This window comes from Eucalyptus grandis, chromosome 8 (assembly GCF_016545825.1).
Source record: "Eucalyptus grandis isolate ANBG69807.140 chromosome 8, ASM1654582v1, whole genome shotgun sequence".
In the NCBI taxonomy this organism is placed as follows: Eukaryota; Viridiplantae; Streptophyta; class Magnoliopsida; order Myrtales; family Myrtaceae; genus Eucalyptus; species Eucalyptus grandis.
This window is the reverse complement of record NC_052619.1, coordinates 59,322,349-59,387,991: the sequence shown is the minus strand read 5'-3', so window position 1 is coordinate 59,387,991 and position 65,643 is coordinate 59,322,349. Positions and strand designations below refer to the sequence as shown.

Sequence of the window (65,643 nt, the reverse complement as noted above, 5' to 3'; positions counted from 1 at the left end):
CCTTTTTTCCCAATTATATATGTCTTGACGTTTTGTAAACAAGTGTGTGTATTATTGTGAGCAATTTGATTCCATTGAATATTTATTATTAAAAATTTTGACTATGTAGGTGCATTTTTTTATTCCATTGCATAATCGTACATACAATTGTCTATCATATTCTGCAGGAAAAGTTTGCCGCCTAGCCGATTGTGATTATTTCTCGAAGGACGCCCCCGGTAGTTGAGTCGAACGGGCAAGCCGACGCACCACTAGACGAGCACGAGAGTGCTATTGTGGCAATCACGGAGGACACCGACAGGCTGAGAATCGAAACTATCATTACCGTCAAACTGCACTATCTAGATAAAAGGTTTCTCACGTATCGCGAATATATGTAAACATCAGCTTGAGGATTTCCATGTGTTTCAATGGCAATCAAATGTTTTTTAAGCATTCTCGTGGGAGCGATCAAGCTCATATTCCCTGTATATCTCAGATCAACTGTCGACTTGTAAATTGTCTAAATTTGCAAATTTTGATTGCATGTGCGATTTCTTAGTTTACCTGCAAAATTTGATACTCTTCCAAGCACGTTAGAAAAATAGTTGACCTATCGATGGGTCTTCCAAAATTGCTACTCTCTATTTTCCAGCAGTCTTCTTTGCAAAAAAAAAAAAAAAAAAAAAAAAGGTATTTGATATCACAATAACCGCAGTTTTTTATTATTATTTATTATTACAAATCCATAGTTTTGATAGTTGAGTACTTGGCCATTTGTCAGATGGTTTGACTGGCAAGTGCTCGCCAGCTAAAAAACCCTGAATAAAGAAAGACTTACTAATTACTTAACTTGTTAGTCAGGCAAAACAAGTTGTAATTAAATTTTAGTTTCCATCTTTACTTCAAGGATGACACGTCCTTATATCTCAACGAGGGCCATCAACTTAACTGATTAATATGGTGTCTTATAGTACACAATTGACTATTACACTAAGGACTTTGATCCATCGAATACTCCATACACACGATTTTAACTGATTGGAGTTTTTTTTTTTTTCGGGGGGCTTATAACTGATTGGAGTTTGAATCACGTAAAATTGTGACGAAAATAGGTAAAAATGTAAAAGAGACAGTTAATTATTTCAAAAGTAATGAAGATTGGGTTGTGCACAGGTTGACGCTATGTGAATAAGGAATGACTTAGTAAAGTCATTGTTTAGGCTTAAATCTATCATCATAAATACAAAGTTTTGGCAGTTATGTACTAGGCCATTTCAAACGGTGTGATTGTCAAAAAGCAAAGAATAAAGAAAGACTTACATCTCAAAAAGGGCCGTAGACCTTTTTCCCCTTTTTCCCTATTATATATGTCATGAGGTTTGTACACAAGTGTGTGTATTGTTCTGAGCAATTTGATTCCATTGAATATTCATTATTAAAAAATTTGACTATGTAGGTGCATTTTTTTATTCCATTGCATACTCGATACATACAATTGTCTATCATATTCTGCAGGAAAAGATCGCCGCCCAGCCGATTGTGATTATTGCTCGAAGGACGCCCCGGGTTGTTGAGTCGAACGGGCAAGCCGGCGTAGCACTCGACGAGCACGAGAGTGCTATGATGGCAATCACGGAGGATGCCGATGGGCTGAGACTTGACATCATCATTACCGTCAAACTGCACCTTCTAGATAAATGGTCTCTCACGTGTCGCAAATATATGTAAATATCAGCTTGAGGATTTCCACGTGTTTGAATGGCAATCAAATGTTTTTTAAGCATTCTCGTGGGGGATCAAGCTCATATTCCCCGCATATCACAGATCAACTGTCGACTTGCAAATTGTATAAATTTGCAAATTGTATAAATTTGCAAATTTTGATTGCATGTGCGATTTCTAAGTTTACCTGCAAAATTTGATACTCTTCCAGGCACGTTAGAAAACTAGTTGACCTATCGTTGGGTCTTCCAAAAATTGATACTCTCTATTTTTCCATCAGTCTTCTTTGCAAAATTTTTTTTAAAAAAAGGTATTTGATATCACAATAACCGCAGTTATTTATTTATTTATTTATTACAAATCCATAATTTTGATAGTTGAGTACTTGGCCATTTGTCAAATGGTTGACTGACAACTGCTCGCCAGCTAAAAAACACTAAATAAAGAAAGACTTACTGGTTACTTAACTTTTAATCAGGCAAAACAAGTTGTAATTAAATTTTAGTTTCCATCTTTACTTCAAGGACGACACGTCCTTATATCTCAATGAAGGCAATTAACTTAACTGATTAATATGTCGTCTTATCGCACACAATTGACTATTATGCGGAGGACTTTGATCCATCGAATAATCCATGCACACAATTTTAACTGATTGGAGTTTTTTTTTTTTTTTTTTTGGGGGCGGGGTCATATAACTGATTGGAGTTTGAATCACTTAAAATTGTGACAAAAAAAAGTAAAAATATAAAAGAGACAGCTAATTATTTCATAAGTAATGAAGATTGGGCTGTGCACAAGTTGATGCGATATGAGTTGGTTATTCATACATAGATTCATAAATACAATCAGTATGTTTTTCTTGAAATTGACTTTTGTCGTAGCGCGATGCATAAGTAATGACTACTCATGAAAAAGATTACTAAGAGGAGAAAATATAGGGTTTCACACGGAAGATGAAACGTAATACAATTGGCTATAAGTTTGTAATATAACAAATGGAGATCGGTGGTGATAAGTTTCCTCTAGTCACTAATGGACGAAAAATATTTAGGTTGATGCATGGTTATATTAAAAAAAAAGGAAAAAGTATTAAAATAGTCTTAAACCTATTACATTTGTATCAATTCAATTCTAAACCTTTCAATTTAAAGAATTTAGTCATAAACATTTTTACATTCATATTAATTTTGCCCATTTAACCAACTTAGGTTATAAAAAGTTGATGTGGATGCTAACTATTCTACGTGACACACTTGTCACGGACGTGAACATTTATATATATATATATATATATATATAATTTCTTTCCTTTTTTCCTTTCCTTTTTCTTTTCGCTAGTGGACGGGCCACTAGCCATAGTTCATAGGCCATGGCTGGTGACAGACTATGTAGAAGACCGACACGGACACGACACAAGTGTCGACACACACGACACGTCGACACGTCATTTCTAAAAGATAGAGAATTCCGACACGTTACGACGTTGTTTTTATTTTTAATTAATTTGATTCAAATTTATAAATATTAATTAATTAAAAAAGAGATTATAATAAATTTATACTGATAATATTAACAAATCAATTCATTTGAAATTCGAAATATATATTCATAATTAATGCGAAACATTTTTTTAATTTTAACAAAAGTTATCGATGAAACTAAAAATTAATAAGAAATTAAAATTAATTTATTTAAATAAATCCATGATTTTCTACAATAACCAAAATTTATCATTATTCAAAATTTAATATTTTTATTTTTCGAATTCATTTTTTAATTTCATTTATTTAATTTTCCGGTTACAAAAACAATCCCCAAAATTCAGCCCTTCTTTCGTTCGTCCTTTTCCCTCCACCCCACATTATTTTACTTTTTTCCCTCCCCCACTTGACAGTGACAGGTGAGCTGTCACTTCCCCACCCCCTCTCTCACGCCATCAGACCTCCTTTTCTTATTTTTTTTGGATTTCTTTATGAAAACCCTAGCGAACCGCCGAGCCCTCCTTTTCCTATCCTCCTGCCGCGCCGCACGACCCCTTCCCTCCTCTCCTCTTCCTCTCATCGCCGATCCATCGCAACAGTGGCGGCCCTCACGTCTCTTTGGCCATCTCTCGCCGTCGCGGTGGTCCGTTCGTGGCTTCGTCTCGCTGGCGGGAGTTTGCCTTCTCTCTTCTTTCTCTCTGTTCGGCTCTTTCTCTAGCCGTCTCGCCGTCGCGGTGGTCCGTTCGTGGCTTTGTCTCGCCGGCGCTCGCGGCCTCTGCTCCGTCTCGCCGGCGCTCACGACCTCTGCTCCCTCGCCCTCCCTCGCCTCCACCCTCCATCAGTCTTCCGGACACGCGTCGACACGCGTGTCGATAAAAGTTGACCGCGTGTCCGACCGTATTCGAGCGTGTCGACGTGTCCGACACGCTCCGACACGCGTCGGACACGACACGGAAGCACGGGCAACGTGTCCGTGCTTCATGGGTGACAGATGGCCTCACCTGGGCAAGGATAGCCGTCATCGACCATAGGCCTGGGAAAGGATAAAAAAGAATGATGAGTTGTTACTTTTACTATTATATAAGCTAAAATTTATTTAAATAGAACTATTGCAATATTTATGAAGACCAAAAGGTAAAAAGATAATAAAAAATAATCATATTTCTTTGTTGATTTAGGAAAAATAATTGAAATGAAAAGTAATTCTAAAATTTGGGTAATAGTGTAATTATGAAAGTTTATGAATAGTACGAAGGACTAATATGACTTTGTCATTGAAAGTTTAGGGGCTACATCATTAAAAAAATTCAAAGATTATATTAAACGAATTAAAATTTCAATGATAGCATTATATAATGGGTCAAAATTTATTGAGTAGTGTCAATTTCTCAATTTTTTTCCAACAAAGATCCACAAAGCAAAGGTCTCTTTGAAGGAAAGCTTAGCCCATGAGAAAATATTCCTCTTGGCCCTCATGGATCCGGTCATCTTGTCAGATCGCACATAAAGATCCGTCAGTAACGTTCGACATCTTTAGGGACACTGTGTTTTCAATTCATCAAGGTAGTATGAGCAGTATTTTGTAGGTAAAAATGTGCGTTCAAATGGTTCTCTTTTTTAGTACCATGAAAAATGATGCTATTCGAATGTGGAGCCTCCTTTTTCTGTTTCTTTCGGCAAATCATCCAAATAGATTGATAATGTTATGACAACAAAAAGTTGCAATACAAGTACGACAAATGCAAAATCCATCATCTGTCAACTTCTTGATGCTCAGCTCCTCATAAAATTACATGTCGGACCTGATCTTTTAGTCCTCAACCGGTTTCCTAATTGATCCATGGTGGGCAAAACCATACATTAGTAATTAGGAGCATACATGATTTTCATATCCTACAATTTTCAAACTACAAAGACAAATGGACTTGTAGTCACAAGATCACGAGTCCAATTTATGTTGTGAATGAGCCTCTAAATGTTTTGCGTTATGTTATTTAGTTATGGTATATCTCATACAATTAAAATTAACTTTTATGCAAGAAAATACAAATCCCAAACTGCAAGAGCTAAAAAAAGGGGGGACAAGAGAGGCTGCACCTTCTCCAGTGACTTCACAGAAATTGTATTTAGAAAGTAGAAAATGAGATTTTAGTTTGACTAACGTCAATTGGTGCACCGTTTTCAGCGAACATCACATGCTCTTGCTTCAATTAAATTATTCTAGAGGCCTTGTTTTCTCTGCCATGTGTCCCTCAACAAGTATCACGCGGGATTATCGTTTGATTGAGATGCTAAACGTCAATTAGTTTACGGTTTTCAGCAAACATCACTTGCTCTTGCTTTAATTAATTTTTTTTTGGAGGCCTTGTTGTCTCTGCCAACCATTCCTGGTTGAAGCATCACGCAACGCTCAAATTTTTGTCTTTTAATTTGCCTATATGTTCTAAAAATAGTGACACAAGTTATACAATGTGGCCACCAATCCTGAACTGTCAAGACATCGCATAATTTATCCTGCCCGATTTAGATTTAATATTATTATGATATTTTATGTGCACGAAATCGAATGTGATTTCGGTCTAATAGATGAAGTCAGTCTACTACGCCAACTTAAAAAAATTACAAAACAACTCATCTTGGTTTACTTCACCAATTATTCCCCACCTCAGGTAGCCTTGCATCTTACAGCTTCATTATAAAGAACAACTCATCTTTGGTTACTTCACTCGTTCCCAAACAAGTGAACTCACTTCAAGTACTTCGCTATCAGGCTTTCCACTCCGGCGAATCAGCATCAGCATCAGCATCATCCTCCAGTGCTACCACCATATTTTTCTTCTCAAGTCCTGCCCTTCTTTTTTCTTCAGGTTTTGTTCTCTGATCTCTTCACTCATTGCGTCTGTTATTTAATGTTCTTCGTGTGTACCATATTCATCTGAAATCTGCGGTTTAAACTGCTGCTTCCACAGCATTTTTGAGTTCTATCGTTTTGACATTGTAAGTTACCTTCGAATAAGCTGATCTACATCTGTTTTTGTGCATTAAGGGGGGGAGTGGTTTGTTATTTGAAAGTGTTAACTCGGATCTGCTAGTTCTGTAGAGTCTGCTTCTCCACAGCCTGCATTTTCCAAAAAACCAGTTTCTCTAGATTTTGATTCTCCTTAACCTGCTGCTACAACAACATAATCTTCGGCAGGGGTTAGATTTGTCAATTAATCATCAAAGACAGCAAGAGTAGACTCTTCAAGCGTCTTGGTTCTTTCACCGAATAATTTATATGCTTCCCAAGTAGAAGAGTAGCCAAGAAAAATACATATGTCTGACTTAAGAGTCAAACTTCCCCACATGATTACTAGCCATCTTAAGGAGCATAACCAAATCTATGAAGGTAAGAACCATTGGACTTCCTACCTCTGTAAAGCTCAAGGATTGTCGTGCCTAATATAAAACTCAGGTAAACCAGGTTCTTAATGAGGTGTTTACGGCCTGGCCTAAAATACTGGCCATCTCTTGCAAGGTCTTAATTTTCCTTATCAAAAACACCATTTTGTTGGGATCTGTAAAATTCAAAGTCAAAATTAAAATGGGCGCCTGCTTATAAAATAAATATATTTGCTAAAGACAAACAAATTTTACATATCATTCTCTAAGACTTACTTGCGTAATAAATTTCCTCTAGTGGCTTTTAATACACTACTTGGTCCATCCGGACAAATGTGCTCCTCTGTTTTACTACATTATGGCGACAGATGTGTGACAATATCTTGTTCATGGACTGAACAACGTAATTGGCTCAGTTTCTATTTATACGTAATTGCTCACTGAAAGATCGAGTGATCCATTACGAATCTCATTTTTTTTTTCGAACAATTATTATGGATCCCATTGATTTATATTGTGCTGTGGCTGCTCTTCTCTTTAAATTATTATAAAGAAAAGAAATGATCATTTGAGAATATCTCTACTCTTGAAGTTTGACCTAGTTCACCCCGTGATATGGAGGCTACCCCTATTTATTAGTAAAACTCATTGTCTAGGCTTAGATCTTTTCTTAGAAATCCAATTTTTTTCTGAGTAATTTGATTCCATTGAGTAATCAACACACTTGGACCCCCAAAAAAAAAAAAAAAAAAATACTCAATACACACAAATTTGATTGATTGGAGTTTGAATTATTGAAGTTATGACAAAATTTAGACTCCATTCGTTTCACAGAAAATATATAAAAAAATCATTTCATAAATTTATCGGTAAGTTCTCGACAAGTTATTTGAAAATTAGATATCTCATATTTAGGGTCCGTTCGTTTCGCGGAAAATTTGCCATTTTCGGAAAATATTTTCCCAGAAATCATTTTCCAGGAAAATGACAATATTTTTTGGTGTTCAGCTAAAACCTGAAAATATTTTGGAAAATATTTTCTGATGTTCGGTAAGGAAAATATTTTCTAAGATTTCACCACTTAGGCATGCATCACTTACCGACCTATAAATCCATCAAATATGAACTTGCATTCAGGCAAACTTACTTCATATCTTTGTTCCCTCATTATCGCCAAACGCTCATCTACTCTAAAAAATGTTCTTATGGATTTTAAAAAGAAGCAAAAGAGAAAATAAGCAAAGCATGTACAGTCCTCATGAGAATCTTCCAGTTGCGTGGCATGTTCTCCCCTATGTCTTTTGTGTTCTAATAAACAAAAGAAGAAAGAAGCAAAGCATGTAAAGCCATTTGCTTGTAGAGCCATTTGCTTGAGCAATGTACAACAACGCAGGGTAGAATATATAAAGAAAATGATAAGTAAGAGTGTAGAGCGTGAGCTTGAGATCGACAAGCTCGAGGTTTGCCCGGCAATGGCCGACGACTAGCCAAGAAAAAGAAGATGGGAAACAAAGAAAAAAAAAGAAATTAAAAAGAAAAAGGAAATTAAAAATAATTCGAATTAAAAAGAAAAGGAAAATTAAAAATAATTTGAACAAAAAAGAAAAGAAGAAAAGAAAGGGGAGGAGGAAGTGAGGATTTGTAGATGTGTGAGATAAGAGAGATCAAGTGAGGAAAATGTTTTCCACTTTTCAAAAATGGAAAATATTTTCCTTTAATTTAGAAGACTTTTTTCTTTTTATGGAAAACATTTTTCTCAATGAATTCATTTTCCGTGAAACGAACGCCGGAAAATCCGGAAAACATTTTCTCATAAATTATTTTCCACGAAACGAACGGAGCCTTAATATACAAACAATTTTTTAATGCTTACCACATTCGAAAAATATCTACCGGCACAGAATAAAATCCGTTTCCTTTACAATGAAATGGTAGAATCGTCCGTTATTTACGTCTGGATGGCCTCCTTAATAATCAAACGGCCTCTCGTAAATAGGGTAATCATGAATGTCCGGGTGTCTGCTCATAATTATTATTTTTTTCTTTTACCAAGATTACATTTTCTCAATTAGTCCAATTCTAAAGACATTTAAAGCCATTTGATAAGCCCAATACGCAATTAAGAAAAAGGTGAATTGATTTTTCAAAAAAATAAAAATTATTTTTTGAGAACCAATCTCAATACATGTCACGACCCCAACTCCATCCCCAGGGCCACGAGCAGCAAGAGTTATTTTCGCGACGTCCCAAGCTCGTCACCGTCCCGATTCTTTTTATCTTGTTATCATGCACATGCGAAAACGTGAACAAACAACTCCCCGACCAAACAACAGCTGGAAGACTGGGACATACATCATACTAAACACACCGACTTATATTATAATAGTACTTTTACAAGCCCTTTCTCTACAGGCTCTCTTTTCTTTTTACATCACAGTACAAGTTTTCCACATAGGCCAGGTATCTCCTGTAGCGTGACTGCAGCTCCCAAAATTGACGAGAGACTTCCATGCCTACAAGACTAAAAGATGAGGGATGAGTTTTGGGAAACTCAGTAAGTAAAATTCCTAGTTCTCTACTAGGAAAGCATCTCATCATCAAAGCTTAGTAAGTACAACACTCGCAAACAGTGTCGATGGCAGATCAATAGCAAACTTGTTGCTACCCTTGACTACATGCGAATATCCATCGCAACATGCTTCAATGCATACTTACCTTTGGCTTATTAATAAATATATCAACACATCATACTTATGCAAATACCGGCACTCATGCAAATTCATTTACCGTCATCTTAGCTCAACTAGACCCTCCCAGCTCAACCAAGGCATCCAGTTTCAAGCTAGGCATCCTGACTCAACCAGGGCATCCCGGGGCTAGCTTACCCGAGGCATCTAGGCTCAAACCCAAGCATCCTAACTCAACCAGGGCATCCCGTTCAATGAACGAGGTATCACCGCTAACATTATGTGACAACGGACGCTTTTTCCTCTTTAAGTGCATGCATACATGCATCATACAAACCGGTTCTTATCGTTTTTCTTAGCCGACACATGCATGGCCCGAAGGCGTGCTCATTCATTCGTGTGTGTGTGTCATGAGTTTCTTATACTTCACTGGCAAATATGTCGGGAACGATCTTTAGGCGGTAATTTGAATCAATCACTTAGGGCCGATCCCTGCACCGGACAAGGCTCGAAAACGGTACGCCTCAATACCAATCCAAGACCTCGACGCTTGGGTACACCTCATTTAAGTGACAATCCCAAGCTTGACGAACCTTGGCTCCGACCCGATGTGGATGCACATGTATCGAGAATGACCCTCAGCTCACGGTTTCATTCAATGCCAAGCACAAAGTCACCGCGTCCATTTGGACTATGGAAATCGGCATGCTTGGTGCCTTATCAAAACATCATGAATTTGGGCGATCCCCGTACCAATCAAGGCATAAGATTGACATGCCTCAATGTCAACTTAGGACTTTGCGGCCTTGGGCGATTCCCACACCAAGCGAGACTTGGACTTGGCATCCTATTTATGTCGAAACCAAGGCTTTATGGCTTGGGGCGACATTGCCTTGCGATGAACTCAACTCGAACAAACCTCGGCCTCATTCCAGGCATGAACAACTTAAGCACACAATCAAGCACAAACATGAGTAAAACCATATAAAAGATCCAACATCCTACCCACGGCTTGACGGGTGAGCACCTAACTAGACTCGACAATGGAGACTACCACCCTAGAGGAGACATAAGGATCTTACTTACCTTAGCAACCTTGAAGACCAACTTAGATTAGCTTGAGGGATTGAGGATGCAAAGCTAAGAGAAAGGAAATAGAGGAGGAAAGGAGAAATTGAATGGCATGGTGGAAAATGAGGATGGATCCTCCTATTTATACTACTCGGCACCATCATTACTTATCCAAACAGCCCAATCACATTTCTTGAAGTGGCACGGCTCTGACATCATCAAGGTGGCAAGCCTATTTTGCAAGGTGGCACGCCTAGAATCCTAAGAGAACACTTGCCATCTTCTTGTTGGACCACTTATTGACTTGCTCTTCAAGGCTCAATTTAGGCTCATGATGTGCCTATGGTCCTAAGAGACACATAAGCACCTTTGATGCCTAATGTCCTCTCTTGATTGGTTGGCCTTTGGCTTTTCACCAAGGTTATCCTTTAGGCTTATCATAACCTAATATTCTAGAGGAAACCTAAGCATGAATTAGTAAACTTCTTCTCCAAGGCAAATCTCAAGCCATCATTACCAAGCCAAATGGTTCATTCTAATGTTTCCAAGTGTCCCGCCTAAATTTCTTGGGTGGCAAGCCTATTAGTCCAATAATTGAGGCCTAAAGAATGAGTTGGCTAGCTAGAACATCTTGCTTGGCAATCTAGGCTCGTAGGCATCATTGATGATGACTCACTTTTCGCTCTCCCATTGGTCCACCAATACCCCGCATTTAATGGGCATTTAATGAAGTCTAATGATGATGCTACTCTAGGTTGCCAACTCGGCAATTCTAGAATATTCGGTCATAATGAGGGTTCATGTAGCACGTTCCAATTGGTCCACATATATGTCACTTTTTCTAAAACTTCCAAAGATATTTTGGCTACCATCATGACTTTTGAATATTCAACGACACATCACCCCTTCATTTAATGATGGGGTTCTAGAATTTTCTTCTATTTTTGTCCTTTTCTTCATTAAGAATGCAATTTAGAGAATTCTATCATCCAAATTGGTTCGAGGGCCAAAGAAAGGATAATTAGGTACACCTCAATAAATCAAATCACATACAGCCAAGGTTCAGTCATCACATCCCATATTCGCCCAAACCATTCATTTGGACGGTCGATCGGCCAACCGGGTCGGTTGTCTTTTGATCGATTCGAGACCAATCCTAAAGCTACCCATGGCCTAGCACTAAACCAAAGCACTCTGGACCTTATAATTAGTGACGGAATAACTGGGTCTATCCCTAGACTCATTCCAGTCGACACCCGATCCACCGGTAGGATTCATGGTCAGTGCATTACCAATCCATGATCAGACATCACCAATTCGAGATTCCGTTCCAATCACTAAGAATTAAATAGTGAATGATGTATTTTTGGTCAGAAGACGGTCGCATTTGATAAATTTGGATCGTCCGTGCCAGGCGGAATCACCCGCGGCTAGAAATTGCGACCAGTCATATCGACCCATGATCATCCACCTATCCAAAATCATCTTGTGATCAATTCTCATGATCAAAAGGTCATCTTATGAGCTGGTGATCCTATCCCATCGGTATGGTCGGTAAAAATTTACGGCCGACACCTCGACTAATTCGTGACCGGTCGGTTGGTCGGTCGGTTGGTCGGACCATGATCGATCCATGATTCCTTGCCGATTGAATTGATCGATCCATGGCCAATGGCCCATGATCGATCCTTTTAGGACCTTATGGCCGATCCTTACGGGGTCAGAATCGAGGATGTTACAATACATATTGTGCTTCTACTACAAAGTAAACAAGGAATAAAAACATCGGAAATTATAAAGATTAGAGTGAGAGAAATTTGCGAACGAGATTTGCAAAGGTTTGGTTCAGGTGTGCCTACTCTTTGTGACTCTAGCAACCCAAATAGATGAATTCCACTAGTTATACCAGAAGTGCAAATATTGCTTTGTTGCAAGTGTAGAACCTAATTTCATTCGACAACAATTAAGTTATATACTAGTTATTATTGGCTCCTCCAATAGTCATTCTAACACCTTGTACATACAATATAATAAGGCCATAGTTGATAATATTTCTATTTCTCTATTTTTCTATTCTTTTGTTTCCCAAAATAGGAAAAGAACATAAATTTATTTGATAATGTCAGCTAATTTTTCTATTACCTGGAACATATCAATAGCCAAGGAATATATTTTTGGAATATAAATAAGTAGAAGAAAAACTTCTTTATTCTCAGGAATAAAAAGAGAAATAAGGTCATTTTAGGATAAACAAGGTCAACATAAACTTCTGCTCATCTTTACACAATTGACATAAGGTTCAGTCTCCTAACCTGATCCAAGTCTCCATTTTTCAGAATAAAAGAATAAAAATAAAAATTTAGAGAAAAATTAGAAATTAAAATTTGAGTAGTTTTACTAGATTTTAATGTTAATTCTCATTAAGAATTACTTCATATTAAAAAATTGTGAAAATATTTTGATGAAAATTTGATTCAAAATTGAATAAGCTTTTAAATTAGGGTTTTACTATATGGATTTTTGAATGCCGTTTTCTTTTAGAGACAATGCTAGGTTGTAGAAGCTTGGTAACTCCAAGCAACGTTTGCTCTTCTTCTCAAAAAATCTATAATCCTGTTTATTGTAACATTCGAAGATCTACCATCAATCATATTATGCGTTATAAACTAATGGGACTTTCTATTACCATTTCCAATCATCCATCTTTGACTAATTATTATGTTTTCTTAGGTAATTTTAGAATATCTTGATTAATTAAATCATAATAAAAGTCCATTTTCATCCAAACATGAAATGTTAAGTCTCTTTTTAATTAAATTAAAAAATGGGAATAGAAATTTTTAGGGTCATACCAAATGCATTTTTGTTCTTTTCGTATTTTAAGAATATAAATTTTTTGCAATTACCAAACACATTCTTCTGCTCAAAAACTTGTTCGGGGAATAGAAATAGGAAAAATTATTTCCGAACAAAATTATTTCTGGGAATAGAAATGTTACCAAATACATCATAAATCCTCTCCCCAAGCTAGGAACCATGCCCGTGCATGTTTGCAAAGAGTCCATTGTACACTTTGTCTTCTGCTAGACAAATGTGTCACTCTTAGTACATATAACAACTTCTCTCTTATGTTTACTAATGGGTTTGTCACTCTTACAAACTCTTAATAACAACACTAAAGAGGGCATTACAAGCTTACAAAAAAGACAAACTCAAAAATATCCCAACAACGCTTAAATTCTTTTGTAGCTGTATATCCATTAATCTCACAAAGGAATTCACAAATCTTACCATAAGATTTGTTGGCTTGAACATCAAAAGCTCCTCTTTAATACAATTGACTAGGAAGATCAACTTATATAGAAAGATATGGATCCAAAATAGGAAATCTTTTTTTTTTTAGTAAACCTATTCAAACTAGAAAATCACTTAATTAGGAAACCTACCCAAACTATTAAACCTTCCTTGCTTTAGTTTTCCTTTATGGACTCAAGCTTGAGATATTTTTTCAATGACCTCCACCTAAGCTCAACATTTGAGTCGAATCACCACCGTTTTGCTAGAATCTAAACTTTGTTGCTACTCTCCCACAACCATTCATGGGATTAACTATCAAAAAAGTCTTCTAAGTTCAAGGTGTGCTTGAATTTCGCCAAAACCATGGACCTCGACAGAAAGCCAACTACACTTGCACCATTAACTACTCCACAGTGATTTTTAGACCAAACCTCCTGTACCATAAATAAAGTGAAACACCATTGCATTCATATCTACCACGAGAGCGATCATGTGCCTGGTCAAACTCAATGACTACAACGACTGTTGGTTTCATAGACTCCATTGCTACCAATACCATTTGTGTCAATTACCGTAGAAGTACCTGCCAACATAGGAATTTTTAGTTGTAACTCCACCTTAAGTTGATCACTATCCAAACCTATGTAAACACTATAACAATCACTTCTACCCAAAGTATTAGAGGCTCATTGATGTGACTTCTTTTGTTCTAGCAGGTTAATCAAATTTCAAGCATCACGCCCAATAGCCTTTCTCACTTTATGCATAGCCAAAGAACATGCACCTCGTTGTCTCCCATCAAACTTATCGTTACTCACTCAAATATAACAACTCTTAAGATAATTAGCAATATAACCTAACCACACTTTATCGAGTGTCCAACATTCAATCACATTTGATGAGAATTTATTCACCAAGTATCTTGTAGTACTAGGCGCATCCATAAGAATTTTCTAGCCATTCCAGCACTAGAGAGCATTTTATTGGCTATCTCTAGAAACGTTGTGCTAATCAACTTTGGAACTTGTTCTTCTTTACTAGCACTAGTGCGGTATCTCACTATACCATCATGTAGAAGCATAACTCTATGCTACTATTAATTTGTGCATGCTTGGTTGTCTTGCCAGTCTTTTTTTTTTTTTTTTTTTATCAAAGCTCTCAACTGGTTGATCTTAACAACGACATTAAACTTGTTTATCAGCACAAAGGCCTAGGTTTTACTCAAGTAATCATTTATTATTACTAATGACACTATTCCTCAAATAAAAATCAAGACAATTTATGACACACAAGTGAATAAACTCTACAATCTTTGTGGTTTCTCTAGTAGTTGTATTAAACTACATTTTCCACCATTTTCCTTTGTCACAAAACTTATATACATTCAGTTCATTAACCAAATAACCACATAGTAAATTTCTTTCACTTATAACTTTCAAGCTTCTCTTGTCAATATGCCCTCAAAGCATGTACCACAATTCGGACTATCTCCCCTTTAATATCATACAAGCCATGGTGCTTGGTTCCTTTCATTATCACCTTGAACAACCTTCTAAACTCCAACTTCTAAAGTATAACGACACCTAACTAATCCAAGTTACTCAAGGAAATCATGTTCTTCAACTTTGGAACATGCGTTACTTTAATCAATATCCTCATGGTACTCGGTGTTATTCCCTAGCTTACTACTATCCTTGCACTGATAAGTAACAAACTGGTTTTTGAGCAATAAATGCAGGTTTACTAAATTCCCTCCTAGGGATGTCTTCAATCAAACCACAAACCTTATCAAATGTTAAGCTCATTGACCTAGAAGAATCACTGACAGTAGTATTCTAATTATCATGCGATGAGTATAATAGAATCAAAACACATACTTTTTCATCAAAGTCAACCTCAACCGAGAGGGCTTTTTGAACATGCTTGACAAGGCATTTATCAATCCCACAGTCTTATTCTCTTTCATGGTGTTAAATGCAACATTATGAGCTAATGTCAACCAAATAACACTAAACATCTATATATCTAGCCAATATCAATCAGCTTGCTTAATCGAATCTAGCTTCATCCCAGACAAGGGTAAGTGCACATTCCTTTGGTACATATAATCCTCAATCTGTATCTTTTAGAAATCAAAATCCTTTCAATCAAATCATTCAATTTTTACTTTTCCTTCTTCTGTCGTTATCGATTCTCTTGAACTCAACCAAGCTTGGCTCTATACAAATTATTGTGATAATGGAAAAAGGAAATAAATCAGATACCAAATTTACATGATTCAGGCAATGTGACCTTTTTTATTGAAAAGAGTAACACTGGAACTCCACTACATATCAAATGATATGATGGAGATTACAATTACACTCAGGTCACTATACTTCTAGTCTTTCTCAATCTCCAGCTACACCCAATAATTTTGCACAATGTTTATTGCTATCCATTTCTCACAAAATAATCTATCAATTTCACAAAGAAATTCATAGATCTTACTACAAATTTATTGATTTAAACACCAAAAGTTCCTCTTGGATATATTTCACTAAGAAGACCCACTTCTTATATAGAAAAACTCAGATCCATAATTGGCAATTTATTCAAAATAGGAAACCACTCAATTGAGTGATTGAGCGGGTCAAGCACTTACTCTTTTTGCTTGCTTAAAATGAAACATCTCATTGATCTCTCTTCATCAAGCAGGAACACCCGGCCAAACCACCAGGCAAATTTGCAGCATCTTATTAATTTACTGCGCTCAAATTCTCGCAATGAACCATTTGTTTTTATTCATGCTTGGGATCTTGCACAACAATTTTTTACTCGAAACTTTCTTGTTAGATGTCATATAAAAATTGGTAGGACCACTATTAACTATTATAAAAGGTTAAATAATTAGATGAAATGATATAACGTCTGCTTACACAAATCTTGTTCCCTTGTAATAACTACATTACTTGCTTAGCTTAGGTTCGATGGACATAGAGCTATCTATAGGAGAGGAGGATGTTGACTGGAGGAGTCGACGGGAGAGAATAAATAATGCATTGGCGGCTACACAAACCGTGGTGCAACAATATCCAGCGAAAGTGCACGCACTTGCTCGCAAACTGGGGGAGGTCATCAATGGCGCCGACGTTGAAGAGTTCATTTCCACGATCGAAAGGCTTGCCAATCAAGCCCATCCGTCTGTCATTCTCAATTTCCAGGGGCTATCGAGGGGTTCCTTGCTCCACATTGCAGCAGGAGTTGGCAAGGTCGACATCCTAAGGCTCCTAGTTGATTTTGTCCCTGACCACCTCATAGCCAGCCAAGATGATTGGGGAAATACCCCCTTCCACATTTCTGCTAGGGCCGGGGAATCTAGAGCCGCCGCAATGTTGATTCGCCGGGCAAGAGACCTCCCTGACCCAATCCTGAGGATGAAGAACAAACATGGAAACACCGCTTTGCATGAGGCCGTGCTTAATCGTCATGTCAACATGGTGCAACTTTTGGTGAGAGAAGATTTGGAACCCGTGTATTGGAAGAACTTGGATAAAAAATCTCCCCTGTACCTGGCCCTTGACACCGGCGACTCCACAATACTTGAGTTTTTACTTTCTCTCTCGCTCGAAACATCAAGGATACAAGGCTTGCCGCCCGTTCATGGTGCTATTCTGCGTTCTGACTATGGTACGCACCTAAATCTATTTATGGCAAATATCTATCTATTTGTAAACCATACCTCGTCTCTAATTTGTTCATCAACCTTTTGTGAGAATCATAGGAAAATTATCAAAAAGTCCTAAACTTATTGCAATTGTGCTAATTCAATCCTATACTTTTTTTTTTTTTTTTTTGGCAAACCTTTTGCAAGCCAATAATTTTTTAATAATATTTTATTTTTCGAATTCTTTTATTAATTTTTTATCTTTTCCTTTTTCTTTTTCTCCTTTCTTTTTTTTTTTTCTCCTTCTTTGTCTTCCGATGACCGGCTAGAGGGGAGGGCCGATTGTCGATTGTAGCACCGGCCAATGGCGAGCTTGCCTCGCCATCACTAAGCAAGGGCCAACTCACCCAGCTAGTGGCGAGCTCGACCTTGCCATCGCTAGGTGAGGGTAAGCCTTGTCGAATCTGACGAGGATTGCCTTGCCAATGGTTGGGCAAGGGTGAGCTCGCCAATTTACTGGTGAGGCTTGCCTTTGCCATATTCGGGAGGGCTTGCCTCGCCAATGGCTCGGTGAGCTCACCCTTCCTAGCTTACCACTAGCTAGTCGCCTCGGTCCGGCAATCGGCCCTTGTCTTTGGCTAGTTGCCGAGCTAGAGGGTGAAGGAGGGAGAAGGAAAAAAAAAAGAAAAAATTAATAAAAATTCGAAAAAATAAATTATTATAAAAAATGGCAGAGCCAGCCAAATTTGGCTAGATAGACTAAATTGGCACAATTATAAAAATATTTAAGATTCAATTGGCCGAAGAAATAAGTTTAGGACTGAATCGATACAATTGCAATAGATTTAATATTTATTGTTAATTTTCCCGAGAATCATAAAATTCCAAACCTCTTATTGGAATAGCTGGATACCGAGAGCGACAATAAAAATCTAGAATCTAACAATTAATCTTGTTGAAGGATTCACATAAATATATCTTCAGTTTTGTAGCAAAGTAAAGGTTTTTTTTTTTTTTTTGGGGGGGAGGGGGTTTGAATAGCAAAGTTAGTTTGGTAAATAATGTAACATACTCTTGTTTCGAATTTGCCCGTCAGATTAATCTCAAAACCATTTCAAGCCCTAATGGGCCAATGTCGAAAGCTCCATTCTCTTCCCATCTCCTTTTACATTCATTAAAATAAATACTTAATTTTTCTACTAAATCCATAAATAATGTACTTCAGGAATTTTCCTCCATTAATTTATGCAATTTGTTAATTAAGGTATAGCATGATATAAGAGACACTAAACAAGTTAAATTGCCTATTGAAAGAATTTTAGTTGATTCTTTCATTCATTAATTAGTCATCTAAATGACAAAAAATGTAAAATCTACCTATTAATTATTATGGTAATGAATGAATGGTCTCTAAACTTTTTTTTTCAATATTTAATGTGGTCCCTAAATTCAATTTGTTCAATCTAGTTCTCCAACTTTTAAAGTCCATTAATATAGTCCTTCCGTTAAAGATTCTAACACCATCAGCTGAGGTGACCATAATTTCTATTAACTTGACGCTATTAGATATGGCGTTTTGGCTCCATGTGGTTTTTCTATGCCTTCCACATCACACACACACACACACACACACACACACACACATATGTATGTATGTATGTATATAGCCCATGAAGAAAGGAAAAAAACGATTTGCTAGGAGAACGACTTGATAGTCCACATAATCATTTTGGCTCAAGCATTTCACATGAAAAAATGTGCGTGACACGGTAATACACTTAAAGGAAGGATTAAATTTAGCAATTTTTTTTAAGTTTAGAGTTTAGACTGAATAAAAAACTTCGGAACCACATCAAATATTGAAGAAAAATTGAGGGACCACTCATGTCAATTGCTCTTAATTATTGTATAAGAGTCACACAACTTATGTAGGTTCATTATATTTTTCGGGTTAACAGTCAGCCCATAAATGAACATATGCACCCATACATGATTTCACCACAAAAAATAATTATTCAGTTTTAGATTATTCGAATTGTTATATTATGTACAATTCCTTTAGCTATGTTGATAAAATTCACCAAGTAATTCAAGTAGAACCTAATCTTAACAGTCTCTTTTATTCTGCGCATGTAATTATGTGTTTACATTATCAAATCGCATTTTCATTTGGTCATTTAGAGGTCCCAACAAAAATATAGAAGGTCCTCATACATACTAAATCCCCACATAAATTCTTGTTAGGTGCAGATTATTTCCATAGAATTTGTGCGTATAGCAGGTATGCTTATGCAAATTAGGACATGAATATGTATATTTGAATTTTGAGAATGCAATTGTCACATATCATATAAAACTTAAACGATCAAGAGTGAGAAAGTACGAAGGAAATAAGGTATAGGATTCAAGAATTAAGTAGATGCTGAACTTTAACAATAAATTATTCTTGTTCAATAAAAATTTATTGATCTACGCATTTATCCGCATCAATTGACTTTAAACATAAATTTTTATGATAGCATTTTGGGAAGAAAGAAGGAAGAGATTCCTTAAAAATAATAGAGCATCTCTTCAAATCTTATAGTAGGAATATTGTTTATATATTGAATATTTATATAATATGAACATTCAAATAAGCGAGATATAATTTGAGAGAAATAACAAAGTGATGCCCATGCTACTCATAAGTACTTGCTGTCTGGTTAATTAATCTGAAGTCGTTAGACATACTACACTTTTATCCATTTTAAAGTTTTTACCATATATATTACCCCGTTAAAATGTGAATGTGCAAAATTTTAAATCAATAAAACGCACGGGTCTCCAATTTAATGTTATATATGTGACGATTATATATGTAACGGCGGTGCCACATATTTTAAGTTGGGGTAATCGCGTTCCTCTTAACTACAATAATCTTTTATTAATATTTAGAAATATTTTGAATGATGTAATAGTTGACACCGTGTTTTTTGAGTTTTTATGCCACTAAATTATATGTAAACAACCCAAAGAACTCAGATGTCCAAGAATAAATTCACTCACGTATTTAAACTTTCATTTTCATGTGATTGTAGTCTCCGACTTTCATATTATAGTATTATTCTACGTATTATCCCAACTAAAAATATAGTAATTTTAAGATTATTTATGTCGGATATATAATTGCATTTATCTTCTTTAATAGCACGTCTAAATTTCTAAATTTTGGGGCCAAAACTTCTTCTTTTGGTTAAGTTTTTTCCTTCTGTAATTTGTGATTTATAAACTGTACATTATTCAATATCAGAAAGAGATTCTGGTCACATAGTTTACTTAGTTTTTACTAAAAAAATTTCTTAAGTAAGTAATTTCTTAGTTGAGTTTAATAGGTGTCGACCTTTACGAAGAAGATGAAGTTCATTCTAAAGAGGGTGGAAGAAATTTAATGGTATTTCGATACGTTGCCATGGAGGCTATTGAATGTTCTTGACAGAAGAATATATTTGCTTGATATTTGCTAGAACTCGACGAACGTAATGGTAAAAGATCATTTTCATTTTTCTTGATCTTGCCCTAGCAATTTAAATGTTGTCTTCTCCTTTTTTTTTTCCAATACATTATATTTGCCGAGTCTATAGATACTTCATGACATGGAAATGCCATATTAATCACCATGTCATTCAGTAAGATTTTTATGGTACAATCCTAGTACATGTCGCATTGCTTTGAAAGGAAATGGTCTGAAATTTAGCTAAAGTCTCTCCATAATACATAAATGGGATGCTTTCAAAAGTGGAAAAATTATCCAATAAAACCTAAACATATGATACTGTTGTCAATTCAATTGTAAATTTTTTCAATTTGACTAATTTAGTTCTTAACATTTTGATGATTTTCCAATATAATCCATTTAGTCAATTTTGGTAGAAAATCGATAGCATGGCAACCCAATCAACGCAGACTGTCCATTGTGGCGAGGTCGGCACTGACATGGACAATTTTTATAAATTTAAATTTCTATGTTTCTTTCTTGCATTTCCTTCCTTTTCTTTCATCCTTCTTTTTTTTTCCCGTTCTATTGTGAATCTTTTTCCTCAATAGGTCACCTAGCCTTGGTGATGGCCAACAAGGGTCATAACTCCCTTGCCTAGATCTAGGCAAGCATGGCCTATGCCAGCAGCCAACAAAGTAAAAAAAAATGAATAATAAAATAGAGAAAAAAAAAAGAAGAAGAAAAAGAAAAGAAAGAAGAGAAAAGGAAAGAAATTCAGAAAAGTTTATAGAAAAGTTGTAAAAGTCGTCCACATCAAGGCCAGATATACCATACCATGTAGGACGGCCAGCGTTGCTGCCACATTACTATTTTTGGGCAAAATAGTCAAATAGATTACATTGAAAAATTATCAAAAGTTTGAGGTTAAATTTGGCCAAACTAAAAATTTTAGGATTAATTGGCAGCCGCAAAATATTTTTAGGGTTTTTTGGACAATTCTATTTCAAAATTTATCTAAAGTCTCACAAATCATGTTCCATCATGCTACAGAAGGAAAGTGGCAATGGGTTAAGAAACCTTTCAAAGCATGCGGTTTATTCTATCAAAATTGCCACAACTAGTTTCATCATTGCAATCGAATCCGACATTGGCAACTATGAAGATGTCCATATCCGAAAATGTATTAAAATATATAAAAACCAAGCCAATCCCATCCACCAAAGAATGTTTTGCGGATTTGATCCCTAATTTGGAGTTCCTGATCTCAGAATTAGTTGCCAAGCTATTCAAAAGGAACATGAAGCTATTTGCAATGACCGACTCCGGAGGCGGTAATGTATTCCACATAGCAGCTCTCTTGAACGAGGCTAGAGTATTCGAACACTTACAACCAGAAACAGAATATTTGGTTCAAGAACGGGACGTGAATGGGGATCTTCCCATTCATATTGCGAGCAAGATGGGAAATGTTGAACTGATCAAGAAGCTACAACCGGTATCACAGTTGCTAAACGGGCAAGGACAAGCTATTCTTCATATTGCAGCAAAATATGGGAGAACTTCAGTTGTGAGATATATACTCAGCGATCCAGAATTGGGGATGCTGATAAATGAAAGAGATAATGCCGGAAATACACCATTGCACTTGGCCGCAATGTATTCACAACCCGGTGCCTTGGTTTATCTTGTGCAGGATGAAAGAATTCAGCTCTTCCTTCTCAACCACAAACGCTTGACTGCTTTTGGCATTGCTCTAGATGGCATCAAAGATAAGTATGTGTTTCGAAAGGTAAGTAAAATGGATAGTCATTATTTTATTTATCAACTTACAGGAATTTCACATACTAGTACATTAGTTAAGCACATACCTCGTATTCAAGTCATGTCTCACGGTCGATAGGATTGTTGAAGTATTGATCAATTTATTACAAGAATGGAGACTTCTATAGGATTAATGTTGTAAATGTTAGGGCTAGATCTATCACCTAGAGGGGGTGAATAGGTGATATTGCGAAAATTAGAAAAATTTAAAAATGACATTGCAAAAGTATAACGCTTGGTGACAAAGCGTGCAGTGGTTGGATCTTAATAGTGTGCAATTAATTCTATCACAAGTAAAATAAATAGAGTAAGGGATAGAAGATTGCACACAAAAGATTGTAGTGGTTCGATTTTGACAGCATATTAGCTAGATTCCACTATACGAACCAATCAAAGGTTACAAGATCTGAGTAATGATTACTCAACCTCGTGTGAATGACTCCTCACACACTTTCAACCTCTAAGTGATTTCACAGTGTTGCTTATAGAGAAGAGTGTATCTGATTGGAAATACCCTTCAGACTTTGGAATTATAAGCTTCGATATTCTCGTGCTCTCTTATTCCTTTCAACTTCGAAACCTCCTTTTATACTCCTCCCTGTCCAAGCTAACCGTTGGACATATCTTTAGGAGGATTGTCCAACAAATCCACCCGCTGGCCTGGATCTTGCTTAGAAAATCTAATCGCTTCAAGATTGTTGAGGATGAAGCTTCCCATAAATTCTACCACCCATACAGTATTTTGGGTTTCCATAAGTCGAGTACTTCAATTTGGAAAGAATGCTTTGCCTCAAGTCTAACATTCCAAGAAATTCAAATCTTCGAGAGATATTTTTGAAAACTTTTCTTTTGAACTCCGTATATATAAGGTAAAGAATCCAATCAATTACCACTAGCCATTACATGAGTATATTGACTCATTCCTAGCCATTTGATAGAACATATATGGAAGAAAAAAATTTGGCCACAACTTTGGTTCTGATTGATAACATCTTATCACACTCCATCAAAATTTCCACCTAAAAATATTTATCATCGAACAAAGTCTTTATTCCGGATAAGTTTTGTCAATCTTAAAAATTACTTAGGGAATGTTTTCTTAATAATCTCCCCATTTTTTATGATAACAAAACTTTCCAAGTAGAACTTTCAAAGCCTAAAAGTATTTTAAATTGAATAGCTCTATCTATAGCCAGATTTTAAATAAAGTGCAGTCAAGCTATAAAAATATTTAAATAAAAAGAATTTGAGCGAGATTCTTATAGATAATGCTATGATATTAAAAAGATAGGAAATAAGGAATCTTATAACCAATCCTATCAATTTTCTACTCAAAGTCTTTCAAAGAATCCTGTAGAAAAACTTGTTAGTGCAATAATGTATAAAAAAACCATGTCTAAAACCTGCAAGTTCTGCTCGGTCATCTTTTCCCTCTTTTTGTCAGTAACCAAAAAGAATATTACAATGCATAGTAGGCAAACCAAAATATTATAATGCATCCATAGTATGCAAGTCAAACCCAAAACTTCCTATTTCCATATAGCACAAACAAAAACTTCCTGTTTCCTTATAGCTCGCCCTGAGCAACTGCAGCTTTCTGTGAAAGATCGATTTCTTGATCTTCGGTGCTTTCCACAGTAAGATGAACATCAACATCAATGTCTTTTTCTTTTTGAGGAAAAGGAGCTTCGACGGGTTTTTTTTATCTCATTTTTAGCATCTTGTTCCTTGTCCTGTTCGGTATGATCAACATTAGCAGCCTTTTGCTGCTTGGACTGGTCAACAGATGTTCCTATTCCTTCTTCTTCCTCAAGTTCTTCCCTACTTTCATCATCATCCTTCTCATCAGATTGATATACATCAATCAAATTGTCTAGATCATCAGATTCCTCACCCTCCTTTAAGTTCAACTCCTCGATGAATTCTTCAGTTAGCCTTTTAAGAAAGCCTAAGGACCTTCTCTCTGAGTAACAGTCTTCCTTCTCTTTGTGGGTGGCGAAGCAAGTTCTGGAATGTTGTCATTGACATCTATTTTTAGCGGTCTTCCTTTTTTATCCTTCCAACCCTCATTGGTAAATCTAAAGCTCATCTTTCTCATCATTTCTCTCCCACATTCATCAGAGGTAGCTGCAATTTACTCAGTCTTTCTAGAATCTCAATGTCTATATGATTGAAAATCTTTATAATTAAAGAACCATATGGTAACCAACCTTTATTCTTCAGCATTGTTCTGTACATGTGATGTATAACTAGATGTGCGAGAGAAAAGGGATGATCATTTAGAATAACCCATGTCAACTTGGCTTCATACCGATAAATATCAATCTTTGAAGAACCTTTAGGTCTGAGATAATTGATAATAATTTTGTGAAGAGCTATTTGCTTAAGAGGAAACAAATAGTGAGAAATATGAGAAATTGTATCCTTGGAGAAATTAGAAATTCCAAAGATAGATCCATAGGCAACATCTGGATCAATATCAATTGGCTCAAAATCTAAATACCTTACTCCCATAATTTTTGCCAAATCTCAAGCTTGAAGAGTATAATAGAATGCAAGATTGGAGTAAAAATATATAGTTAAGGCCGGGTAAGTTGGAAACTCCTTGACACAAAGATCAATCATCAGACGTTCATCAAAATAATGTTTGATTTTGATATTAGATGATTCAAAGAAGTCGAAACCCACAGTCCTATCATTGATAATTCCTCTATGCATCAGAGAATTGAAATACTCCAGATTTTCTTTGGACCTAATTAATTTACCTGTACGATCTCCTTTGGCCACATAACTAGTCAATTTTCTTTTGAAGTTTGCATACAACTTCTCATCATTATCACCCCTCCATCCATCATTAGAATCATAATTTTCCTTAGAGAGGGGAGTTTCTGCTACTTTCTCCTTTCCTTTCTTAGTGCTTACACCACTCGAGTCACCAATGTTTACTAGAGGAAAGCTTCTAAGAGGGTTTGCAAACATGAGTTCAAGAGCTTCCTCATTTTCGAAACTGTGCTTGGCCAACATACTAGTGATCACATCCTCATTGTTTCCCAAAGTCTTGAGAGACACGATGACAGATTTCAACTGTAAGAACTCAGAAAAAGTTTCTTTGCCAATGGTACCTTCAACGCTGTTGGATGAGTCGGAAATATCGAAGTGAGCAGTACTTCGTCTTGCCCTGGATTGCATTCTTGTAATGCAATTTGATCTTCTTGATGCTAAAGGTCTAGGCTTTGATTTTTGAACGGAATTTGGGGCCATTGGTAGGAATGAAGAAGAAATTTTTGATCTTTTTGACAGAAAAAGAGAGTTTTTGCGGAGAAGTATTTTGGCTAAAGAGGAATGGAGAATGAAGAAGAAACAAGATTCTTTTTTAAGGAAGATGAACAAACGCGACTTTAAAAAACATTTTTTCAAGAATTTGAAAATTAATCCGAATTTTAAGGAAAAACTATAAAATGGTTTCCAAAAAAAAAATCCACACATTTTCAAACAAATAAATTTTGCAATTACTACTAAAATTGATTATTTAAATAAGAAAAAAAAAAGCATACCTAATATGCTTCCAAAAATAATCTTACCAGCCAAAATTTTGAATTTGCGGTTATTGGTCTTTTAAGATAATCTGATGCTCTTCATTCAGAATAAACCCATCTCCCACACTTTAAGCAAGTGGATTAATAATCCCTAATTCATTACAAATAAAGTCCAATGCTTCCTTTTGAAGGGGTTGCTTTGTAAAAATATCAGCCAACTGATTTTTAGAATCAATAAACTGTGTGTTTACTTCACCATTGCTGACATGATCACATATGAAATGGTGTTTGATCACAATATGCTTGGCTCTGGAATGTAAGATTGGATTCTTCATCAAATTGATGGCACTTGTATTGTCACACTTGATTGTTGTGTTCAAATTTGTGACTCCATACTCCTTTAGCTATTGTTTCGTTCGAAGGATTTGGGTGCAACAACTTCCCTAGGCAACGTACTTCGCTTTAGCTATTGATAACACAATCGTTATTTACTTTTTAGAGAACCACAGTACAAGTATGCTGCCTAACATCTGACAAGTTCCAAAAGTGCTTTTCCTATCTGTCTTACATCCTACAAAATTTGCATTGAATACCTAGATAATACAAACTCTAACCTCTTAGAATATCAAAGTCCAAGAGATGGATAACTATTAGTATACTTAATAATCTTTTTTTACTATAGATAGATGAGACTCCATAAGGTTTGACTGAAATCTAGCACACATACAGACACTAAAAAGAATATCAGGTCTTGATGTTGTGAGATAAAGCAAGGAGCCAATCATGCCTTTGTACAACTTCTGACCAATCTTTTGCCCATTCTCATCTTTGTCGAGTTTTAAGGAATATGACATAGGTGTCTCCGTTTTCTTTGAATTTTCCATGTGGAATTTCTTCACAGGCTCCTTTGCATATTTTTCTTGGAAGATAAAAGTTCCTTCTTCCATTTGTTTGATTTGCAACCCAAGGAAAAAATTTAATTTTCCCATCATGCTCATCTCAAACTCATCCTACATTAACTTAGCAAAACTCTTGCAAAGATTTCGTTAGGAAACCCAAATATAATATCGTCAACATAAATTTTGTAACGACCCGGGCCCCACTGTTTAATATTGTCCGCTTTGGACACTGAGTCCTCACGGCTTTAAAACGCGTCACACAGATTAGAGGGATCCAAGCCTTATAAACTAGCCCAGGACTCCCCCTAAGCGATGTGAGACTAGAGAGGACCCATTGCCCTTCCCTGGGTTGTCACAATCTCCACCTCTTAAGAGCACAGTGTCCTCGCTATGGCCCCCACATGCGGTCGGGAGTCGGCTCTGATACCATTTGTAACGACCCAGGCCCCACTGTGTAATATTGTCTGCTTTGGACACTAAGTCTTCACGGCTTTAAAACGCGTCACACAGATTAGAGGAATCCAAGCCTTATAAACTAGCCTAGGATTCCCCCCTGAGCGATGTGGGACCAAAGAGGACCTTTACCCTTCCCTGGGTTGTCACAAATTTGTACTAACAAAATTATCTTACCTTGTCTCCTTATAAAAGGACAGTATCAACATAACCTTTCTCAAAACCATTCAAAATAATGAAGTTGGCAGCCTTTCATACCAAGCTCAAGGAGCTTATTTCAGACCATATAGGGCTTTCTTTAGTCTATAGACGTGATCAGATTTTCTAGATTCTTTAAAGCCTAGAGATTGTTTTGCAAACACCTTTTCTTTAACGTAGCCGTTTAAGAAGGCACTCTTCACATCCATCTAAAAAGTATGAAATCATGGAAACAAGCATAAACAAGTAAAAGTTTGATAGCTTCTAACCTTGCTACTAATGTAGTCGATTCTTTCTTCTTGTGAGTAGCCTTTGGCAACTAGTCTTGCTTTGTTTCTTGTGAATTTTCCTTGATCGTTTGATTTGTTCTGTACACCTATTTAGTTCCAATTACAGGATTTTTTTTGGTCTGAGAACTAATTCCCATACTTCATTTATTCTGAATTGATGAATTTCCTCTTGCCTTGGATCTAGTTTTCATTTGACAATGCCTCCTTAGTATTCCTTGGTTCAACTTCTAAGATAAGTGCAAAAGTACTGACGCCATCCTTTAACGTTGATCTCGTTTTGATCTTGTCATCAATGTCTCCAATAATGAGATCCTTTGGGTGACTTGACTTATGCTTCTAATTTCTATTGAATCTATCATCAAATGTTAGGGGTTTCTCTCTGTCAAGCTTCTCGGATTTTTCAGATTGCTGAATTTGTTCATCTAAGTCTGATGACTTTCTTTCTATTGGTTCCTGAGCTACTTCAAACTGTTACTCTCCTTCTTGTTGAACATGATCAGAATCTTCAGATGTTTGAAGACTTTCATCAAAATTCACATTGATAGACTCTTCCACTATGTGAGATCTTTTATTATAAACTCTAAACGCCTTGTTTGTGGTTGAGTATCCTAGAAAGATATCTTCATCTAATCTTTCATCAAACTTACCAAGTTGATCATTAGCATTTTTCAAGATAAAGCACTTACAACCAAGTACTTGAAAATATGAAATATTTGGTTTCCTACCTTCAAAAAGTTCATAAGGGGTTTTCTTTAGTGAAGGTCTCGAGGAAAATTCGATTGATTATGTTACATGCTCTTGAAACGGCTTCTACCTAAAAATATGATGCAATTTTGCTTTCAATGAGAAGGGTTCTTGCCATTTCTTGCAATGACCCATTTTTCCTCTCTACCACACCATTTTGTTCAGGTGTATATAGAGTCAAAAATTGATGCTCAAAGCCATTTTCTTCATAGAAGTTTATGAAATCTTTATTTTTCGAACTCTCTCCCATGATCCGTTTTGATGCAATAAATTGAATATCCTTTTTCATTTTGAATTCTTTTTGCAAATTTTAAAAAATGAGAAAATGTTTCATGCTTGTTCGCAAGAAAGAATACCCACATGTACCTTGTGTAGTCATCAACTATTACTAAGCAGTATCTTTACCTTCTGAACTTTGTGTTTGAGTTGGTACGAAGATATCCATATGGAAAAGCTACAAGGCACGGTTAGTACTTACATAGTTAAGGGGTTTGAAAGAGCTTCTTACCTTTTTACTAAGGGCACAGACTAAGCATACTTCAAATCTTTCAAACTTTAGATCTGGTAATCCATGTACAAGTCTCTTCGAAGAAAGCTTTGAAATTTGCTTTGTATAGATATGTCCAAGCTTCATGTGCTAAAGATCCAATTAGTTTTTGATTGATATGAGACACTAAACATCATCAGTTTATCACTAGGTATATATTTTTTATTGATATGAGACACTAAACATCATCAGTTTTTATATCACTAGGTATATATTTTTGTGTCTTCTTCTGATGAAGGATTGTTTTTGGTCTTTGCTTATTCTTGAACACTTGTCCTCTTGAAAGCAAATCTTGTACCCAGTGTCACATAATTGACTAATACTAATCAGGTTATAATTGAGTCCTTTGACGAGGGATACATCTCTTATGGTCAAGTTCCCAATCTCAATTGTTCCTTTGCCAATAATCTTTCCTTGGTTGTTCCCTCGAAAAGATATGCTTCCACCATTAAATCTTGTAAGTTCAATAAACTTACTTGGATCACTGGTCACGTGTCTCAAGCATCCGCTATCTAGGTACCACTTGTTTTTCTTCTTCTCTAGTACCTACAATTATTAAGACAAACTCAAGCTTTTTTTGGTACTCATTCTATTAGAAGGATCAGCCATACTTAGAAAGTTGATCCGAATTGGCTTCCAATCTTTTGAACAGTCATTTTCAAAATGATCATGATTGCCACAAATTGAACATCTAAGAAGGTTTCAACCAACAAGTTTTACAAAATGCTTTTGAAATGATTTTCGTAAAAGTTCTTGGAGAATTTTGCTTCTTCATGTCTTTGTAGTTTGGAAAATCATTTTCTAAATTATCTTTGTTTCGGCACCCAAGTCCTCCTTTGTCGTAATAAGGAATTTGGATGGACAAAATATCTTCCAAAGTTTTTTATCCAACTGAAAATCTTTTTGTAACATCTAAAATCTCCTTTTTCAAAACATCGTTTTCTTTAAAATAAAATCATGACTTTCTTTTGTTTGAAGAAGATCTTTTTCAAGATTTTCAATCTTTTCTTTTGGAAAGACTCTGTCGTCTCAATTTTGAATTTTCCTTCCTCAATTTTAAGAATTTTCTAAGTGTAATCAGCAAATAATTCATCTATATAACTAGATACTAGTATATTAAAATTACTTACCTCAATTTCTTCCTCAAAGTCAGAATTTGCTATCAAACAAATGTTGGAATATTCTTTGTCGCTTTCCTTGCACTCAATATCACTCCACGTTTTGGCCTTCTGTACTTTCTTTGTTTTCTCATACTTGTTCTTTCATTTCTTTAGAAGAGGACAATTAGGTTTAATGTGTCCTCACTTCTTGCATTCAAAACACACCATGAGCGTGGTTTCCTCTTCATCTTCTTCGTCTTCAGAATCTAAAACATCAAAATCAATATTAGACTTTAAAGCAACCAATTTCTTACCTTCGGGATCTTCCTCATTATGACTGAAGCATTCCCACAAGTTCGTCTATGGAGAGAGAGGATATCCTTTGAGTTTCACGAATGGGCATCTTAATGTTGTTTCATTCTTTTGATAGTCCATGAAGTATCTTGTTCACTTTCATAAGGTCTGATATAGGTTGCCCTTGATACACCTACCCATTGACAATGTCAGTAAAGTTACTAAACATTTCAATTACGGTTTCTTCTGGTTTCATCTTGAAGGTTTCATATTGCTAGAGAAAAATGTTTATCTTTGTCTCCTTAACTTGATCAGTTCCTTCATACATCACATGCAACCTATCCCAAATTTCTTTCACTATTTTAAATGAAGAAATTTAGTTATACTTAGTGGGAGATAATGCACAGTATAAAGAAAAAACTACTTTAGCATCTAATGCTTCTCTCTTAGTAATGTTCACATCAAATAAAGCTATGACTTCTGGTTTTTTGCTTTCTTCTTTGGACAAAGAAGCTTTAGGTCTAATGCTTCACAGAACTACGTCCCACTCCAATGGATCCTTAGATCTAATGAATGCTTTCATCTTGTTTTTCCAAATGTCATAGTCCTTTCCATCGAAATATGGAGGCCTTGTACCACTTTGTCCTTTCATAAGTCTTGGTGCAATATTTTGCTAACCATAAGAGATTGTTAGTTCATAAGTAATATAGCACTTCCCAAAAAAAAGCACCAACTTCTGATACCAATTGTTAGAGCTAGATCTATCAACTAAAGGGGGTAAATAGATAATATTATAGAAATTATAAAAATTTAAAACCCATATTGCAAAAGTACAACATTTAGTGACAAAGTTTGTAGTGGTCAGATCTTGCCAGTGTGCAATTAATTCTATCAAAAGTAAAATAAAGAGAGTAAGGAATAGAAGATTGCACACAAAAAATTGTAGTCATTCGGGTTTGACAAGTCTACGTTCACCTTTTCAAGCTAATAGCCTCTTAGTTGGATTTCATTAGATGAACCAATTAAAGATTACAAGATCTAAGTATTGATCACTCAAGCTTGTGTGAACGACTCTTCACGCATTATCAACTTCTAAGTGATTACACAATATTGCTCACAAAGATAAATGCATTTAATAGGAAATACTTTTCAAACCTTGGAGTTATAAGCTTCGATTTTCTCGTGCTCTCTTACTCCTTTCAACTTCGAGACCTCTTTTTATACTCTTCCATGTCCAAGTTGACCGTTGAATATATCTCTAGGAGGATTATTCAGCCAATCTATCTGTTGGCCTGGATCTTGCTTAGAAGATCTGATCGCTTTAGGGTTGCCAAGAATGAAGTTTCCTATAAATTTTGTCGCCATACAATAGTTTGGGTTTCCATAAATTGAGTACTTCAATTTGGAAAGAATGCTTCACCTCAAGTCTAATGTTCCAAGAAATCCAAATTTTCGAAAGATATTTTGGAAAAAACTTTCCTTTGCAACTCATTATAAATAAGGCAAGAAATCCGATCAATTGTGACTAGCTATTGCACGAGTATATTGACTCATTCCTAGCCATTTAATAGAACATATATGGAAGGAAATAATTAAGCCACAACTTTGGTTTTAATTGATAATGTCTGATATAACTCAATCAGACTTTCCACCTGAAAAATACTTATTATCAAAATCAAACTCTTTACTTCAAATAAGTTTTGTCAATCTTCAAAATTACTTAGGGAATGTCTTCTCAATAGTAAAAGCTCTAATTTAGTCTCAATAGGAGGTACTTAAAGTTTGTGGCCGTGAATATGTCCACGGTTAGAAACAAGTGACATGTCATCTGACAAATGCAGAGACATATCGTTGGATATTTCCTTTGATAGTCTATATAGATACAGCCATGGACAAAAAGCGCGGGTTGTCAATGTTCCATTCTTTTTTTTCTTAAATAGCCAGGGGTCAATAGGGCAAATATGACCACTCTAAGTATGGCATTATCTTATAACATTACCATAAAGTCAACCTATGACTACGGTAAACCATATACATTTCATTCATGCCTCCTCATTTAAAATGAACCTATACTCTAGGGTTACTTCTTTAAAAAGAGCTTTGCAATTGAAAGTTCCCCTTTGAATGAGTATCCAAGGAGTTCATTCTCGTTATCGATATGGTAACAATTTGTTCTTTTCTGACTTTTTATATGCTTCCGATCTCAGAAAATGGCTTTCATGGTGTTAAGGGCTGCATCGGCCGTGAACAGAGACATAATCGTACAAAGGCCAGAAGTTCGAAATAAAGAGTATCCGATATATGGCAGTAATGCGTGGAAGCCAGACATGGACGACATGAAGGATCTGATCAACACCCGTCTGCTGGTGGCAGCGCTTGTGGTCACTGTGACTTTCGCAGCTGGTTTCACAGTTCCTGGAGGATTTAACAGCATTGACACGGCCTCCAAAGATGACCAAGGCATGGCTACAATGCTGGACAAGAGAATGTTCCAGGCTTTCGTGATTTGCAACACCATTGCGATGATCTTCTCAATGACCGCGGTCGTCAACCTCATGTTGGCGCAGCAAAAAGACGCCCACAAGGCGTTAACTGCATACGTGCACTCAAAACTGCAGCTTATAGTTGCACTCTTGGCGATGTCCATCGCTTTCTTAACTGGCGTCACCTTGACTGTTGGCAAACTCCCATGGCTTGCTAACACCATATTTTATTTGGGACTCGTTATCCTCCTGATTAACTCAGGTACTAAATTGTTAGGGTTCCCTTACTTCTACCTGACCAGCCGTCTTCGAATCCGTTCGATGACATACTGGCTTTTTCTCGCTTCCATTTATTGGTGGGGAATTGAGACTTTCCATTATGATGACTGGGAAGAGGATGGGACGGCGAGCCAGACCTCTGTAGGTCAGCCTCAAGATGGTGCTGCGAATCGATTCACTAACAACTCGGCGACAATGAAATGTTTGGACGGCGCAAATCCTCCCAATCACTAGTTTCAATTGATCATTCGACATTATCCATCATTTGCAGAGATAAATATATATTTTTTCCTTGATGTTTTCGGCTTGTTCTACTTGTTAAAGGATATCTCAAGTTTGAGCTCATTGAACAAACTCGATCCAAATTGATTTGTGTCTAAGCCCAAAACATGAAAGTCCAAAACCGAATATTGCAGATCAGAAATTGTTTCTGTATTGGAGTTGCGGTCAGGAATGGAAAGTTTAACTTACTCTGTATAAGGCACAAGTTTGTTTGAAAACACAGCAATTTCCTTTTACCAATTGGAGTCGATTTCAAATTTTTTTTCATGTTGAACATTGGAGATACCGTTGCCCTTTAATTGATATGGTGAAGATATCATCAAAATCATATATTTGATATGATTGTCCTTAATTAATTTATTGGGATATTGTACATCGGGAATTGATTTCTCTTTTCTGTATATTTCTTACCAAGCTTAATTAGGCTCTATGTACTTCTGTAGTTTCATTGTGAAAAAGCAATATACATATTTTTTATCCCAGTTTCCTCCATCTAGCTTTTTATATGCCCGTATTTTTACATGGTATCAGATCAGTCAAAATAAGCTTATGCAAACCGTTGTTTAGCCCGCAAAGACAAATGCCAAGAAATCATAATTCAAAGTCCGATAAATCAAACAACCCCAAAAGCCCCTCCAATCATCCTCCCTTGGATCCACACCTTGACACATCCAATATCACTGAAGAAGGCTAGATGGAGGAAGGGAAAACTAAGAGCACGTTTGGTAATGATTTTATTCCGAAGAACAATTTTTTATTAGAAATGTTTTTTTTTTTTTATCATGTTCTTGGAAACAATTTCTTAACAAAAGAACTCGTTTGGTAACTTCACAAAATTTCTATTCCCAGGATATAAATGCGTTTGATAGGATTCTTAAATTTTTTGTTTCTTTTAATTTTTAATTTTTTATATTATATTTTCTTATTTTTCGCTTTTTTTCTTTTTCTTTTCTCCTTCTTTCTTCTTCTTTGTCGATTGTCGGCCATCGCCGTGGCCGACGATCGGCCGGACGAGGTCCGACAAGCTCACTTGAGCCTCGCCAAGCTAGGACAAGGTCCATGGCCTTGCCCAAGCACAGTGAGGCCAAGCCTCGCCTAGCCATCGGTGAGGCTCGGCCTCACCGGGCTACCGCTAGACGACAGCCACGGCGAGGCTCGAGCCAACAAGCCTCACCGTTACTCGGCATTGCCAAGGGCCTACAATGCTCTGGCAATGTTGCTGGGGACTAGCGACAGTTCAATGAGGTCCCCCATCCTCGTCTAGCCGGTAGCCTGCCAACCAGCCATGGTCGAGGCCGACGATTGACCAAAAGGAAGAAGAAGAAAAGGAAAGAGAAGAAGAGAGAAGACGAGAAAAATTAAATTCTAAGAATTGTTCGGGAATAAAAACTACTTTTTTCTACTTCTTGATTATGTTCCAAATCTATTATAAAAAAAAAAGGGGGTTTTGTTCTTGAAAATAAAAAATTCACCAAACATTTTATGTTCTTTTTTTGTTCCCATGAACGAAAGAATAGAATCAGTTGTTCCTGGGAGCGAAAACAAACAGGCCCTAAACTACCAAACTCGGCTTAGCCTTGTACAGGGCAAATCTTCCCAAGACCAAATCTTACACAGGCCCATTCAGGGCAATTATTTCTGGGCTCATACGTCCAATGGGTCCCTGACCAGGTTTAGCCCATTCAGCACCAAACAATTTCACCAAGCCTTGTTCAAACGGCCTTTGTGGAGAATAATAGGTCAGAAGGAGGCCCCATCCCATTATCGAGCCCAACCTAGTCCTTGAACCGAGTTGGCATTTCTCGAACCAAATTGGATCGAGTCCGTGGGGTTTTGGTGCAAACTTAGTTTCAGTCTACAGCCCTGGTTTCTTCCCTTTTCCAGCTGCCGCCGATAGCCGGCTAGAACTAAGCGATCCCTTCTATACCCCCACCACTGACAGCCCAGAATTGAGCCTCATTGCACGACAGCTCTCGAGACCTGCAGCTCTCGAGACCAGAAAATTTTCCGTTTGGTTCCAAGAGCTCCGACGTGCTCTAATCACAAAAGATAAAGACTGAATTATCGACGAAACAATGCCGATTTTGTCTGACGAGCGGCTTGCGTGGCAATGGAGAAAATACAACTAACTCATCCGGACATGGATTGGCAACTGCCTCAACCCAGAGGTCACCACCGGACTACCCCGACTAAGGACACGAAGAAAATTTGGGGGAATATCAAAGAAACGTAAGGCAAACTTGATAGGGAAAAAATCTTTGGAATAACCCAAGCACTACGGAGCTAAAATAGGGCAACCTCTCAATCACTACCATTTTCAGCTGATTATTGGTCCTTTGGAATGAACTCGAGATGGAGGTAGAAAAACTTGAAGGACCGGAGGCTACATTAGCACAATATCAAGCAATCAAAGAGCAGGAGAAGGTAGTAGATTCCTACTCATAATAAACAAAAGCTATTTACCTTTTTCGAGTCAAATCCTAGCCATGGATCTTGTACCTTTGCTCAGACGAATTTACCAATTGGTCGTGCAAGAAAAATCCCAACGTCTTGCATCCACGGAGTACTTGACGGCAACAGTGTTTCCCTTGCGGCAAAGGCAACACAGAAGCAGTGACACAGCATGGCAAGGTTCGGCTATGGAGGTCTTCCTCGCTCGGGCACGGTGCTAGGGTTCTGGAGCGAGGAAGATAACCTCAACTCTTCGTTCAGAACAAATGAACACAATTTAATCGTGTCCCTAAGATTAAACTGCCCAAGACACGCGAGACCCAATACAGATGAACGGCCTAGATTTGATCACGAGATTGGACGGTCCAAGGCGAGCAGCGCAATTTGATGGCCCATCTTTTATCTTGGCTGTGCCCAAATCGGACAGCACGTGTCATGCCATGTCAGCACCTGCATGGAAAGCATCCAACAGCCAAAATTCCAACAAAGGAAAAGGCAAATTTTGCAATTATTGCAAACATACTTATCATACAAGAGAAAATTACATGGGTGGCCAGGAGACAGAGAAAGGAAAGATCGAGATTTTCTGGTCGCAGCAAATACAAGAGTTAGCTAGCCCATCAATCACAATCAATTCTAGTAGATTATGAAAGCTCTAAGCCAACTAGGAACCCAAGACAAAATGGCCAGCTATGCAGGTATATCCTATTGCTTGATGAGAGTTCCTATGTCTACACACCTCAGCAAAACGAGATTGTCAAGAGAAAATATCTCCATCTTTTAGAGGTGGCTTGTGCCCTCATATACCAAGGTTCCATTCCTGAAATATTTTTGGGAGACTATGTGGTCACAACATCTTGGATCCCAAATGGATGAACCCCTTTTGAACTACCCTTTGGCAAAAAACCAAATATTTGTCACTTGCATGTCTTTGGATGTTTATGTTATGTATCTACTATGAGCCCTCAGGACAAATTGGGTCCTCGAGCCCTCAGGATAAATTGGGTCCCCATGCCCTTAAGTGCATATTTATGGGATATCATATTCTTCAAAAGGGATATTTGGTTCTTGATCCATAGATTGGACAATTTTTCGTGGGTAGGGATGTTATTTTTCATAAAGATATTTTCCTTTTCAAAAATGAAATATCTTCATAGAAGTGAGTGGAAGAAATAGGCAACCAACGTCCATTCTTAAGTGAGGAAGACTTATCACCTTCACGGCTCATTATGGTTCCTCCATATGGCACCTCCTGCATCTAGAATTGATTCCAATACATCATTGGAAAATGAACAGTACCATATCAACTCTATTATTAGAGGATTCTATGGCTTTCCCATCAAGCCCTATTAATCATGCCTCTCATGGGCCACTCATCCAGACTGATGTTGCACCCCCTAGACATTCAGACCATACAATGCGACCACCCAAATGGATGAAGGACTATATTTGTTTTGCCTCAAAATCATCTAATACACACTATCCCATCTCCTTTTATAAGTATAATATATGAAGAACAGGAATCATCCTCATATAACAAAGTTGTTCAAGATCTCGCTGGCAACAAACTATGGAACATGAAATACGAGCCCTCATGGAGAATAAGACTTATGATTTTGTTCATTTACTACTCCATCAGTAGCCCATTAGGTATAAATGGGTGTACAAAATCAAATACAAAGCAAATGGTTCCATTGAACAATATAAGACTAAGCTAGTGGCAAAGGATTCACACTACGAGAAGGTTTCGATTATTAGGAGACATTTTGCCCAATAGCCAAGAGAGTCACCATTCATTCCTTTATTTTCATTGCTACTTTTCATGATTGGCCTTTACGCCAGATGAGTTCATAAATCTTTCCTTCATGGGGATCTAGAAGAGGAAATCTATAAGGATCGTCCATCGGGATTATAGAGATAGGGGGAGGATTGAATACGTCGTCTTCGTAGATCCCTATATTGACTCAAACAAAAATCTCATTAATGTTATGCAAAATTTACCAATGCACTCACAGCTGCAGAGTTTAAGCAATCAAGATACAATTATGCTTTATTCACATGGAGTCGAGGTACATCATCCATCTACTTGTTGATATATGTTGACGATATATAAAAAATGGGGAATGACGAATCTTTCATCAAGGAATTTAAGAAGTACATGCATTCCACTTTTCATGTTAAAGATTTGAGATCTCCCAAATAATTTCTTGGGATTGAAATTGCATGATCAGATAAAGGACTTTGTCTCAGTCAACACAAATTTGTCCTGAAAATTATATCATAAGTATGACTATTTGTTCCAAACTAGCTATCATTTCAATTGAGTAGGATGTTAAGTTAACAATAGCTGAATATGACAAGGAAGTGTCACCATTGAATGAGGATCCATTACTCAAGGATCTCTCAGCATACTAGAGACTTGTTATAAAGCTCATCTACCTCACTATGACCACACTTGATTATGCTATGTGGTACAAATTCTCAGTCAATTCATGCACGATTCAAAACACTCCCACATGAATTCTACATAAAAAGTAGTGAAATACTTGTACATTGGGAATTGATCTTTTCTCTTTTATGTATATTTCTTACCAAGATTAATTAGGTTCTACGTACTTTAAAATAGGTATGTACTTCTACAGTTTTAATAAGAGAAAGCAATATACGTACTTTTTATCTCAATATTCCTCCATCTAGCTTTCCATCTGCCCAAATTTTTAATTGAAGCCTATTTCTTACTTCAAAAGAAATATCATAATAGAAGTCAAGGGATATTCTTCATGCCTTTTTGGATTGGTGCAGGGTAAATAGCCTTGTGGGAGAAGTTACGCCATGTACATGCAATATTGTTTGCCGTGCAATCCAAGCCATGATGCGCTCATGTATTGCATCCAAGAGACAAGTATTCAAGTTAATCAATTATGTGGTAAGATTTGTAAATCCTTATGAATCTATTTATGGGTTTGAGAGATTGTTTTCAAGAAATTGTGAGGGTTAAAAACTGTGTGAGTTAATGGGTATACTTGGGAGTTGAATAATATTAAGACTACGTTTGGTCATCTGGATTTCTAATCAGTTTAAAACTTGATAAGATAAGATATGAAACTTAGAAATTTTGCTATATCCCAATTCATTGTTTAGTGAATTGCAATAATAAAATCGGATATATTTATATCATATCATGCATATTATTTGGTATAAATAGCATAAAAATGTAAATGAATGTAAAAGTTCACAAACAAAAAATTCTCTCGCAACACTCTCGTCTACTTTACTTTTATTTTCTTTTTTTATTTTATTTTCTCTCTTTTTCAATTAATTTCTTTATATTTCCTTTTTCCTTTTTCCTTTTCCGTCATTCTCTAATAAAATGTTATTAAATAGTTTGTACTAATACACCTAAAATACTAAAATACTTAAATTATGTAATAAATATAAAAATATTTATATTTATATATTGAATTTATATAATGAGATAGTATTAAATTTGAATATATAAATGAAAATAAGATTAAATTTTTAAAAAATTAAATTGTTTTTATTTTGAATTTCTTATATTAGAAATCAAATATTATTTGTATTGAAATATAATTTTAATTTTATTTATTTAAGAAGTTTGTTATTCGAAAAGATAAATTTTCAATTATGGATATTAAAAATCATATCCACATTTATCTCACTTCTCATAGGATAATTTAATCCGAGTTATATATTTCTTATATCTGACTTTATCCTATCTTGAATAGGCATCAAACATAGAATATAATAATTTTTATTATATTCCAAATTTTATCCTAACTACTAAACGTAGCAATTGATTTTTGGGATCAATGTGCTCCTCTCCCCATAGAGTAGGTCTCTCCAATTGAATGACGCAAATTTGATATCTGATTTATTTTCTTGTTCTATTTTTTTCATACAATAATTGATATTAAAGTTAGGTTTAGCTAAGTTCAAGCGAATCAACGGCGATAGAATAAGGAAAAGTGAAAATATACAGATTTGCTGGAAGGATTTTGATTTATAAAAGATGGAGATTAAAGATTATATGTACAAGAGGAGTCTGTACTTACCCCTATCTGGGAAGGAGCTAGAGACGATAAAGCAAGTTGATTAAGATTTGTTGGATTGATGGGTGTTAGATGTTATTTACCTGACGTTAGCTTGTAATTTTGGGGAAAAGTGTCAAACAAATCCTAGACCTTTTGTAGTTATGCTAATTTAGTTCTAAATGTTTCATTGATGCCAATTTAGTCATAAACTTTTTGATTTTGTATCAATTTAGTTCTTTCAACTAATTTTGGCCGGATGTTGTTGACTGGCCACCGGTCGGCTAACGTGGTATGGCTGGTACTTGACATAAACAACTTTTAATAATATTTTAATAATTTTTGAATTTTTTTTATTTGCTTTTTCTTTTCCTTTTTTCTTTTTCTTTTTCCTTCTCCTCCTCCTTCCTCCAGCCGATCGCTGGACCTCAATGACCTGCCCGAGAGGTGATGGTTGACAAGGTCAAGGTCGACCTCATTGGCTTCTAGCGAGTCCCATGGCCATTGGTGAGGCTCGAGCCCTCGCCAAAGGCCGTGAGGGCTACTCACGCTAGGCAGCTAGGCTTGCCCTAGCCGGATCTAGCCGGGGTCAAGCCTCGCTAGAGGCTAGGCAAGGCTCGGCCTCAATAGATCCAACAAGGTCGAGCCTTGCCCAAGGCCCCTTGCGGTCTAGGCAACCTTAGGCGAGGCTTGACCTTGTCAAATTTGGCGAGGCTTGACCCTTGCTAGATTTGGCGAGGGCGAGCCTCGCAACCCAGCGTGAGCAGCCCTCACGGCCTCTAGCGAGGCTTGAGCTTCGCTAGTGGCCGTGTGGCTTGCCAAAGGCCGACGAGGTTGAGGTCAACCTCGTAAGCCGTCGCCTCGGCTAGTTGCCAAGGTCTAACGATCAATTGGAGGAATGAGGACGAGAAAGGAAAAAAGAAAAGAAAGGGAAAATGAAAAAATCAAATCAAATCAAAAATCAAAAAATATTAAAATATTATTAAAAGTTGTCCATGTCAGTGCCGATTATGCCACATCAGCCGACCGACACCCATTCAGCAAAATCCAGTTAAAATTAGCCGAGAATGACTGAATTGACACAAACTAAAAAGGTTTAGAACTAAATTAGCACCAAGTGAAAAGATTTATGACTAAATTGGCACCAATAAAAGGTTTATAACTAAATTGGCATAAATACAAAGGGTTTAGAACACTTTTAACACTTTTTCCTATAATGTTGCGTTTAACATCCTGAAAAAAAGAAGACAATTGTGAGTTTGATGAATTCCTTGTGGAACATGTACGAAAAATAATTATGCTCAAGAAGGTCTACTTGATGTGACATTTGTTTTCACTTAAAGAAAGATGAAGTTGAGTCAATTGTTGCGCATATCCGTGACATCTGGAGTTTTATACATAGTTAATAATATTTAAGGTATTAAGTTAGGGAGAGTTATTGAAGGAAATAAAATTAGTGTAGTAATTGTGAACGGAGATCATAACACTTGGGGATACGTATCGAGTAATTGTCAAAATTAAAATTTTACTGATTCAAGGTGTTGTAGTGTTCTATATATCGAGTTATATGCAACTGAAAGTGAATTTGACTGTCCATAAAATTGTGGTTTGTCACTAAATGAAATTTCCATTTTCATGTCTTTTTAATTTGTTATATTTTGCCATTTTTCCATTGATACTCGGGATAACGTAATTAAGCGACGCTAAACATGTCAATGCACAACAAATTAACTATAGTAATACAAATCAGATGACCATAAAGCATAAACATGCGATTTTAACACCAAAATCACATATTAATGCACAAGCGCCATTTCAGGACTCCACGCGACCCGCGTTGGAGCCAAACAAGACCTTGGGACTTAGCTGTTCAGCACACTAAAGGGGGAGAATTACCCAAAAAGTTTTAAACATTTTGCAGTTGTGCTAATTTAGTCCTAAACTTATTTTTTTAGCCAATTAAGTCCTAAACCTTTTTACAATTATATCAATTCAGTCATTCCGGCCAAAATTGGCCAGCTAGCGCTGACGTGGCCGCTAGCCGATGCTAGCAACAAAATTTTAATAATATTTTATCTTTTTGAAATTATTTTATTAATTTTTTTAATCTTTTTGCCTTTTTTTCTCTCTCTCTTTTTTTTTTTTTTTTTCCTTCCATCTCCTCCCTCCTGCCCCCTCCTCCCTCCTTCTTCCTTTAGCTCCGGCGACCAGCCAGCCCTCACCGGTCACTTGACTAAGGCGACCGGGCGAGCCTGCCTTATCATCACTGGGTGAGGGTGAGCTCGCCCAACCACTGGCGAGGCGAGCCACAACTGGATCTAGCAAGGGCTCACCTCACCATCCCTAGGCGAGGGGCGAGGACTCCCTCATCTAGGGCAAGGACTCCCTCACTCATCGCTAGGCGAGGGGGAGCTCCCCCAGCCACTGGCAGGGCGAGCCCCCGCCAAATCTAGTGAGGGCTTGCCTCGCCAAATCCGGTGAGAACTCGCCTCACCATCACTCAAGCTGGCAAGGCGAGCCCTTGCCAAATCCAGCAGGGGCTCGCCTAGCGATAGCGAGGCGAGTTCTCGCAAGATCCGGCCAAGGGACCTCACCGTCGCTAGGTCTGGCGAAGCGAGCTCGCCCTCACCCAGCAATGGCGAGGCAAGCTCGCCCAGCCCGATCACTGAAGCCAAAGAAAGAAGACGAGAGGAAGGGGAGGAGGGGGAAGGGGGAAGAAAAAAAGAGAAAAAAAAGGTCAAAAGATTTAAAAAATAATAAAATAATTCAAAAAAATAAAATACTATTAAGAAATTTGTTGCCGGCGTCGATCGGTAGCCATCTCGGCCGGCCAGCCAATTTTGGCGGAATGACTAAACTAGCACAATTATAAAAGGTTTAAGACTTAATTGGCCAAAAAAAAAAAGTTTAGGACTAAATTGGCATAACGGCAAAAGGTTTATAACTTTTTTGGTAATTTCCCCCACTAAAGGCGCTAGAGAATGGGCTTGGAGCACTTATTTGAGCTCCAACTAGACCCGGATTAACCCGTCAATACTCCAAAGGACAGCCTAAAGTAAAAGGAAAGCACTTTGGGACCGCCCGGGGTGTTCAAATGTACCGTTGTGGGTCTGGAAATCCGTTGTCCAATATGCTGCCGAGCACTTTAGGGCACGTTTGTAACATTTCTGTTCCGGGAATAATTTTTAAACAGAAATAGTTTTTTTTGTTTTGTTCCTAGGAACAATTTTCGAGTATAAGAACGCGCTTGGTAACTACAAAAAATTTATACTCTAGGAATAGAAATGCGTTTGGTAAACTTGTATAATTTTGTTGTTTATTTTAATTTTTTAACATTTTTATTATATTTTTTTTTTTTTCTTTTTTTCTCTTTGTGGCTAGTCGCTGGCCACGGCGAGGGCGGCGAGCTCACCGAAGCCTCGCCAAGCCACCGTGAGGCTTGGCCTTGCCAGATTTGGGCAAAGTTGAGCCTCGTTGGTGGCCTTGATGGCCGAGCTAGCCTCGGGCCGGCGAGGCCGAGCCTCACCGTGGCTTGGCATCTCCAGGGGTCGGCGACACTCCAGCGAGGTCGCTGGCCCTCGTCTGGCCGATGGCCGACGCTGGCCATGGTCAAGGCCGACGGCTAGCCAAAAGAAAGAGAAGAAAAAAATAGGAGAGAGAAAAATTGTTTCTCGGAATTGTTCCCGGGAACAAGAAACAACTTTTTCTACTTCTTGTTTCTGTTCCAAATCTGTTCGGGAATAAAAGTCTTACCAAACGCGTTTCTATTAATTTTTTTGTTCCCTGGAACAAAAGAACAGAAAATTTTGTTCCAAGGAACAGAAACAAAATTCACCAAACAGGCCCTTAAAGATGCTGGACAACGGATGCTCAATGCTCATTTTTTTGTCCAAACGAGCCCGGATGACAACGGAAGTGTCCTAACGTGGCAATTCCATACACATATAATGTAACATAACCAAAAACGTCACATGTGACAATATGAAATAATCTAAAGTCGCTAACAGAACTTGATCTCTAGAATTTGCCCATGAAAGCGAATATTACTCACGTGCGAGGATTCAACACAAGACAATAATATCATCAAGATACGACTTTAATCTAAACAAACGGAAACGAAAACAAAATGGACTCATAATAAGATCCAAGACTCTCGGCTAAGGCTTGGTTTCTCCTTTAGCCCGAGACACCATGAAGACAGGAAATGTGATTGCAGGGCAAATATAAGCAAATAGTAAATAACAAAGTAAAAACAAAAATTATAGGGGAGCGCTTGGCTAAGTCCTAGTCTAAAAAAACTTAGTATAGTTCTTTTAACACTTAAATTTCTTATATATTCTCAAAAAAATTGGAACTTTCTTCCTACCCAAAAAAATCTCATTTATTAATGTCACATTCTTGCATTTTAGATTACTTAGACATTTCATACATTTTTTAAAATGAGATTAGATTCCTTCAAACCTATTTTTCCCGACACAAAGACACAAAAAAAATAAAAAAAGAAGAAGGAAGAAGTCATTTAATTTGCATGGTTTGAATTATGTGTCACATGAATATGAAGGAAAACTCTCTAAGGGGCTGTTTGTTTGTGTTCTTTGTTTCCGTTTATGAACACAATTTGGCTAAGGCCGCCGGCCCTCGTCGGCTGGTCGCCAACCATGGCCGAGGCCGGCAACCGGCCAAAAGGAAGAAAAAGAGAAAAGAAAGAGAAAAAGGAAAAATAAAAATAAAATAGGAAAAATAAAATAAAAATATTAAAAAATTAAAAGAAACAAAAAAAATTATACAAGTTTACCAAACATGTTTCTATTCTTTTTTATTTCTGGAACAAATTTACCAAATGCGTTCTTCTGTTAAAAATTGTTCCTCGGAACAGAAATATTTTTCTATTTATGTTCCTTGGAACAATTTTTTAACAGAAATGTTACCAAACGCATTCTAAGTTGCCCTTCAAAGAGAGGCGGAGTTGCCCATAAATTTTAATTCATATATTTGGCATTCATTGCATTAGAAAATTAAGAGTCGGACCTGACCCCTAAACAAAACCATCATATAATTTTGCATCTGTGTTCTTTATGCATTTAGATACTTGGATCATTTGTACGATATCATGATCGTGTCAATGGTCCTGGTTATGAATTTCATTTAAATTGGTCCTACATACAATCCAGTGTTGAACTTAGGCCCGAGATTCAGTTCAATCGAGACCGGGCCCACATGAACCCGGTCTCTGAGCCGCTCCCATGTTTATTCCAGCTTTTGAATGAGTGCATGTGTCTTGAAGTGGAGAAGGAAAGAAGCCAATGGGATTTTCTCATTAGAAGGGATATTTGATACACAAAAAACACTCGCTAGGCCAAAGAGTTTGGCATACTTATCAAGCGAGTCGGGTTGAGTTTGGATTGTTGTAAAAAATTCCAATCCAAATTGTTTCATATTTATACAATACAATGTTAACGATCCATACTCGACCCGATCGGACTCGCACTCACCCATACTCAACCCACTTATATAACTAAAAAACATCTATATTTAATCCAATCTATGAAAACTTATGACCACCAATTTACCCACTTTAAGCTCTTCATATGAATACATTACTTGTATTAAATTTTATATCAAAATAAAAAACTAAATTAGCAAAATGAAAAGATTTCAATAAAATAAAAATTATATATAAAAACAACCTAAAGATTGAAACACTTTAGAGAACTAGAAAAGTATGCATGTGTTGTAACTATACATACTCAAAATGCCTGCTACATTGGGAAAAAAAATACTAGAAGGGTCATAACTTTCATATGATACTAACTTTAGAGCCAAAAAAAATTTTTCGAAACACTTCAGTGCCACTTCGAAGGAAAAATGATGACTTGAGTAACTCTAGCAATAAAATCCAACAAAAAAATATTATGTGGCCTTTCCAATAAAATGTTAGCCTACTACCCTTTAAAAAAATCCAATTTTTTTTTTTTGTCTAATAAAGAACCTCCAACTTTAGGTCTAGTCTTGATTCTTCCTCATGCATTAAATAAAGGCTCTCTCGAGATTAGTAGCCAAGGCTAAAGTTACTTTGATTGAGACTAGGTGTATTTTTTAAGCACGAATTCGAGTTCTCATATTAAGTCACCACTAATCAACTCACGCATTATAAGTTAATTAACAGTAGATTAGATGAAAGTATTGTGACATCCCAGATTTTTGATCATGTTTTCTATTGAATAAATCGGGCATTTCATTGACGTGCCTAGAGGGCTATTTTCAGAGCCGATTACTCTCGAGATAACTAGACTATCTAATGAAATCATTAAGGAATTTTAATGCAATAGACTTGAGAATTCGACCACGAATTAGCTATTCAACCGTGCTCATCTTTAGAGGCCATTACGGCACATTTAAAAATCGATTAGAGATCAGAGATAGGTTGGTTTCATAGAAATGTGTGGCTAATCATGGGTGACTCCACTAAATTGGAAAATTCTCGTCGGCCAGCACTAAACTGATTTTCCTATTGTTTTGGTACCCTGTGTCCGTATTTGAATTCTCGAGATTTTCACAATAATCGATAGTCGCCAATGTGTCGAGTGGGTTCATTGTGGCTCGAAGAAAATCAACCACGGATCATTTGTACTAAAAATTTCTAAAAGCTACCCGATAGCCTAGGTCACGTTAAAATCGCATCAAACTGAAATTAACCATAAATTTGAGTCAAATTTCAGAAATTGAAAGTTCTATCATGTCACAATTAATTCTAGGAGCGTTGTGACATCCTAGATTTTCAACTCTGTTTTCTACTAAATAAATCGGGCATTTCATTGATGCGTCTATAGGGCTGTTCTCAGAGCTAATCACTCTTGAGATAACTAAGTTAACTGGGGAAACCAATAAGGATTTTAAGGCAAATAGACTTGAGAATTCGACTAGGAATCGGCTTCTCGACCATGTCTATCTTTAAAGGCCATTGCGACACAGTATAAAATCGATTTGAAATAAGAGATAGGCTGAGTCGACAGAGATGTGTGGCCAATCGTTGGTGACACCACTAAATTGGAAAATTCTCGTCGACCAACACTATACTAATTTTCTTATTGTTTTGGTACCCTATATCCGTATTTGGATCCTCGGGATTTTCACGATAATCAAGAGTCGCCAATGAGCCGAGTGGTTTCATAGTGGCTCGAAGAAAATCGACCACGAGTCACTTGCACTAAAAATGCTTGAAAGTTACCAGGTAGCCTAGGTTACGCTAAAAACGCGTTGAATGGAAATTAACCGTGAATTCAAGTTCTATTTCAAAAATTGAAAGTTCTGTGGTGTCACGAGCTATTTTAGGAATGTTGACTCAATTTCAGAAGATTTTTTGGAGATTCCGAGATTTTTACGGAAAATGGATTCGCACGTTGTGGAAAATTTACAGAAATTTGGATGGGCCAAATTGAAGAAAAGTTGGACTTCCAAGTTGAGCCTTTGGGTGTCGGGGACTTGCAGAAAATTGTACGAGATTTTTCTTTAGCGAAATCGGACCCCGATTTGGAGAGTTGGGGAAGAAATTGGAGAGTATTGAGTGAAATTCGGAACCTTGGCTAAGAGGGCTGCAATTTTGGCTTCAATTAAATTAATTATGGATTATCTCTCTAGAAAGTATTAGGGGACAAAGCTATTAATGTAATGGATAACTATTGTGGACTTTAAGCTTTGATCCAATCCATTTGAGCGTGCAAGACCATTTTGCTCTCCACGGACGCCGCTTCTTGTTCATTTCCCTCGGTGTAACTCAGTCCACCTTCTCTCTCTCTTACGCCCTTCTCCTCCACCGTTCGAACTCCGGCGCTCATCTCAAGCTGCTGCTCCACCGACCTCTGCCCCCACCGATTCTCCGCATGAGCCACCACAGCAGCGCCGTCCAAGATCCACGCGTCCAAGCCCAGTTTCCTTTAGTCAACTTAAGCGAATGGTTGACCCTTGCACAACCAGCATTCGCCAGCTGCTTCTCCAGTTAATCGCCAGCTTCAATGACTCCTTCGCTGCTTTCTCGTCCAGTTCCGCACCCACGAAGCCCACGAATCCCCGCAGCAGCCTATGCGTTTCTTCATTCCCAAGACTCCACCGAAGCCACCAGCTCTGGTCGCCCGCCCACCGAATCCATCTCTCTCCTTCGAATCTTCAGTTCGGCCGCACAAAAAGAATCGAGAAGCCCACTCTCGAGCACCAACCAAAGCTCACTGAAACCCCACATTCCGGTCGGCACCGTCTCCACCAAACCCATTTGTTGACTCTCTGCCTTGCGTCTGCATCTTCAGCTGCACGAAGCCATCTTCACGTTTGGTCGTTCCCAGCAGCAAACCGAGGCAGCTGCGTTGTCTCTCTCCTTCGCCCGTTTGAGGAATCATTCGACCCATTTGAAGCCGAAGCACCACCAATCCACGCGTCTTCATCCACCTTCGTTCTTTGCGGCTTCTTCATGCCAACCCATCTCCGGTGTCTTCGTCCACATCCTCTTCTCACGCCGCTTGGCCCATTCGTGATCGAGCCCAAGTACCCACGAAGCCCGCGAAGCCCATCTCTTCAGCAGTTGTTCAGCCTAGCTCCATGTGGCATCTTGGCCCAATTCCAGCCCAGTGAATTTCTTTGGGCTGCAAGTTAGACCAGAATTCAGCCCAGCAATTAGGCCCGTGTCTTCAGCCCATAAGTCAGTAGTTTGGTCCTTCTTGAAGCCCAATGAAACCAAGGCAGCTGCGTTGTCTCTCTCCTTCGCCCGTTTGAGGAATCATTCGACCCATTTGAAGCCCGAAGCACCACCGATCCACGCGTCTTCATCCACCTTCGTTGCTGCCGCAGCTTCTTCATGCCAACCCATCTCCAGTGTCTTCGTCCACGTCCTCTTCTCACGCTGCTCAGCCCATTCGTGATCGAGCCCAGCACCCACGAAGCCAGCGAAGCCCATCTCTTCAGCAGTTGTTCAGCCCAACTCCATGTGGCATCTTGGCCCAATTCCAGCCCAGTGAATTTCTTTGGGCTGCAAGTTAGACCAGAATTCAGCTCAGCAGTTAGGCCTGTGTCTTCAGCCCATAAGTTAGTAGTTTGGTCCTTCTTGAAGCCCAATGAATCCGAGTCCAGCAAGTTCTAGTTTCGGCCCATTTGAAATCAGCCCTTAATCAGTGAAATCCAGCAAACCCATCTTGAAGCCCAGCTCAGTTTAGTTTCAAGCCCAGCATCGTTTGTATTTCGGCGAGGCCCAGAAGTTTAGCCCATCTTGGACCCGTGAAGCAAGTCGGCCCGAGTTCGGCCATCATTGCGGTTTTGATCTTCGCTTTGCCAAGTGAGTTTTACTCACTAATGCTTTCTTAGTTTGCTAATTATGCTTAAGGGTTTATTAGATTTAATTAAGTGCAATTAGGTGATTAGATTAGTTTAGAACAATTAAATTAGTGACTTAATGATGCATGTTAGGTGGTTAAACTTAGTCATTAGCAAGTAGAGATGTACTATTATTTATTGAATGCATCTCGGGATTTTTCCCGACCCGTTTCGGGCTCCAATCAGGCAATACGAGCCTAAATTGGATTTTTAATATTTATTTATTTAATTTTCAAAATTAATTATTTAATTAATTATTTTCCGGAAATTCAACCGGGATGGCCAAAGTGACCGGAATTTCATGCTGATTGTCGTGGTGTAGCCCATTTATTCATTTGAGCTCTACGTTGTGTGGAATTGAATTAATTGTGAAATTTGAGGATTTGTCCTAAATTGTTTGTTATTGAATATTTGATTGGTAGATGGCCGAGTATGGATATATAGCGCCAGTTACGTTGATGGGCTATATAGTAGAGGGAATGGTGAGAGCTAACTGAGAATATTATTGGCTAAGACCAAACAGGTACGATGTTTTTGGACATACGTGGTTCGGTGATTGGAAGTATCATTGGCGAAAACGGCGCCTTAAAGAGCGCACATGAATGACTTATAGACAAAACGTGGTTCGGTGATTAAGGAAATGTCACTGGTGAAAACGACGCCTTAAAGACCCACGATGTTGTCTATTGCCGATGTCACCTTGGCGAAAACGGCATCCTAGAAAGGACACGTGGTTCGGTGATCGAGAATATCACTGGTGAAAACGGCGCCTTAAAAAATGCACGGTGTCGGTGATCGGTATGTCATTAGCGAAAACGACGCCACAGAAATGATACGTGATTCGGTGATTGGGATATCACTGGTGAAAATGGCGCCTTAAAGAATGCACGTGATTAGTGATGGTATGGCAGTTGGCAAAAAAGACGCCCAAGAGAGTACATGTGATTGATGTTTGGGAATGATCTAGAGTTAGTCCGACTGGCATGAAATCAACTAGGTCGATTTAATCATTGTTTTGATATGATGTTGTGAATTGATTGATTGATCGAAAATGACCGTGAGTGGTCTTGTTGGCGTGTAATCGACTAGGTCGATTTGATCGATGCTTCGATCAGTGATGTGATTGCTTGGATGCCTATTTGGTCTATGCTAACATGCAGGTGGAATCTGAGGCCAAGGTAAGTCCTCTGACTCGTGTTGTGCATAGGCAGCCCTAAGGTGTATTGGTTTACTAATCGAATCTTAGGGGGTAGAACTTGTTGAGACGTGATCTCAATGGTTATTGAATAACCATTTCAGGACCTTAATGAGGAGCCTGAGGAGGAGGAATCTGAAGAGGAGAACCCTGATGTGGAACCAGATGAGGAGGAAGATTTTGGAGAAGAAGATGACCATGAGGAGGATCCTAAGTATGACCCTTGATGAGGACTGAGATCCCATCATGTTTTGTCAGACCTTGATTATATGTGGATAAGTATGAAAGGGTCAGCGATACGTCCTGGGATATCGCAAATTTGTAATCGACCAAGTTGAGGGATGGGCGCGTGCTCGAGGATTGAGGCGTGACAAGCGTCAACTCAGTCTCAGAAGATTTTTCCGCAAACGGAGACTTTTTGGGAAAAAGTTGAGGTAGGGTCGTTTTTGTCTAGAAAAAGTCATGGATCGTTTTTTATCACAAAATTGAGAAGCAAGTGGGATCAATTGGTGAAGAAAAATTACCAATTGAATCGGTGAGGTGTCGGTTGATTTTATTGAGGCTGATTTGTGTTGAATTAAGAAGGAATCGAGGTCCAATTGAAGAGGAAGCCAAGCAAATTCGTAACTCCCCCTTGCCTATAGCTTTTGGACCATTTCAAAGGTTGCAAAGGAAGCCTTGGTGGCTAATTAGAGGCCAAGGGACCAGCTGGTGGTGGAGGAAAGGTCAAAGGGACCAAATTGGATGAGATTGAAGCATGATAGGCCTCTTGTCCCCCTCCTTCTTCCTCAAGCTGGTCGGCCAACCCTCCCTCAGCCCCTCACTTGCCATTTTCGAGCACCCTAGCAAGCCAAGAGACCAGCTGAAGCCAACTCTTGCCGTCGGATCGCCATAACACGCCGCCCGTTGCCGTCGTCGTCCTCGCGCACCACCGCTGGCCATGCGTCACTCGTGCCGTTCAGCCGCGCCTCCGCCTTCCTCTCGCCTGTTCCAACGTCCCAGGAGCTGTTCCGAGCAACTCAAGCCGCAGTGAGCCACCTCCGACCACCGTGAGCCCTTGTTATTAGCCACTCGACCTCGCCGCTACCTCTACCAGTCTTGTTTGTCTCAACCAGCCTTGTTTCCTTTCTTTTGCAACCAAGAACAGAGAGCAAAGTTAGTGGGTTTCTAGCAAGAGTCTTGACCCGTTTTGGCCTGCTTTCTGACCCCGAAAGTTTGGCCCATTTTGGAGAAAGTCATCCCCCGTTGCATCCCCGACTATTTGAGCCGATCGGATAGCAAAACAAGTGAGTTTAACTCACTAATCCTTGCTTAGTAGGTTAATCACGCTTAGGGGTTGATTATATTAAGTTAAGTATGGTTAGGTGGTTAGTTAGATTAGATTAGTGAAATTTAATCATCAATGCATGTTAGGTGGTTAGTTAGTGCAATTAAGGCCTAGACAAACTCTAGTATTTATCTAGAGTGATTCGAAAATTTTCCGGGTCTGTCTCGACGTTCAACTAGGCCTTTCCAGGCCTAAGTCGTATTATTGGCATTTATTTAATATTTTTCGTAATTAATTATTTATTTATTTATTTTCTGGAAATTAGACCGGGATAATCGGTGACCGGAATTTTATGCTGATTACTGTGGTGTAGTATGTTTATTTAATTGAGTTTTAATTTGTGCCGATTGTGCATGAATTGCATTTTTAGAATTTATTCTTTAATTGATTTATTTTCAGTAATTGGTTGGAAAATAACCAAGCGCTGGTTTACAATGCCAAAAATATTTTGGTAGACTATATAAAATGGTGGGAATTGTGGAAGTGAAATTATGGTATTTTGGCTAAGGCCGACCGTGTACCCACACACGGGTATTTTTATCATGTATGATAAAAATGATAAATTGATTGTATAGTGGGAGTGGTATACTATAATGGCCTAGGGGCCCTAAATTATCAGCTTTGGGTGAACATATATATAGTATACCATATTATCAGCTTTGGGCAAGCAATAATTATCAATTTTGGGTGAGCATATTATATCAGCTTTAAGCGAGTATATATAGTATACTATAAAGGCCAGGGGGCCCTAATTTATCAGCTTTGGGTGAGCATATATATATAGTATACTATATTATCAGTTTTGGGCAAGCTATACTATTTATATTTTCAGCTTTGGGTGAGTGGTCCTATTTGATAGGACATTGTAGATAGTATTGAATGTACCGACTAGGGGAAGGTCATTGTGACATGTAATCGATTGAGTCGATTGATCGATGGTTCGATCTGATTTAGATAATTGTTTGAATTTTATTGTCTGACAAGAAGGAACTAAGTCCAAGGTAGGTCCTCTGACCCGTGTTGTGCTTAGGTAGCCCTTAGGGCGTATTTGCTTCCTAATCGGGTCTTAGGAGGTAGAACTCGCTAAGACGTCGTTTCACCCCGTTATGGTATAACATTTCAGGTCCCTAGATGGCAGCCCCTCCAAACCCTCCTGAATATTTTGGGCAACCTAAGAAGTTCACCAAAATAGATTATCACATTTCGATACACAACCACCCTGAGGGACTCGAGTATGTGCTGATAAAGTCCACAGTCTGGGTTGACGTGGGTGAACCCCACAAGGTGTCCCATGAATACCGATCGTGGTATCGCCATTATAATGATGGACGAAGGGTGGGTCCTGTACTGGAATCTAATGTACTTCTATATGCATTGGAGGTTGCATTCGAGAAGGGTACATCAGATCCTAAGAGTGGATCAGTGGTAGATGCGAAGGATCCCAAGCTTGAGGGCAATTCTAACTCTCCAGTGTACTCAATCGTGGGCTCCAGCTGAAGCGAGGAAGAAGGAGAGATCGTCAAGGAGGAAGAGGACCCAAAAGGGGATCCAAAGGAGGAACTATAAAACCCCCACCCCTGTCTGCAGACTTGTTTTGTGAACTTGTTTGATTAGGGCCTGGCTTGGTAGTTCACTTTGTATATATTTGCACTATGGTTTGCAATGTATATAAGTGTGATGGTTTTTCAGGTTCAAAGTTTTAGTCCTATTTTCGTATCCCATTGTTTTATTGTCTGGGGATTATTTATATGCTTCGGCTTGCATATTAAAATGAATGGGTCGGTGATGCATCCTGAGACATCGCTATTTAATCGACCAGTGAGGGATGGGCGTGCGCTCGAAGATCGGGACGTGACAAGTATGAAACCATGAGATGGGAGTCATAAAAGTAACAGTAGATTACTTAATCACAATTGAATCAATCTAAGCAATTTGACATGGATTCCAAACTATTTATCAAATTATATGATGAAAAAACAATTTTTTTCCCTATGAAATAAACGATTTCTTAAAAGTAAAAAATTCAATAGCATCTTGATCTTGTTATCCTCAATTTGAAAATAGTTATAAGTTTTTTTTTTCACAAAGCATGCGGTTGTGTGGATGTAAACGATGATATATATGCAAATGGATTATTCGTGTTTGTCTTGAGGTTATTAAAATTTCTATCCTGATATTCCCAAGATCATCCTGCTCATGCTTGACCATTCATTGACGCGAGTCATCAGCTATGAAATTCATGTTCATTGTCTTTTGTCCCATTTGTGATTTTCCCTATCCTAGTTTTAATTTTTAATTATCTTGGCTCGATTGCTACATTTTACTACTTAATGGGAGAGAAGAAAAAAGGGCTTCAATCAAGTCAGGCAATTAGGCAAGAGTCGACGTGAGCTTGCTCACGCAGTGACTGCTCGCCTATTGGATGATGAAACGTGGTTAGCAACGTGTCACCATGCCGACCGCACGGGGAAGAGATGTTTGTCCCACATGACGATATTACATGGTGCAATGAAGCGATAAAAAAGAAGAGTTTTGAAATTAAAATTTAAAAGTTGAATAGAGAACGCATATTCTGCAAGTAATGTGATTAGTTATTTATCCATTTTGGTTGTATGATCTACACATAACACACTTTCTCAAGACTGGGGCTCACAAGCCCGCAAAATTTGGTCATTCGATACACGATATCAAGCTTTCAAGGTTCCCTAGTAGCATTTTGGTGATACATAAGCTAAATTACAGATCAATTTGTCAATAATTACGTAACTTTGATATGATCTAGTGAGAATTGAAATGCCAGTGAAATATTTAAATAGCTGGTTTTAAAGTTATACTCGAGTTGTGCTGTACCAAAGTAAAATTTTACGGATGGCCATCAAAGTTGAACGGTATGATGGCGGTGCAGCAACCAAAAGGTTACCACATTCGTAGCTTCATATATACCAAAGCTAGCTCCAGAAGGACTGATTAAATCTCTACGCCTCTTTGCTTGTATGGTTGGCAACAGTGACCCTTTGAGGACAGGCTAAAGCAAAGAATAGGATCAGTTAAAGGGACTTGAAGCAAGAAAGCAACTATGTACGGGGATTTATTCAACAACAAGTAGAGAGAACTTTAATTTAATATAGAAATGGCCGCTTCGGTTCATTCTTCATGGGATGAACGAGTTGACCGCTTTTCATATCGTCTTTAGATCGTGGAGGAGGACGTTTTCGTATTGGAAGGTATATCTTTTTTGAAATGATTAATATTTGGAAAAAGACCATCAAAAACCCCAAACTTTGCCCAAAATGACAAATTTACCCCAAACTTTTTTTGTAACATGAAAAACCCCCAACTTTGCAAATTATGACATATTTACCCCATCAAGGGCATTTTCGTCTTATTTTTTATGTTTTTCCTTCTTCTTTTTTCTTATTCTTCTTTCTTGTGGCATCCTAAAATTTCATAACGATATCTAAATGCACTACGACCCATGAATAAGTGATGGAAGCGCCATTGGACTATATTATAGCCATTAGACCAATGGATTACAATTAAACAAGGCCGAGCATTGAATGGACTATTGCTTTGTTGGAAATGCATCATATGCTCTTGAGAGACCGAGATTGTATTATAAGATGGGTTGATAAGAGATTCTTGGCCGTGTACCCTATGAATCGAATTTCCCTTGACTAATGTTGTAATATTTTATGGCCATGTGAATATTTGTGATTATGTAATTATAAGTGGGGATTAAAGTGGAAAAATAGGAGCAAGTGTGGGCTGGACACTTAAGGCCCGAAATAGCCCAAGGCAGCCCACCATTTCCCCCTATTCGGTCGACCAAGGCCCGACCCAATGAGGCCATATAAAATGCATGAAGTTTGACAAGTGGCGAGAGGGATTCTATAAGTGTCACTACCCCTATTGCTTCACCGGAAACCTCCATGCAAACCTAATGATTACAAGCAATTAAGAGAATAAAAGAAAAGGGGAAGGAGGCGAAGTGACCGAGAGAGTGATCGAGAGAGAGAGAGAGATTGAGAGGAAAAGGGAGAGTGATCGAGAGAAAGAGAGAGGGGTGAGGGTGCTTCGGCGAGAGGAAGAAGGAGACCAGCCCCACCATGCGTGCGCCAGCTGCCGCCATCGACGCCGCCTAGCTTCGCCGTCGATCGAGCTGCGCCCGAAGCCCTCAAATCTTTGTTTGCTTGCTGTGGTTGCGTTGGACTTAAGGCAAGTGAAGTCTATTGATCTACATTTTTATGTGCTGTGGTAGTCTAGTAGAATGTGGTAGATCTTGGAGATGTTTGAATCTTGATGCTGGATGTTGGAATTTCGAAAGTATAGGAGTAGTTCTTCAAGCTAGTAAACTGTTTCATGGAAAAACAGCTTGACCTTTGGCAACTCCGTGAATTTTATGCGATTATCCAGTTGGAATCTGATTTCGTGTCCTTAATTAAAGTTGTAGATGACATCTTGAGGAGTAACATTGTGACATCCAAATTTTCGGGTTCGGATTTTGATTAGATAAATTGGGCATTTCATCGACGCAACTACAGTGTTTTTTTCTGAGTTGGCCACTCACGAGATAACTAGACTAGCTGGGTAAGTTATTAAGGACTTTAAGGCAAATAGACTTGAAAATTCGACCAGGAATCGATTTCTCGACCGTGCTCATCTTTAGAGGTCATTACGACACAGTTAAAAATCGAATTAAGATCAAAGATAAGTCGGTTCGACTGAGATGAATGACCGATCGTGGGTGACTCCATTAAATTGGAAAACTCTCGTCGATTGGCACTAATTTGATTTTACTGTCATTTTGGTACCCTGTGTTCGTATTTGAATCCTCGAGATTTTCACGACAACCGAGAATCATCAATGGGTCGAGTGGGTTCATCGTGGCTCGAAGAAAATCGACCACGGGTCATTTGTCCTAAAAAGTTCTGAAAACCACCCGGTAGCCTAGGTCACACTAAAAACACACTCAAGTGAAATTAACTGACAATCTAAGTCCGATTTCAAAAATTGAAGATTCTGTCTTGTCACAATAAATTTTAGGAACGTTGACTCAGTCTCGAAAGACTTTTCAAACAACCGAGACTCTTTGGGAAAAAGTTAGTTTATGGCCGTTTTCGTTCAGTTGAAGCCGAGGATTGTGAAATTGAGAAGCATGAAGGATTCTTAGATGAGGAAAATAATCAATTTGATAAGTAAGACATCAATTGATTTTTAGAGTTATTTGAGAGAAATTCAAGAGGGAAATTGTATGCAGAAATGCAAGAGGGGACCAAGAACACTAGTTTGGAATTTCTTTTGGGGAATCTATGAGCTTATTAAAAAGAAAATGGGATGAGAATTTTCTACTCTAGGAAATTCTTTTGTTTAGTCTTCTTCCCATTTCCCTTTTCTTTTTCCATTTTTGGGCCAAACACCTTTTCTCTTTCCCCATTTCTTTTGGCCGAAAGCCCCCTCTGTCTGCTGCTCAGGGTCCCAGATATGGGAGGACGCCGGAGCAGGAGCAACAGCTGGCATCGCTTGGACCGGAGCTGCCGTCGTCGCCGATAGCCCGTCCCCGCGCGAGCACCTGTGCAGTCATGCTTGGCCGCGCCTCTCACCACCCCGCCGTGGGACCCCAGCTTCCAACCACCTCTGTTCAGCTCCGTTTTGGCCATCACAGGCCACGGTTCGGCCACCTCCGGCCACCGTGCGCCGCCATCTCGACCCGCTAGAGCTCCACCTGGCCCTAGCCGCCCTTGCCTCGCCATCTCAGCTCCGGATTCGCCCTCAACCAGCAGTGAACAAAGAAGTGCAGAATGGGTATGGCAGCAACTATTTGGCCCGTTTTGGCCGCTTTCCCGAGCCCGGATGCTCAGCCCGCTTTGAGGAAAGTCAATCATCACGTCGATCCCGTCGTTTTGAGTGAGTTTTGCTCACTAATGCCTTCTTAGTTTGCTAATTATACTTAAAGGTTGATTAATGTTAGTTAAATGTAATTAGGTGGTTAGATTAGAATGGATTAGCAATTATTAGTTGATTGCATTGCATATTAGTTAGGTAGTTAGTGTACTTAGATAGAGAATTGCCTATAGTATTTATTGGATGCTTCTTGGGATTGTTCTCGACCCTTATCGGGTGTTAATTAAGCCATTCGGGCCTAAAGGGAATTTTTTAGGAATTAAATATTAATTTTCGAAATTAATTATTTAATTATTTATTTTCCGGAAATTCAACTGGGATGGTCAGTGACCCGGATTTTATGCTGATGATCGTGGTGTAATCCATTTATTTAATTGAGCTTTATGTTGTGCTAAATTGGAATTATTGTATTTATTTATTTAATTTTTGAAATTATTTATTTAATTATTTATTTTCCGGAAATTCAATTGGGATGGCCGGTGACCGGAATTTTGTGTTGATCGTCGTGGTGCAGTCCATTTATTTAATTGAGATTCGAATTGTGCTTGATTGATTTAATTATGAAATTTTATGATACATTCCTATTGGGTTGATTTTGATTATTTGGTTGAGGAATTTAATTACGAAGTGCAATATCGTTGGTCATGGTTGATTGGTCGAGTGAGACCGTAAAGCCATTGAATATTGAAAGTGGTCGAGTGAGACCGTAAAGCCATTGAATCTTGAAAGGGTCGAGTGTGACCGTAAAGCCATTGAATCTTGAAATGGTCGAGTGGGACCGTAAAGCCATTGAATCTTGAAAGGGTCAAGAGGGATCGTAAAGCCATTAAATCTTGAAAGGGTCAAGTGGGACTGTAAAGCCATTAAATATCGAAAGTTGCTTGGTGGGGCCGTGATTACCACCTATAGATAAGTTGTGTCCTAAGGACCATGATTCATAATTGGGAATTGAGTTGGAATAGTTGAAATGACCGGAAGTAGTCTTGTTGATATGTAATCGACTAAGTCGATTGATCTTTGCTTTGATTTGATGTTGTGAATTGATTGATTGAATGGAATGATCGGTGAATGGTTGATTGAGACGTAATCGACTAGGTCAATTGATCGTTGCCTTGATTTGATGTTGTGGATTGATTGATTGAATGGAAATGATCGTGAGTGGTTTTGTTGGCGTGTAATCGACTAGGTCGATTTGATTGATGCTTCGATCTGTGATGTGATTGCTTGGGTGCCTATTTGATCTGTGCTAATATGCAGGTGGAATCTGAGGCCAAAGTAAGTCCTCTGGCTCATGTTGTGCATAGGCAGCCCTAAGGTGTATTAGTTTATTAATCGGGTCTTAGGGGGTAAAACTTGCCGAGACATTGTCTCAGTGGTTATTGAATAACCATTTCAGGACCCGAATGAGGAGCCTAAGGAGGAGGAATCTGACGAGGAGAACCCTGATGAGGAACCCGAAGAGGAGTACCTGGAGGAGAACCCCGAGGATGACCCCGAGTATGACCCGGATGAGGACTGAGATCCCATCTGTCTTGTCGACCTTGTCTGCATGTGAATAAATGTTAGATCAGACTTATGTATATATAGCATTGTGGAATACTATGAGATGTGTGTAAAAAGGTGTGGTTGTAAATTTTCGCTATGAAAAATATCACCCGCTTTTCTATCTCAATGTTTTATTGTCTGGGGATTTATAACTGCTTCCGCATGTGCATATATAAATGAAAGGGTCGGCGATACATAGTCCTGGGATATCGCGTTTTAAAATCGACCAAAGGTAAGGGATGTGCGCGTGCCTGAGGATTGGGGCGTGACAAACAGAATAAAATTTGAGAAGAAATGGACAAGTATTGGTCGGTGAAACAATTTTTCTTTGAAAGAGTTAAATCTGGAAACTGCTACCAAGGGTTAGGGAGAGTTATAGTGATTATAGCTCATGATCTATAATGAATCTAACTTCGAGTTCTGCACGAAAATTTTACCTCTAAGTTTTATCTATAACATATCAAAATTTCAGAATTTTCTGAGTTTATTTAGGGGTTATATCAAATTTGTTATTAAAACTGTACAATAGTGATGTTTGAAGTTTTATGGCTGTGATTGTATGGACCATTGCGACTCATGCGAAGTTTTTTTGACTTAGCATCCTCCATGAAACCTTTTTCTCTAGGTCTCGTTTACAACATGTTAAATTTTTAGAATTTATTAAGATCGTTTACTAATTTTTTTCCAGAATTTCAATTAGTGGAGTGCATTCTGTTTTATCCGAGAAACTGTTTTATTTTAAGAACAAATGAATTGCTTTGTAAGCTGAAATGTCTTGAGTTGTTATTTATACAATGGATGCGGTGACATTAAGCATATCATATGGCATCAAATGTTATTTTCAAAGTGAGACATATATGTGGATATATCATGATGTTAATTATACAGTCAGACGGCTAAGTCGACGATGCCCCGGGAGTGTCGGGATGCCCGGAGGTGTGTGCCAGATGTCCTCGGGATTTTCGAGATGCCCGGAGGTGTGTGCCGGAAGCCTCGTGATGCCAGTTGGGGTGCGGGATGCCTGAAGGTGTGTGCCGAAGGTCTCGTGATGCCAGGATTGGATGCGAGAGCCAGGAGGGATGCAAAGATTGGTCCCTGGGAAAAATCAGATCATTTTGAATATCAAAATGGGAAATGAATCATGCGCATGTGTTTGCATATGGCATGGTGCATGAATTATCTATGAATTTGAGTTGGTACCATTTGGCATTGAAAATGTGGTCATTAAGGCATTGAACGGATCTCATGAAAATGTGGTCATTAAGGCGTTGAATGGATCTCATGGAGATATATGCATGATTGCATGGATGATATGTGCATTTCACATGAAATCTTGGTTGTCTTGCTTGTTGCATTGTGTAGTTTGATGGATCTTTTACTGATGAGTGGTTGTACTCATCCCTTTTGGGGACTAACATTTCAGATTGAGAGATGCCTCTGTTACCTGTCACACGTGGCACTTTTTACGGCGTCCCAGTTGATGTTGAGTGCTCATGTTCGGAGCACATCTGTGTTGGTGTTCGAGGATTGGTATTCATCCGTGTTCGAGTCTTAGTCATGTATGACGTGGGTCTACCTGATGGCCCCGTGGTACAGGAGTTCCTGTCGTGACGGGATCATGATGGGGATGCTGCCGCCACCACCTGCTGATGGACCGGGCTGTGTGTGATTATGCGTGTGATGGGTAGCAGATGACTTTTTGGATAGCCGACACTGGATGATGGATCGATATACATGACTGTTGTGGGGTCGGGTACTTTTGGTTATAGCCAAGCTTAGTAAAGCCTTGACCTTTTGATGTACCGACTCATGATGTCCATCAAAGTTATGTAAATAAAAGTGTTCGACTCTAACTTATATAAGATGTGTAGTTGTGTGCACTGCATTATCCTGTTGAGCATGGGGTAGGGAGATATTGATTATGCTTCTGCTATATGAACTGCACTGGGACCGATTTAAATTATACAAACCCCCAGGATTTATGGACCCACTATAATTCCATGGTATCATAATGGCATGCTGAAAGGGCACAAGGAAAGGTAAGTGGACTGCGGTGACCCTAACGGATCGGGGGCCATTTCGGGGGTGCCACATTTCTTCCCTCCGCCGGCCATGGTGGAGTCGGTGGAGGGAAGCCGGCATCCGACAAGGGCTGCCCTCGTCGGCATCTGGCAAGGACCGCCCTTGCCTGGGCTGGCTAGGGCCACCTGACGCGAGCAAGGGGTGCCTAACACAGACGAGGGCGGCCCTCCGCCATGGCCGACGGAGGGAAGAGAGAAGAAGAAGAAAAAAAGAAAAAAAATTAAAAAGTAAAAAGATCAAAATGCCCTATAGTTTACGGTAAATGTGTCACATGAATAAAAGTGCAGGGCTTTTGTATCATGGGAAAAAGTTTGGGGTAAATGTGTCACGGTTGGCAAACTTCGGGATTTTTCATGTCACAAAAAAAAAAAAAAGTTCAGGGTAAATTTGTCACTTTGGGCAAAGTTTTGGGTTTTTTATCCTGATGCTCGATCACACACTTGTTAATGCATTATTTCTTAATTGGTTCACTCAATTCAATGATGTTATTAGTATATCAATATGACATTCTTGTTTCCTACTGCATTAGGACTCCCATTCTTTCTCAAGTTAGCTCGAAGTGTCCCATTCTTTTTACTCCTATTTGCTTCCGCACCCCACTGGTTGACCGGGGTAATTTTAGTTTGCACATTGCACGACATAGCCCATGAACGGCAATATATGCATCCTCCGGCCGAAATGTCAAGACCCGGAGCGACGAATCTCCAGGCCAACGAAATAGCCGCAAGTAAAGGTCCTGCTAAACATGCGCCTAGTGGTGGCAACTCTAGTGACCACGGTAACTTTCTTTGCCGGTTTCGTCGTTCCTGAACTCAAAGTTAAACCCATGAGCCAAAACCCAATACGAACGCGCTACCATGTGATTTAAATTAGGAAACCTTCATTGGACTTTTGTTGACCAAACATATTGAAGTAACTATAAATCCTTGTTGGGGTTGGATTTCTTGTTTGAGTCGACTAAAAGGGGATTTCTTATCTTGGATGCATATATTATATATAAAAGAGGTGGTTTTTGGTTTTAGCACGTTAGAACAAACAAGAGAAGCGTCCCTTAAAAAAAAAAAAAAAAAAAAAGAATGCCTTACCAAAAAAAAAAAAAAAAAAACAAACAAACAAACAAACAAGAGAAGTGTTGGGATATTCTCTCTATAAGTTTTCTAGGTAAATTCTTTTTGAGAGATTGTGAGATAACATTTGTGGATGGCTTGTAAAATACACTAATAACTCAATTGTCTTCAAGGATTTGTGTTTGGATGGCCTCCATACTAAACTACAAGCCGTCAGTAAATGTGGTAATTATGAATGGTTGGGTGTTGAAATGTGATTATCATAATTACTACTCCTTTTTTTTTCATCAATATCATATTTTCTCAATTAGTCCAATTCTAAAGACATTTGAAGACATTTGTTAGGCTCAAATATGCGACTAAGAGGGAGCTGATGATTTTGCAAGAAAATATAAACTGATTTTGTAGAACCAATCCGAATAAAAATTGTGCTTATACTTCAACGTAAATTAGCTTTATTAACTATGGCTATTAAAAATTTAGAGATCAACCATTGTCCAAGCCAAGGCAACCTCGCCTGGCATCACCTTCGTTGAGCCAACACCTAGTGAGGCCACCCTAGCTTGGGCTGCAGCTAGCGTTGCCTAATCTGGGCAAGGGTGGGCCTTGCCTCGCCTGGGCGAAGCGAGGCGAGGCAAAGTCGACCCTCACTAGGCCTTGACGGGGTGAAGGCTTCCCTCGCTAGGGTTCGCCCTCGCCTGGCCGCACCTCTCTTGTGGCGGGCGAGGCTAGTCGGCTTGGCATGGCTAGTGGCTGGCCATCGCTTGTGATCAGCCTCCGGCCGCTGGCCAAATGGAGAAGAAGCAAAAAAAGAAAAGGAAGCAAAAATAATAAAATATTATTAAAAATTGTCCACATTAGCATTGACAATCTTACGTGACACCGGCAATGTCCACATTAGCAATTTCCAACCAAAATTGGCCGAATAGACTCAATTGGCAAAAAGTGAAAATGTTTAGGACTAAATTAATAAAAGTGCAATAGATTTAGGACTTTTTAGACAATTTTCCCGTTAATCAAATCTGCTATGCAGATTTAGATCACATCATTTTGCCAATATTCTGAGCGAAGAATATTACTTTGTTACAGAACAATATGTAACATATTTTAATCCCTACTCGAATTGGTGTAAAATAATCTTTGAGTATCATATTTTATTGCCATGAGTTGGGCCTTTATTTTAGAATCAATATGCTTGAGTTACAGAACAAAAGGATCTAATGTGTAAATACACTCGGATTATTATATGTTCATATAGAGATAAAGTTATTTTAGATTTCTATTCTTAAACTTCTCCATTATGTTACGGCGGCCTCTAACATGCATTTGTATTGCCAATTTTAACAGTATTTTCGGATGACTTTTGAACTACCTACGTCAATTACATAAATATGTTGTGATTCAATTAAATCATGCCCAACAGCTATGACTATAACTATTGGGCAATTTTAGTTTTCTCATAATTATTTGAATATAAGTTAATTGTGCATTATTTAAACTTAAATAATATTCTCACATGACATTCTTGGATTGTCAATTATGTAGCTATAACTATGTTGTAAAGTAAATCAATTACATGGAAAAAGTTCGGAGCATTATTTGACGCAAATAGAAGTTGTGGATCAAAGCCACAAAACATTAGATTGGATGAGCAAAATCTATATTTCAAGAGATTGATAACATAACAGCGGTGGATATCAAACACTAGAACCCAGAATAAAATTTCGCTCGTTAAAAATGATCTTCATTTTCTTGTTCTCCCACTGCGAAAATCCCCGATGGAAGTTGACCATTCAAAGTAAGAAACCTTCCTCATGAGATTTCGAGGAATTTCAACCGACAGCAATATGAATTTAATTCTTATTTGGATTAATATTACGAAAAACCTCAAACAGATACACATGTGACAAATTTACTTCAAACTAATTTTTTGACCACGAAAAACCTAAACTGATATATCTGTGACAAATTTACCCTAAATGACCACAAAAAACCTCAAACCGGTACGCTTGTGATAAATTTACCCCAAATAACCGTCAAAAATCCCAAACTAATATATTTGTGACAATTATACACTTTGATAAATTGGATTAATATTACAAAAAAAACCATAAAACTTATACAATTGTGATAAATGGAAAGTAAAATCCAAAATCGATATACCAGTCAATTGTCACGTGTTATTCAACTCAACAATTTGACAATAAAATTTAACGAAAATTTACAGATGGTAAATTTATCATAAGTGCACCAATTTGGAGTATATTTGTCAAAAGTGTATTACTTTTGAATTTTTGTGGTCAAAAAATTAGTTTGAGATAAATTTGTCACAAGTATACGAATTTGGAGTTTTTTAGAATATTAACCCTTCTTATTTTCACACACCATTTTCCATCAGTCATAAGAGCTTTTCTAGTTAGTATCCGATTGGTTTTCTTCACAAATTCAAACTCAAGACATAATTTAACGGGATGAGTCCACGGGAGAGGATGAATAGTGCATCAGTGACTGCATAAATCACGAAGCAACAAGATTCAGCTTAAGTGTATCCTCTTTAATTTAGCATTATGATCTTTTTAATTTTCTTTGTTAGTTTAGTTTTAATTATGTTCTAAATTTCCTTTGTTAGAGATAAGATAAATCTTAACCATGATTGATTGATTTTTAAGACTTGTTCATGCAATTATGTTGTTTTGATTGTGGCGTTCTCTATTATGATCTTAATGCTTTTAGAAGCTTGGCTAACTTTTAAATGATTTTTGATGTATGCATGATATTGGGTGGAGATTGCTATGGCATCCCAAAAATTCAAAGCCAAGCTATAAGGTGTGTTAAAGCCTCTAATTAGGTAATGAAATTTCCTATGGTTTATGCTTTAGCCATTAGTCTCTTTTTTTAAGATTAGGTGACTTGTGCTTATGTTCATGAGATTTTAAATTTGATAGATTAATGATGATAATCTATGCTTGGCCATGCACCTTATGAATTAAATAAAATG

The 65,643-nt window shown here is 38.0% G+C and overlaps 1 protein-coding gene across 1 annotated transcript; it reads left to right on the top strand.

Annotated features, from left to right (window-relative positions):
- Window positions 1-16,593: 16,593 nt before the first annotated feature.
- Window positions 16,594-33,623, top strand: LOC120287407 (protein ACCELERATED CELL DEATH 6-like). Its single transcript, XM_039300193.1, has 3 exons — window positions 16,594-17,293; window positions 22,014-22,534; window positions 32,835-33,623. The coding sequence occupies exons 1-3, from the start codon at window positions 16,594-16,596 to the stop codon at window positions 33,621-33,623; spliced, it is 2,010 nt and encodes a 669-aa protein (XP_039156127.1).
- The last annotated feature ends 32,020 nt before the right edge of the window (window positions 33,624-65,643 follow it).

Coding starts and splice junctions, on each gene's coding strand:
- LOC120287407 (XM_039300193.1), top strand. CDS start 16,594: ATGGACATAGAGCTATCTATAGGAGAGGAGGATGTTGACTGGAGGAGT. Junction 17,294..22,013: donor TATTCTGCGTTCTGACTATG/GTACGCACCTAA, acceptor TCCTGATCTCAG/AATTAGTTGCCAAGCTATTC. Junction 22,535..32,834: donor ATAAGTATGTGTTTCGAAAG/GTAAGTAAAATG, acceptor TTCCGATCTCAG/AAAATGGCTTTCATGGTGTT.